Below are 60,746 nucleotides of genomic sequence, written 5' to 3' on the forward strand. Positions count from 1 at the left end.
AGATTTACATTCACTTCATTCGATTTTCACCGTGAAGTGATACCGGTAATAAGGGCCATTAGATACATATCAACCAAAAACATTCCCGTTACCCTGTTTTTGAAACAGCAAGATTAAATCAACTATATGCCCCATGATGTTTTTTTTCGGTATTTTTATCGATTCAAAACTGGTTTCATATGATTATTTTGTTTGATTAGAATCTAAGAATTAGATCGAAATTTTCACTTGAAGATACCGCAAAGATGCTAGTATCTCAGAGCAGCATTAATAATAAATCGATTATACACCCTGATTTTGAATAAGGCATATTGACTTTTCGATGGATTTTGCTAGCGTTATTAGGAATAGATTTTAGAATAAGAGCGAATATTTTTGTTTAGAAAAGTTTCTGATATTCAAAAGTCTGTTTATCGTCAGTTGCGAAACTCGGTATGGTATAAGTAGATCTGATAAATTATGCCCAACTCCTCTAGTAAACATAAATACTACGAATATTCTCTTAATAAGGGCCGTCGTGAACTCCGATTGGTTCCTTATACAAATTTAAACCCATGTTGATCTTGAAAAACATAACAGTGTGGCTTCGAGAACCAGTGCAAAAAAAAAACTGCACGATCATCAAACGAATGGTATTCTGTAGAGATGGGAGAGCTGCTCGGTAGCAGAACAACTTTCGCTGTTGAAAATATTTAAATTTAATTTTTCTCTTTCAACTCCTGTGAAAAGATTAAGGTAAATAAATGTAACTACGGTAACGGTAGGTGCTATTTTAAAAACATCAGTTTTTCAGGCTGAGTTGCCAGTTTCATACATTTTTCGAACAATTTCGTTTTGACATTACGAGTTACTGAGGGGTAGTTAAATTTGCGATACAGTTTTTAATAGCGAGTGGCAGGTCGTGTCGTCGGTTCAGCTTTCTTCGAAAAAGTCAAGATTTTTTTACACACATCTTTATAAAAACTCACACCATGTGTGAACGCGTCCAACTAAAATGTAATGTAATGGTAATGTAATGGATTTCATATAAAGTTTAATACGAGAAATGCAGTAATCAACCGCATAATATGGTAACAAAACAAATGTTAAAACAAAAAATATCTACTGTTCGAGAAAAAAATAAATTGGGCATAAGTCCATTGTCCTAACCAAATTAACACAGAATCAATACAGAAAGGATTCCAGTTGCACATAATTGAACAGTAGAATCATTTATCGCTTTGGATTAAATGAAGCGTGTGATTACATTGCTCATTTTGAGGTTGGAGAATGAGCTCCACACCAACAACGGATAGAACTTCACGAATGATTCGATTTCCATTGCGATGAGAAAGGCGTGGAAACAATCGAAATGTGATAGAAAAAAAGGTTAGAAAAACAGTACCCCACGATGAGAAGGAGATGGTTGTCCGTTGCTTCAGGATAGTTCCACAAAGAGAAAATTTCATTCACGTAGATGAATATAAAGCCATAAAATTGCAATTTCAGAAACTTTCTTCGTATAGACGAAACGATTTTGTTTCAGTAGCGCAACGGGGTATGACTATTTTAGAAAAATTCATCTAATAAAAAACATAGAGCTTTGATAATTCAGAAGAATTGTACAGTTTAGTTTCCAGCTTCAAAATTCGCGGATTAGGTCCCGGAATTTATAAGCATTGAATTTAAAATTTTAGTTATTCTGGTTGATCCTACCAGTAATATAAAAACCCTCCGTGGTTGATGGGCTTGACGGTATTGCAAACATCATCAGATACGATTAATTATTGTTACAATTTAATATAAATATGTGTTATAACTTTTAGTTTAATTATTGAGTTTATTGAGTGAGGCATGAAACGATTTGAATAAGATGTTGATTGCAATACGCTCCAACATACGGGGTTGGAGAGGCCGGTAGGGCTTAACTGAGCTCTTTTTTATGTTTCATTTTCATACTACCGGCCCTTATTACCGATGTGAAGTGGAAATTAAGCGAAATGAACGTACCCCACTCAGGTTTCACACGATAACGGAATAGTTGAATGGTGAATTAAGTTCATCTTTGACGTTTATTCTGTGAGATTGTGTCGTGCTCGTGTGGGATCTGATGGATGAGGTGATATGTGAGTGAAGTGGAATGCAAGAACGGTAATAAAGGCCACCGTTTCAGTTCAGGACTAACGATCGACCAATAAAAGAATTAGAAAATGGGTGACGGCACCCCTATTCATCTCAAATCCATTAGTCATTTCATCTATGAAAACCATTGGTTAGAGCGAGATCTGTTGTGTCTGTTCGATAGATTGACTTCGAGAGTGAGATGAGGTTAGGAGTATTTCGCGTCGCTATAACAGCGATATCGTACATTTTCTGAACTACTTTTATGCGGTATTGCATATCAGAGATGAAGCAAAGATTTTGTATTTGATTTCATCACAATTCATTTATTGAAAGTCGAGTAATCGGTAGAATAATATGGTGACTCTATTAATGAAATGACTATTGGCACAATGAATTTAGTTAAAATCTATTCGAATTTATCTATTAGAATTATTATCTATTAGAATTTACTATTTAATCAATGTTACAATATTTGTGTGTGAAATACATATTTGTAAATATGTATATGTATGTACACATGTGTGTATATGTATGTATATATGTGTGTACGTCAGTATGCCTTGGTGCCTGTATATATTTATACATGTATGTATGTATGCGTTGTATCAAACCGTATATTATGATACCTTTCGATTGTGAGTGAAATGTTGATTGCATTACGCTCCAACATCCGGGGTTGGAGAGGCCGGTAGGGCTTAACTGAGCTCTTTTTATGTTTTATTTTCATACTACCGGTTCCTATAACCAGTGTTATAGAAGTAGAAGTTAAGTGGAGTGAACGTATCCCAATTGGGTTTCACACGATGACAACAGGTGAACGGTGAATCGAGTCCATATTTGACGTTTTTGGTGGTTTGTGTACAATGGATTACTGTGGTATGAGATAGAATATTGTAAAATAGAACGGAATAATAATGACTTAACCAATGGGCAAACCACTGATAGCTGTCAAACGATGTTCATCCAGTTTGTATTGTGAGGATGTATCGTTTGGGACCTGATGGGTGAGATGATGTGTGAGTGAAATGTAAGAGTAAGTGCATGCAAGAATGGTAATAAAGGCCACCGTTTCAGCTCAGGACTAACGATCGATCATTAGAAGAGATAGAAATTGGGTAACGGTACCTCCATTCATCTCAAATCCATTAGTCATTTCATATACGAGAACCATTAGTTATAGTGAGCTCTGTTATCTCTGTTTGATAGATTAATTTCAGAAGTAACATGAAATGTGGAGCATTTTGCTTCGCTAAAACAGCAGTATTGAACCACTTCCGAACTACTGCTATGCGTTATTGCTTCTTAGAGACGATGCAAAAACTTTGTATTTATCACAAATCAATTATTAAAAGTCGAGTGATCGCTAAAATAACATGGTGACTCTACTAATGAGATGACTATTGGCACACTAGTTTTAGTTAGGATCTATCAGAGTAGAAATAGTAACTCAATGTTGTAATGCTTGCGTGTGGAATACATGTGGGTATGTATGCATGTGTGTATGTGTGTGACTGTGTGTGTATGTATGTGTTTTTGTGTGTATATACAATATACATTTTACCGTGCCTTTGAGTGCGTTGTACCAAATTGGTAGTGATGCATTTCGATTGTGGTTCAGGAATCAGGAATCAGAACAAATTGGCTCAAATGGCACGTTCCCCTTGATATTTGGAGATTTGTGCCTTGCCACTGTCAAGGATCAACTGAAGACAACTAAATGTGAACATGCTGTAGCAATACTTATGGGACCCAAGGGTCAATATAATTTAAATAAAAATGCATGTTCTCAGTTTTTTTCCCGTCAAACCATCATGACCGGCCGTACAAAGATGTCATTAAAAAAACACTAATCCTTTTTTGTCTCTCTTTTTTTTTCGGAAATGGATGACTGAGCATAACCAAGAAATTCGGAATAAAGAATAAGATACTCAAGAAAAGCAGGAACAAATGTGATAAATGTGGAGCTGAAAAATTGGAAAATAATTTAATTAACACTCGTAGGAAATCTTAGATACAAAATGGAACATCGGTAAGACTAAAAAGACCATTGCATACAACTAACTTTTACATTTCAGGGAATAAAATAACATCAGCAAAAGTACGGAATGCAAATAAAATAGAAGGACAACAAAAGACATTTACGAAACACAATTGAATAGAACACTGGAATTAAGGTAAAACAGAATATTAACTATGACCAAAGGTAAGAAAATCAACATGAATAAATAATAGAAACTGTTGGGTAATAATATAATTTCCTCATATTGAAAGAGGCGTTTATATGGCGCGCATGCGCTAATTCGGCCTGATACAAATTAACGGGGAGGGCAATACATTTTGGACAGGGCTGTAAAAAGCTGATTGGAACCCTTTCCCCACCAAAATGTAATATAAGGAAACTATAAGGAAATAAGGAATTTATAAGCATTGAATTTAAAATTTTAGTCAGAAAACGAGGATGGTTAGAGTTTTAATCGAATGCGACTTCTGATTCCAAGGCTCAAGACGGCCGATTTAAAGATTTATATATAAAACGGCACGCAAAAAGGGTAAAAATTTAAAATAATGCTATTCAAATTTTTTCGCTTTTTAAGTTTTAAATATTGATGTATACTCGATTTTTCATTGTCAACATTGGTTACCGGAACCTGTCCGATGTCCTGGATATATCGGACGAATAGTTTTCGTTGGCTTAGAATTTGCAGTGTTTCTACAATCTACAAATTGTTATTGAATTGTAGTATAACTCTGGTCAAAAGTTATGGATTTTTCCTAAAAGATGAGAAATGCATTTTTCCTGCTATTCTCCAACCATGCCCCAATCTTCATTTTGGTTTCTGTGAAAGATCATTTTCAGACATCTACTCATCAAACCCATTCCGAAAATGCTCACATGGTAATAATTTTCAAGAAATATCGATAAACCGGAAGTCGCCATCTTAGATTTTGGAACGACTACCTAGTTTTGGGTAGCTCACAGAAAAACAATGAGCGATTTCTCCTCAAAAATACGTAAACTCGATTTTCAGTGTAGGCGTATCTGCCTCGGGTAGTAGTCGTATTTCCCCGAAGATTAACCGAATGGTATATTTAAGACTGCTTTTTGAGATCTAGAAAAAATAATGATAGCAGTTTCGTTCCTTAGTTGGGGTGTAGTGATGAGGGTTTTAAAAATATATATTGTGGATGACAAAGCCCCATTCTCTTGAAACTCGGTAAATGAGTAGATTTTACCCAAACATCGTTTCCAGTGGAAGAACTGATTTGAGTAACCAAGGAGTTACTTTAAATTAGAATTGTTGGTAAAATTTTAGAACTAGCATTAAGATTTTTTTGTTTAGTTCTGCATGCACTTTTCACACACATTTATATTAATAGGGGTTTTTATAAAACAATGTGTTCTCTTCCGAGTTAGTATCAGATTGCAATTCTAAATCGTACTTATAGTTTATTTTTTCGTACAGTGTATATCGAAACATATTCCATATATTCGGAGTTGTTTGGTTCAGTATACTGATTGGGAAAACTATCATATGTACATTAAAAAATGTGTAGTGTATTAGTAACCTTTTTTGTCACCGCACTTTACTGTGATGTCCCTCGTGACTCGCAAGAGTGATCCATATTGATATATAGTATATTTGTGGAGAATAGATGACAGGTGGATGTTATATATACCGACTTTGGCTGTGAACCATTTCGCGGTTAATTTTAACTTTTGGGTAAAATCTGACACTTGAGTGATTATTTTGTGCCGAGTAGTTAAATGTAACTAAAACTGCGGCCCATTTCAAAATTTGCCGGACTGAAAGTTGTTTGGGTTTCTTTCCCACTGGAAACAATTTCAACTAAAGTATTAATATTAGAGTTTTCATTGCAAAATTTTTTTCAATGTCGGAAAATAACCATCGAACTGTAAAAAAAGCCATGCTCTCGAGTAGGATTATTTTTGACAACATCAAATTAATCGCTCGAGTGTCATATTTTGACCAAAAGTTAAAATTAACCGCGAAATGGTTCACAGCCTTAAAAGCGGCCCTCGATCGTATCGACAATAAAGTTCTTCTTGGTTACGGTTATATCTTACCTACATAATTATTCATGTAAAGCTGGGTTCTTGCGAATCATCCGAATTTACCAATGGATCAGCTGTACCACAGGGTAGTAATCTGGGTCTCATATGTTTTATACTTTTTTTCAAATGTAGCTACGGTTTTGGATACTGGATGTAAGTTTACCTGGTAGTGAAATCGACTAAAGATACAACAGTTGCACTATTTATGTACCATTTAATTCCACTATTTCACTGTCACGTTATTACACTTTCACAAAGTCACTATACTTTAATGAAGCATAACAAACGTTACAATACAGATACGCGTATTTCGGAATGTTATTTACATTCTTCTTCAGTGTATCGGTTTTATAAGTTTGTTTATACTTATAAAACCGATACACTGAAGAAGGAATTCAAAACCTGGATTCTGGTCCACATGAATATTGAACCTAATTTCAAGTTTAGAATATAGTTTCCAACTTCAGTTTCAGAATTTAATTACGGATTACAGGCTCAGAATTGAACACTACAACTGAATCCTAATTCTGGCACTGGTTATTTTTTGGAATTGAATTTAATTTATGTTCTGGATTTGCAACTAGAATTCTGATTTAGGGTTTCAGGATACGGATTTTAGGTATGGATTTTCTATCTAAATGTTAGATATGAACTCCGAACTCGAATTTTGGAACTGACTTCTGAACCAGAAGTCAATTCCTAAATTCTATTTTAGAATTTAATTCCTAAATACAGATTGAGAATTCATTTCCAGAATTCAGAGCCTGCATATTAAAACTATATTCGCAGAATGGATTCTGAAGCCAGATTTAGGAACTGAAGATCCTTTATTAAGGTTCGGGATTGAAGTAGAGAATTCAGTTGTAGAACGCAATTCGAAACCTGGATTCTGAAAATGAGTTCAGTTCTACAATTCGGAAACTAAATTTATGACCTGATTTTTTGTTCTAAATTTCGAACCTGAATTGCAACTGAGTTCTGAGCCTGTCCCTGATTTCGAATTTAGTTCTTGAATCTAATTTCAGAATTGGGTTGTGGCCCAGAATTTATCTTATGGTGTAGATAAATAAATAATGGTAAAAAAGACTCAAAAGTTGTAATCAATTCCGCAAATCGGTTATTTTTAGAACCATTAAATGTTTTCAAAGAATTTGACGAAACTTACCTCTACTGAGTATCTAAACCTACGAAAAAACTGTTCTTAATCCATCTAGTAGCGTATTTCTCTTTCATCGATATAGTCTTATTGAAATATTTTTCTCTTTTTACTGAGATGATTTCTGACAATAATTTGGGCTCTTTTTTGATACCAATTTATCAGATTGATTCAGGTAATTCACAAAAGCATACTCTATCGTTTATGTCATATATTCGGCAACATTTCTCAGACCATACGTATCAGCAATAATACATTTGAACGTACCACTGTCTAAAATAATTATGCGGTTAAAAACAACAATATTTTGTCGATTACGTCTATTGTACGATTATATCTCCGAAACTTGAATTGTCAGCAATATGATCTTCGAAACCGACCCACCAATTTTAGTTTCGAATGAGCCTAGAATTATTGATATCGGTTAATACATAAACTAGAAAGTTGAGCGGTGACGAGTTTTAACGTTTACATTATATCACTGGAACCCTAAGTGACAGTCTTTTGAACTTCGAACTTGATCGATGGCCTAATAGTGGCTTTCAAACGTGCCTAAGTTTATTGAAATTGGTTCATTCATCTTCGAGAAAATTGAGCGGTAAGAAATAAAGTGCGTTTTGTCGGTTACGTCACTTATACCATCATATATCCGAAATCAGAAGTCCCAGCCATTCGATCTTCAAACTAGAACAATAGCCCAATAGTAGCTTTCTATTGAGCATGAGTTTGCTAAAATCGGTTCACCATCTCCGAGAAAGTTGAGCTCGAGAAAAAGCAATGTGTTTTGTAAGTGACGCCACTTATACCTTTATATTTCCGGAACCAGAAATCACAACCATTTGATATTCTAACTCGATCAATGATTAAATAGTAACTTTCCAACGAGCCTAATTTGATTGAAATCGACTCAGCCATCTTCTAGAAAATTGAGCACGAAAAAGCTTCGTTGAAAGGTCCTTCGTTCACGAACTAGCTATAGCGATTAGGAATCTGACAATTTGGAATTAATCGATTCATTAGTATCGTTTCTATGAGAGGGCGCCACTAGAATTAAATCCATACCATTTTCAGTTAGTACATACCTTCAAAAGATACGTGTATAAATTTGACAGCTGTCTGATTATTAGTTTGTGGGATATTGCATTTTGAGTGAAGCTACTTTTGTTATTGTGACAAAAATGGAAAAAAAAAGGAATTTCGTGTGTTGATGAAACACTACTTTTTTAAGAAAAAAGTGCCGCCTATACCAAAAAATGACTTGATGAGTGTTAGCCAGACTCTGCACCGGGCGAAGCAACAATTCGTAAGTGGTTTGCAAAATTTCGTACTGGTCATATGAGCACCGAAGACGATGAACGCAGTGGACGTCCAAAAGAGGCTGTTACCGATGAAAACGTAAAAAAAATCCACAAAATGATTTTCAATGACCGTAAAGTGAAGTTGATCGAGATAGCTGACACCCTAAAAATATCAAAGGACCGTGTTGGACATATTATTCACGAATATTTGGATATGAGAAAGCTTTGTGCAAAATGGGTGCCGCGTGAGCTCACAATCGATCAAAAACAACAACAAATTGATGATTCTGAGCAGTGTTTGGAGCTGTTATATCGAAATAAAACCGATTTTTTTCGTCGATATATAACAATGGACGAAACATGGCTCCATCACTTCACTCCGGAATCCAATCGACAGTCAGCTGAGTGGACTGCACGCGATGAACCGAACCCAAAGCGTGGAAAGACTCAACAATCGGCCGGTAAGGTTATGGCGTCTGTATTTTGGGATTCGCATAGTATAATTTCCATCGACTACCTTGAAAAGGGAAAAACCATCAACAGTGACTATTATATAGCGTTATTAGAGCGTTTGAAAGGCGAAATTTCATCAAGACAAAGCACTGTGTCACAAGTCGATGAAAACCATGCTGAAATTGAACGAATTGGGCTTCGAATTGCTCCCTCATCCACCGTATTCTCCAGATTTGGCCCCCAGTGACTTTTTCCTGTTCTCAGACCTCAAGAGAATGCTCGCTGGTAAAAAAATTAGAAGCAATGAAGAGGTAATCGCTGAAACTGAGGCCTATTTTGAGGCAAAGGACAAATCGTACTACAAAAATGGTATCGAAAAGTTGAAAGATCGCTATAATCGCTGTATCGCCTCTGATGGCAATTATGTTGAATAATAAAAACGAAATTTGGCAAAAAAATGTGTGTTTCTATTAAACGATACGAACTTTTCAGCCGAATTGTTATAGATTAATTTTGTGAATTTTATACGAAGTTCATATGAATTGTACTGTAAAATTAATTTCAGCTGAACTTTATTTTTATGTGATTGTTACTAAGTTCCATATTGATTCTTAATAATGCACATTGGTACTATAAACTAAAAAATTACATAGCCTCTATTGGACATAACATTGCGATAAAATTTCGTTCTCACTCAGATATTCTGAAAATTTTATTTTTAAATGATTTAAAATTTCGTTTCGGTTGAATCACTGGTGAATACTATCAGAAATACAGAACTTAATGATATAAATGTATGATCTGATCCTTTTTCAAGAGCAGCTAAACTGGATCTAGCATTGTTCCCTTTAAGGAATGCATTCAGCTGGAACTAGTAGTTCCGGAAGGTTATAGGGTAACAGAGGTATTTTGGCCCACTTTAGGATTGATTTTATTTTGGCCCACTTTGAATAAATATCCACCAAATGTTGTAATCTTTGAAAAACCCTTCCGCAATGGGTAATTTAATGTGATAAGCTTCAAATTTATGCAACATCTGTTACTTAACATCGATAAAATCCGATAAAATCGATAAAGTTTGTTAGGTGGGCCAAAATATATGAAGTGGCCAAAATACCTCTGTTACCCTATATGTGCTTTCGTTAATCCACTTTTAGATGATTGATGTGCTGGAACAATATCTAGAGGTTTTGCCTTTTGAACTCCACTGTAGAAAAAAAAAAACAAAACTGTATTGTGATTCAGTTTCGTATTTTTGGTGCATAGAATACGCGTAATACCAATTGGTCATGCAAATAAGTTGTTGAGGGTTGGTTTCGTAGAGCCATTTCGAAAACTCAATAACATTTGCTTGAAAAATTATACTTCTGCTTGGTACTAATATTAGATCTGGACGTATAATAGAAATAAACTAGACTTCATAACTGTCGATAAAACTAATGAGCAAGTATTTACCCAAAAATTACTGTGATAAATACCGTAGAAGGGTCAAAAAGGATTTGGCCTATGTTGTTTGATCGAGATTTTTTCGTAGCTGAAACACCTGAGTCAGACCAGTGTCCCCGATTCAACAGATCTCCACCCACAATTTTCTTCCGGACCCAGGACCGTGGACCAGGAACGGATACACGAACCCTAGAAAGTAGCCTTTAACTTAGCCTTGAGCTTACCCCTATCTCCCCTCTCTCTCTATCCCCTCACAATCTATGCAATGTTAAAAATATTTACTCGATGTAAAAACTCTCTCTCTCCCCTAAACTCCCACCCTTATTTCTCCCTAATACCCCAAAATCCCAACCCCAACTTGAGACAAACCCGGTGAACGACCATAATTAGGTTAAAACCGGGGGTAAATAAACGATATTATAATAATAATAATAATAACATATGGTTACCAAAATGAATACAATTAGGTACATGACACCGAGAAAATATGTGACCACAGCAATAATTATGACTTATGGTTCACTTCATATTCAATCATGATCCGATGGTTGTTAAGAAGATCACGTAAACTTCGATGACAATGCCATTTTTGGAATCTATGTGTTTTTTCACATAAGATTAACGTATGGATTTTTTTTAATGTAACAAAACATGCACTTTTCAATGGGGCTACCCCGTTAGGTATAAGGTCATTTGGCATAATACCGATATAACGCCGTTTGGCATGAAGCCATTTGGCGTAATGATTATTTAGCAAATGGCCTTTTGGCATAATGGTTATTTGGCATATAGTTTACAAATCTTTGGTACTGCGATGATCGTTTGTGGGTCAATGAAGAACAGAAAATTTTGCTAGCGCTGAATGAATTCACATATTTCGTTCGAGTTTTCTTTGCAAAACATCGCTCGATCGAAACACAATTGAAATTTCAAATTAGATCGAAATAGGCCAATTATTATTATGACAAATAGCACTATGTCAAATGATTATTATGCCAAATGACGTTATGCGTAATACCGTTATGTCAAATGACCATTATGCCAAATGACCATTTTTCCCAACGTTATTATGAACGGTATTATACTAAATGACCTTATGCCAAGCGGACCATTCCCAATGCTTTTAAATTCATTGAAATTAAATCATTCTTACTCTTCCTCGAATAATCAAATGAAATGAGCTTCTTTTTTCTAGTTGGAAGGGATATAACCCCTTAAGCTCGCTTCAGATTTCGACGCCATCCCATACTCACAATGAATCCTGTCTTCGCGTTCTTCAACACATCTGCCAAGAAATAATATGAACCCGAACCATGGCATCATTAATTAAACATTTTCAGTTGCAACACAATAAACTTTTCGTAAACACGAAACACTATTTACCAAGCTGCTCCTTTGAACTATGGACAACGGAAAAGCACGGTGATTGAGCTGACTGTCTGTCCTTAGTGAACCACCGTGTTGCCGAATGACGATGGTTGCGTTCTGTCCGTCTGTCTGTAACGGTTCGATCCTCGTGTGGCGCGAATCAGACAAAGTCAAAACAGTATATCCTTTCGAGCGCGCCACTTTTACTGCCATCGTTTCAACATCAACGCATTTCCCCGGGGACACCCCGCTGTAAACATTCAACGGCCGGATCGTGTAGGTGGCAGCTATAAAAGAAAGCCAGTGGTCGCAGGAGGTGTCAGTCTTTCGTGGGTTGTCATCGTGCGTGATTCGAACGGGAAAAAAACCGGTCGGCAAGAGTGAAAGGTAAAGTGAAATACATACAGGTTTGGGTGACCGGACCGGACAGTTTGAACAACTGACAGGATCTGCAACCAACTCATCGGATTGGAACAAACAGGTTCGGTGTCAACTGTTGACTGTGATTTCATTAGTGCTTGAAAGTTAGTGTGAGCTTTAAGATGCTTTAAAAGTTGTCGCGCCTAGCCGGTAACAGATACCGACAGTGCCCGTGAAAGAGCACTGGATTTATGACGGAGTGATACTCACAAGGATAATAAAGTAGCTGTACTGTGGTCATACCACACCTAGGGTATTATTATCGCAGACATACTCGTTCACGTGTGGTACTCTAATCGGGCGGTCAACATCTCCGTCTGTCTACAGTGAAGTGTCCCGAGGGGGCAAGACCTGCTGACTGATTGTCCGGCGTGTCTGTCTTTGCTTCAATCGGGAGAGGACAGGTGCAGCAATAAGGATTAATGCATGTCTTTGTTATTTTTGAACACTACGGATATGTTGGAGGTAAAACCGCAGGATGGAATGTGCTCAGGTGGCAAAACATACAAGATTGTGGAATGAGCAAATGAATGTACAACATGGTTCAGCATTGGCCAGCTAGATGGAAAAGTTTTCTCCGTCTTGTGCCTCAATGATCCACAGCAACAAGTGGTTGTGGGATGAAACAGATCAAATGAAAATTGCTTGTAGCCGTACATAATGAATAATACTGGGGTAGAAGAAGATTTGTGAAAGCAGTCGACGAGTGCAATATTTTTGTGAAGCGGAAAATTGCAGAGCTATTGTAATTGAAATCAGTGTCTGTTAAATGTACCGTTTATAACGACGAGGATGCTGCATTGGAATGATGTTTTTCTGTTTCGCTTTTTGCACATTTCACGTCCGAGCAAAGGGAAAATTATTAGTGTCCGTAGGATCGCAGAATTATATTACTACGTTTGTGCACGGAAACATAGTCAGTGGATACAAAAAGTCAAATTTCCACTTTTGGATTGTAGCTCTTGAGTTTTGCATTTTAAACTATCACATCGTCTAAGCCATCAATCCATAGGTTAATGTGATGATATTTGTCAAAGCTTGCATAGATAAATGAATGGTATCATGTTCTTGGTAAGATGAAATATAATACACTGTCTGATGTGATGTCAAGTGAAAAGACTGTTTGCTCAGCAATAACATTGTATATTCATTGCATTTATGGGTAGCATGCAAATGGTCTGCGATTGTTGGAAGTGTTATGCATAATAACGCACTTGAGACTATGAAACAAAATTATGTGGCTTTAGAAATTCTATTATCGGGCAGTTATTTCAATCAAGAAGGAAATGTCTAAGTTTTTGAAAGCACGATATTGTTCTAAGCTTGGCACAGCATATTAAGTTTTTTTTAGCGTTTTTGGAATATTTGATTAAATTTGAAAACAGCCAGTTTTGCACTGGAAAGTAATGAATAGGTGGCCAACTTACCAAAAGTTGGGATGGGAATGATTTGGCCCACGACATCCATGAGAAGCATTCTGAGCAGCTCATTTTCAAGTAATTATCCACACTTAAGGGTGGTACGCGGTGCAACCGAATGAACTTCTAAGCACTGTACTTCAAAGTTTTTAAAAATTCCACGCATACTTTTTCTGTATCTTCAGATTGTCAAAAGTTCCATGTTTTTTTTCAAGCAACAAGAGAGTTAATGTTTTCAGCCTAACTGTGGAACTTACTTGAGTGAACAGAACTTTTGAGTAATAATTTCAAACAGCTATTAAAATTGTTAGCGAACATCATCACAACGTCATTGAGAGACTGTTTTTTTTTATTTTGCTAGTTTACACGTGTGTGAATAAACAAATACGTTCATGACTACCGCGATATTTTTTTCTGCTGTGAAAAATTTCATTATTTTTATGTGGAACACATCTTTATTTTCTATATAGGGGTGCAAATCAGAAACTCAAGGAAAAATACACGTAGAAATGTAATCAGGTTTTAAACACTTAAAGCTCAGTATATTTTGTATCAATTATTATTATTATTTCATTATTTGATTGGAAATATTTTTAAGATTCGATTTGAATGTATCAAGCCACGTATTTTCAACCATAACTGATTGAAATTTTGATTAGTAGCGAGCAGTGTCCTATTTTGTCTGATAAAAATCTCCGGCATATCGGATTTCCCTGCCATAGACGACAGTTTCGAAGGAGTAAGCGATATATCGAAGAGAAAGCAACGCTCTGGTTAACCAATCGATGCCACAGCGAAGCTGTTGGAAGCACGCGTATCTATAAATAGAAGCGAAATTATAGCTAACGTTTCAGTCCTACGCGTAGCATGCTAGAGGTAGGTTGTTGCTAGACAGCAAGACAAAAAGTGCCATAAAACGATTTGAAGCTTTAATTGGTATGCTCTGATCTTGTGTCATGAAAGCTCGGACGAAATTCCATCTTATGTCGTTTCGCCTGTGAAATGTGCAACTTTTCCAGGATAAATTTTGAGTGCTTAGGATTATTTTTATAATTCATATAAGATGAACTGGATTGATAATGAGAAAAAGTTTATCGCTTCAACCGTAATCGCAGAATGGTAGAAACTTGATGCTATAAAAATAACTGCTTGCATAAAAACTTGAACACAAGCTTGCCGAAGAGAAGCTTAAATATTGAAATCCGTATCGCAAGTATGTACAAAGATATAATTGCATACATTTGGGATATTGGTGTAGTTTTGTCGGCTATAAAACAAATACAAATCAAGACAAACAATGTTCGGTGTTGGTTCCTAATCAAGATCAATCTAATCTAGTGACTATTGATTGAACTGTTTGATTGTAGATCATTAGATATTTTGGTTGCCTTGTTCCACATCAATGGCTCGAACCCCATGGGGCTAATCCTTGTAGGTTTTATCAAGTAGTTAAATTTAACTAAAACAATAACTCAACTCAGAGTTTAAAGGATGGAAAATTGTTTGGTTATTTCACAGGAATTAAAATAATAGCAAGTCTTAGAACAATTGCAATACAGAGAACGCAGGAAGAACTTCTAAAAAAACTTACATTATTTTCAAATGTATTGAAACTTTTTATTTGGGTATTTTCTTTGAATGAAAATATAGAAGAAATTTCATAGATGTTTTCCGAATATATTTTTTCAGTGTCGGAAAATAACTATCGAACTGCCAAAAAATAATCCAGCTGGATTATTTTTGACAACGTGAAAATAGCTACTCGATTGTCAAATTTAAACTAAAAGTTTAAATAATTCGCGAGATACGCCACAACCTTAGCTGACGCCGCTGTCATACGTTCACACATATGAATAACGATAATCGCACATACCAGTTGATTGACTGTGTTAATTTTGCCAACTTTCAATGCGTCATTTGCAAAGTTTATAACTTATAAAACCGATACACTGTAGAAGGATGCAAATAGCATTCCGAAATACGTATCTGTATTATAACGTTTGATACACTTTCGGAAAAATAGTGACTTTGTGAGAGTGTAATGACGTGATATAGTGGAATTCAACGGTACAACAACAGTACTATTAGTGAGAATATTCTACTAACAGCTCAAACAGAAATTTAGTGAATTTTACTGGTGACTTAATCCCTCATTCGATGTAATTCATAAAGACCTAATTTGTCAAATGACAGAAAATCTCATTTGTGTTAACTTAATGTTAGATGAGCTTGAATTTTACTGGTTTCGACTGTAACATGCGTTCTGTTAGCAGGTGCGACTGTATGAATTTAAATGCACCTTTTACCAGCCAAGCAGATGTATGTTTCTGTGGCTCGGTCGATTAACAGATGTACTTGCGATCCAATGATTCTCGGTTCAAGTCGCGCGCGACGGTTGCTCTTAGTATTCTTTTTTTTATTTCAATGAATTTCATGTATGGAGTTTTAGACACAATATTAAATGTTCTACCACGTAAATTTGAGTGAGCTGCGACGCTCCATTTATGTGTATCTAATAAGATGTAAAATCACAGGGTTTTTTTTGTCGTGAATACGACTTACTTTACTATGGGGTGCCTTTTCAAAATTTACCCTCTGAGAGAGTGATAAGTTTTTGATCGTGAATATCTCTTGTTATATCTAACGAATCAACATAATTCTTGCTACACGCCATCGGAAATATGATCACAATTTTATGATAAAATTATCAGTTGTGTGACATAATCTCAAATAATTCAAAATTAAACTTTTCTGAAATGTTTGGTATTAACGAGTTTGATACTCGGAAAGCGCGTTAGCCTTGCTCGTATTTTTAAAGCTCATAGCTCAGTGATCTGTGAAAGGATTTATATAATCTAACTACCAATAGAATCGAAATTAACTTAAACGGGTTTAACAAAAGCATTGAAGTATTTCAATAGTACACGATTGAAAAACCTGTCTCATTTGACCCATGTCAACACCAGCCAATCAGAACGCGTTCTGAGGTAGAGAACAAAATATTTGCTGCTGTACAACAAATCGTTCGAGAAAAATGTTCCGAAAAGTGGTGAATATCGTAGTGAGTTCCTCAATTTGGTTCTTCTGAATGCTAGAAACGAATCCCTACAGGATATTGATAGTTGATTTTAATAAATTATGCAAAAAAAATGAAATGAAATGAAATAATAAACAATAAAATTCTGTATGCGGCTATTTTTATAGCTGTTAGGACCGCCCATTAGTGAAAAAGCTACAAACGAAATTTGGTCAAAACAAGCCTCTTAACAAAAATTGAATCAGTTTGGATTCTATCGCCACTGCAAGCAGATGTTTTTTGTGTCGTCTGCCCAATAGTTTCGCTTTCGACAAGAACGATTACGTCACAGCTGCCAGTCATTAGCATTGGTGAAAAATACAACGGTGGAGAGCATTACACAAAATCAGCCGTTCTAATGGCGCTAAAAGTTTTCTAAAGAACTATTAGGAGCTGTTAGCGGAATATATTCAATAGTTGCACTATTTATGTACCATTTAATTCCACTATTTCACTGTCACTGTGTATCGTGTACACTGTGTACACTGAAGAAGGATGTAAATAAGATTCCGAAATACGCGTATCTGTATTGTAACTTTTGTTATACTTCATTAAAGTATAGTGACTTTGTGATAATGTAATAACGTGACAGTGAATAGTGGAATTAAATGGTACATAAATAGTGCAACTATTAGGATTTGTTGTTCGCAAATCGAAAGTAATTATCCTCAGTTTAGTGCAAATCAAGAACAGTTTGGTTAGATTTGTGCACTTTTCGCTGTGTGAAATTCACAGTAATGGAGATCAAGTGAAGGCTTCTTCTTTTGCGAAAAATGTGAAAAAGGGAAATGCTTGCATAAATCATACAATTGATCAACTAATTGATATTCGGAAGTGTTAAGGAACATGTCCGTTGTTTTCGTATTCACGACATCCAGTTATGTCTCTGACATTACCCACCCGCCTTTTTAAGTGTGTTTGAACCACAAACAAAAAAGGCATTGGCCGTTGTACAGGGTGATTTTTTAAGAGCTTGAGAACTTTTTTAAACAATAAAACGCATAAAATTTGCAAAATCTCATCGGTTCTTTATTTTAAACGTTAGATTGGTACATGACATTTACTTTTTGAAGATAATTTCATTTAAACGTTGACCGCGGCTGCGTCTTAGGTGGTCCATTCGGAAAGTCCAATTTTGGGCAACTTTTTCGAGCATTTCGGCCGGAATAGCCCGAATTTCTTCGGAAATGTTGTCTTCCAAAGCTGGAATAGTTACTGGCTTATTTCTGTAGACTTTAGACTTGACGTAGCCCCACAAAAAATAGTCTAAAGGCGTCAAATCGCATGATCTTGGTGGCCAACTTACCGGTCCATTTCTTGAGATGAATTGTTCTCCGAAGTTTTCCCTCAAAATGGCCATAGAATCGCGAGCTGTGTGGCATGTAGCGCCATCTTGTTGAAACCACATGTCAACCAAGTTCAGTTCTTCCATTTTTGGCAACAAAAAGTTTGTTAGCATCGAACGATAGCGATCGCCATTCACTGTAACGTTGCGTCCAACAGCATCTTTGAAAAAATACGGTCCAATGATTCCACCAGCGTACAAACCACACCAAACAGTGCATTTTTCGGGATGCATGGGCAGTTCTTGAACGGCTTCTGGTTGCTCTTCACTCCAAATGCGGCAATTTTGCTTATTTACGTAGCCATTCAACCAGAAATGAGCCTCATCGCTGAACAAAATTTGTCGATAAAAAAGCGGACTTTCCGAATGGACCACCTAAGACGCAGCCGCGGTCAACATTTAAATGAAATTATCTTCAAAAAGTAAATGTCATGTACCAATCTAACGTTTAAAATAAAGAACCGATGAGATTTTGCAAATTTTATGCGTTTTATTGTTTAAAAAAGTTCTCAAGCTCTTAAAAAATCACCCTGTAGTTCTTGCTGTGACACAGTGTAGTCCCTAAGGACAATACACTAAGTAGTTATTTTATATTGGAACAGCATTTCCATAGTCTTAGAACATACTCAGAGGGTTCTCAGGCGCTAAAACATCGGACGTAGTACACGCTTAAGAAAAACCCTGTGATTTTACATCTTATTAGATGTACATAAATGGAGCGTCGCAGCTCACGCAAATTTACGTGGAAGATCATTTAATATTGTGTCGAAAACTGCATACATGAAATTCATTGAAATTAAAAAAAAGAATACTGAGAGCAACCGTCGCGCGACTTGAACCGAGAATCATTGAATCGCAAGTACGTCTGTTAATCGTCCGAGCCACAGAAGCATGCATCAGCTTGGCTGGTAAAAGGTGCATTTAAATTCATACAGTCGTACCTACTAGAAGAACGAAGGTTACAGTCGAAACCAATAAAATTCAAGCACATCTAACATTAAGTCATTACAAATGAGATTTTCCGTCATTTGACAAATTAGGTCTTTATGAATTACATCGTATGAGGGATTAAGTCACCTGTGAAATTCATTTTTTCGTGTATAGGATTGTTAATGTTATTTACCCTAAAATCAAATAAAATAATACCACTAAGACAGTGTACAGTATCCTTTTTCATGATATTTTGCTTCGGACCGATTTTAGCACGGTTCGTTTTTGGCAACATAATCGTTCGATTATGAAATATTTAAACCAGATGATGGCAGTATTTTCGAGTTGAAAGCAATTCCATAATTATATTGTTTTGAACTACTTACAGCCATATACCATTCGAATCGGTTCGCGAGATCAGCAAATGCGTGTGTGACAAATAATTTCACTCAATTTTCTCGGAGATGACTCAACCATTTTCTTCAAACTTATATTCATATGAAAATTCCTATGCTCCTAAACAAGTTTTCTGAATTATGTTTGGATCCGACTTCTGGTTCCGGAACTACAGGATGATATGTGAAACGAAATTAAAATTGTGTAACTCATTTTTCTCGTAGATGGCTGAACCGATCTAAGATTCAAATGAAATCTAAGAACCATCTAAGATTCAAATGAAAAGTTTTAAGATCCTATAAAGCAGTTCTGTGCAGTCAGATCCAACTTCCGGTTTCTGGGATACAGGGTGATTTGTAGAAGAATGTCTATTTCACATTTATCAGGTTTATCGGGGATTTGGATAGTCGATAATCAAATAAACTTATTTCAGTTTTAGTGGTATTCAGTTCTCGAATCGGATTTATTTCGCACTACGATTTCTCAAAGATGTCTACACTTATTTTCAAACATTTTGAAACAAATGTACACTATAGAGCTACTCAGGTGAATTTAGCAGACTTCGGCTACACCGATTTTCGAATTCCGGTTCCTGTATCAAATCGTTTCTCAAAGCTCTATCGTTTTCTCAGAAAAAGCCAAATCGACAAAGACACAATTAATAAATTTTATCCAATTCTGACTTCCGATTCTGGAATTACAGGATGATGAACTTTTAAAATTCTAGCCGATATAGAAGATGACAATCCCGAAAAGCTTTAAAGCTGAACTCAAAACTATTGCAATTTATTCGTCATATGGCCATACGAATCGGTTTGGGTTATGCTGGTTCCTGAATACCGGCTCTGGAACTAGCTTAAATAATCGTAAACTCTAAAGTGGAACTTACTTCGACATATCATGGAATGCTCTATCGATTGTCACACTTTCAGATTCATATTCGATTCGATTATCAGTTTCGACATTACAGAGTAATGAATGATTAAAATCTCAAATTATGGTTTAAAACGACGGTCATTGAAATAATGCCATAAGAACTGAAACACCGAAGAATATTCATGAAAAAAACACATGTGGATTGATAAAAAAAGGTATCATGTCACTGCTAGGTGGATTATTCACGTTTTTACATTGAGCTCAAGTAAAATTTTGCTGTACCATGTGATAAATAAATCAATTTCGTACGGGAATATTTCTGCATTGATTCCGTTTCTTATTTTCATATAGTGCCTCAAGTCGTCTGCATAAATTAGTACTTTTAAATGTTTAAGTAAGAAGAAATTGTCATTAACATACAAAATCAAAAGGAGAGGACCTAAGTGTGAACCTTGTGGAACAACAGAAGTGACATGGATTGATCAAGAAAATACGATTCGAGAGGTATGATTTGAGCCATTTTAGAAAGTTTGGGTCCACACCATTTATTTGAAGTTTTAATAGTAGCAACGGTATGTCAATGCGGTCAAATGCTCTACTGAAATTAGTGTATAATATTTCTACAAGTTTACCATCATCCATTGCATTGAGAGTGAACGTCACAAATTCTAGAGATTTAGATACAGTCGAGCGGCCTTTGAAAAAGCCGTGTTAAATTTTGTTATAAGATTATTCTACCTGCTGTAAAAATTCCTAATTAATAATTTATTATTTTCGAATAATTTGGGAATAAACGAGATGATGGCAACTCCACGATAGTTCCGAATGTGTGATTTAGCATCAGATTTAAAAATTTTCACCAAGTACGATGACCTTCGAAGGCTATAGCAGGACAAGCATGTGAAATCTGTCCCCAAAGGGAATTCATATTGTTATAGCACATTCGAAAGATCATAGACTAGAAACAAATTTCTCAAAGTTTCAACCCTTTAACTGCCATATTGTCGGAGCTAGGGTGGTTCTATTGATTTTATTTTTTATTGATTTTTGAAGAAACCGTTCCTCCGAAAAATTTGAAAAAAATCAGGTATGTTTAAGGAATTATGGTGAAGGTTAACAATTTTTTTTTAATTTTTGAAGATGTATTTCTCCCATTGAAAAATACTTGAAAATTTTGAAACATATTTGTTCCCTCTTCCAATTTTTGTACCACCCCGCATTTTTCAGCAATCAAAATAAATTTTTTTGGACATGTTAAAGTGGTAGGTTTTCATATTTTAAAAAAATGTGGACGACCACAATATTTGATTTTTTTCTAAAAAACGAGCTTAATCCACCTAGCAGTGAGATGATACCTTTTTTCATCAATCCGCATGTGTTTTTTGCATGAATATTCTTAGGTGTTTTAGTTTTCATGACATTATTCTAATGTTCCTCGTTTTAAGTGGCAATTTGAGATTTTAATACTCATTATTCTGTAATGTCGATACTGCAAATCGGATCAAATTTGAATCTAAAAGTGTAACAATCGATTAAACATTCCATGATATGTCGAAATAATTTCCACTTTAGAGTTTAGGGTAATTTAAGGTACTGAATCTTAGATCGGTTCAGCCATCTACGAGAAAAATGAGTTACACAGTTTCAATTTCCTTTCACATATCATCCTGTAGTTCCGAAACCAAACATAATTCAGGAACCTTGTTTGGGAGTCTACGACTTTTCATATGAATCTGAGTTTGTAGAAAACGATTGAGTCATCTCCAAAAAAAATTGAGTGAAATTATTTGTCACACACGCATTTTCTGATCTCGACGAACTGATTCGAATGGTATAAGGCTGTTATGTTCTTCCAGCATTTATTGCTGTAAGTAGTTTAGATCAATATAATCATGAAATTGCTTTCAACTTAAAAATTCTGCCATCATCTGGTTTACATATGGCATATTCGAACGATTATGTTGCCAAAAACGAACCGTGCTAAAATCGGTCCGAGGCAAAATATCATGCTGTACATAGTCTCTTCGGTACTTAGAAATAAATGTGTGTAACAGAATAAAAAATTGTGTTTTATGTTGCCTCCAAGCATTTCTTTGCCAGACAGCGCTCAAAACTTCTACTGCTGGATTAGGGGGAAAAGTCGCTTACACAAAAATTTCGATATCTCCGTTAAAAATGGACGGATTTTAACAATCTATGGCTTGTTGGATAGGTATTACCGTGCAAAATCGAAGACTGAAAATATATTCTATTTTCAAGGTCAATTGTAACAGATACTGTCAAAAAACTGAAAATTTTAACATCAAACTTCGTATAACTCAAAAAGTAAACATCCGATCTCAAAACCATTCAATAGCGTTCAGAGTGACGGGGAGATCTTTCATTTGCGACTAGTTTGATCAAAATCGGTCCAGCCATCTCTGAGATCTCGACCGCTTAGTTTCCAACACACACACACACACACACACACACACACACACACACACACACACACACACACACACACACACACACACACACACACACACACACACACACACACACACACACACACACACACACACACACACACACGCACACACACACACGCACACGGACATTTGCTCAGTTTGTCGAGCTGAATCGATTGGTGTATGACACTCGGCCTTTCGGCCCACGGAAAATTTTTCTAAAGTTTCAGCGAATGCTATACCTATTTTTTATAGTTATATAAAAGGTAAAATAGAGAACAGTCGACCATGCGTCCCCATCAAGTTCTGTAAGAAGAAAACGCATGGTGCTTTGTTCTAGTAGTTAATGCAACTCAAGCGCAAGGCTTAGAAATCAAAGTAATGAAAAGGATGAAATAAGTTTCAACCTTTGCATAATACATACACGATCATACTTCGGGTACAACCTAGAAAGCTACGAAGCAAGAACTTACTGGTATATGGTTCATATATGAATGGTAGTAATATATGAACGTCGCGAGTATCACACATATGAAATTCGGTTACGGCAGTCAAGAACTAGAGCGGGTTTCAGTTTTTCACGTGTTGCTGATGGATGTAATGAAAGAATAATGAAATAAGGAATGAAAATTATGCAAAGGTTGAAACTCATTTCCTCCTTTTCATTACTTTGATTTCTAAGCCGCGTTTGAGTTGCATAAACTACTAGAACAAAGCACCATGCGTTTACTTCTCACAGAACTTGATGGGGACGCATGGTCGACTGTTATTTATTTTTCAGAAAAAATCAAATATTGTGGTCGTCCACATTTTTTAAAAATATGAAAACCTACCACTCAAAAAAAAAATTATTTTTATTGCTGAAAAATCCGGGGTGGTACAAAAATTGGAAGAGAGAAAAAATATGTTTAAAAATTTTCAAGTATTTTTAATGGGAGAAATACATCTTCAAAAATTTTAAAAAAATTGTTAACCTTCACCATAATGCCTTAAACATACCTGATTTTTTTTTAATTTTTCGGAGGAACCACCCTAGCTCCGTCAATATGGCAGTTAAAGGGTTGAAACTTTGAGAAAATTGTTTCTAGTCTATGACCTTTTAATGGATCCTGGTTCTTAAGTGCATTCAAAACATCTTCGTTCGAAAAGTGTTTCATAGAAATTTCGATTGAAGATTCCGGTATAAATGAGAAGTAGCCACGGTCACGATCACTTTTGGTACCTCTAGTATATACTTCACGGAAAAAATAAGAATAAATCACAAATTTCATCATTAGTTTTAACAACCTAATGTTTATAATGCATTTGTGACAGAAAGTTGCTTCTATTTATTTTTTTTTAACGTAATTGAAAAAAAATTGTCAGCCGATTTGTAGTACGTAGCCTGTGATTTCATTCTCACCGACAAGTCACAGTCGCCATAAATGTGAAACTTTGTTTCTGGATTCTTTTCTGAGGTGATAGTTTGTACAGTTTGAAAAAATAGTTCAAATGAATTTCTATTAGCATTTTCAGGTGGAAAATATACAGAAGCAAAAATGTGTTCTTCTCGTGATATTTTTGATTTTACCCATACTTGCTCAAACTCTTTATGTTTGGGTGTTATAATTCCTTCTGAAGCTATGCAAATATTTATTGCAACTAAAGCGCAACCCAATTTTTTATGGCTGAGAGATAAGTTTCGGTCATAGTCTCGGAATACATTAAAAAGAATATTTTTTCACTCTTTTCGCTTTCGTCCCAGCTACTTCCAGTTCTTAGGATCACAGAAAAACAAGACGATAAAAAAATTTGATGAATTTCTTTCATTTTTACTGAGCTTTTCATGCGGTTGATATTCTGACAATAAACAGTGAAAAAATATTTGGATTATTATTTACCGCTTCTCAGCTTACAGGTGGTTTGCATGACTTGTAATATTAATCTAACCGACTCGGTTAACATTAATCGTTTCAGTCTTCGATCTGACCCTTCTGAACTCAGGTCATAATTTCTTGGTATTGTCTTCATCCTTAGAAATCAACCTCATGCCACATGCAAAAACTATCCGTAATCCGAGCAACAATGAAAGTGACACCCGATTATTGCTAAATTAGAACAAAGCACTAACAATGCATCGAAAACCGCTGAGCGTTTCCATCGTACTGGTGCTGTGCGAATACTGTGTTCTATCCTACGGTGTACGAGGACGACCGGCCCCCACTCCGGAAGAACATACCGTGGCGATGCTGCTAAACAATCTCAGTGAAGCCGCTCGGGAGCGATCCGATGAAGCCTACTTTGAAGAGGACGATTTGAGTGCCATGATGAGCAGCAGCCTTTCTTCCGGGGATAGAATCAACAAACGTTCCGGTGGTGGTGGCGGTATGAATCGAATCGAAGTACATGAAGAGGATGGCGGTGGTAATTATACCACATTCAATGTGGGAGTCTTAATGGCATCGCATTTGGGTGAGTTTGTTCGATAGCAGGTAGTTTCGGTCATTGCCATACAGTGCCAAATGTATGGAACATGATTACCCTCATTACGTTTACATTGTTAATCCATTGACCTTTACGTGCGCTGTGCGATTTGAATCCTTGGCCATATCCTTGGAATTGATTAACTATTGTGCTGTTTCAGATTCACCCTTCGATTTGGAACGCTGCGGGCCAGCAGTGGATTTGGCCTTGGAGTTTATAAATGATTTCCTCTCCAAATCACACAACATCAAACTAACTAAGGTTCAAGCGAGGTACGAAGTTTTACTTTTTTCCCAAATCGTTTCTCATTTTTCATCTTCTGAATGGCACACAGAAAGAATTGATTTTTTAGTACATAAAATGACAACTTTTGAATCACGAAACCTAAGTTCAGCAATTATTTTTTTTAGATAAATTTTGCAATTTGAAATATTTATCGATATTTATCGACCAAATGGTGCCCAATATACAAGTTCGAGCATAACACAATGCACTGTCTCTTTTGCACAAAACATGCTGATATGTCATGTCCAATCCACCAGTGCAACAGGTTAAGAACATCCCAATTCGTTTACATCTGGACAGTTGATACCATTCAATCTGAATTTCGGGCATGACAAATTCGTTCGGCTTCAACAGCAGCATGAAAAGCAAAGGCAAGAGCAGTTTCATCTGTTTATGCAAATCGAATAAGTTCGGGCATCCGGTTCAATTTTGTTGGAGTTTCCGGTTGTCCTAACAAGCGCACCGAGCCTGGAAAAATACTTCAAGAGTGTGTTGAAGTTTTTTGTATTATAGTGCGAGATTTCCGCTGCTGAAACATCTTCAATCATTCCCGGCGAGCAGTCGTTTGATGAGAAATGCAAACACATTCATGAGAAGCCCAAACAAATCACACCCCAGCGAGCACATTAACTTGCTGTCGTTTATTTTTTTTTCTCACTTTGCTGATTCGATTGCTGATGGGGCTGTCGTATCCTTGTCAAGCAGAGTATCGGTTAGTGCGGAAATCCGAAAGATGCCTCCTTTTACTGGGAAGTACAGTTCAGTTTTATTGCCCAGTGCGGATCTGTAGCATAAATAAATCTAACTCCCGCCAAACAATTTTCCCGTTAACTACGTGCCTCAAGACGGCCAGCCGCAGGCGCCGCTCCGTGCTGGTTTCGGTTATTACTGTTTGGCTAATGTTTAGGAAGCGGAAGATTTTGATTGCTGCACACATGTACGAAGGCTTATAGAGGAGTTTTTTTTTCTTCATCTTTTGTCTGCTGCGGCGTGAAATGCGTTGATATCATCAATTTTCCTAATCGTTTTACGACCGTGTTGAAAGTGAGTTGCATTTCAGGCTATTTTTTTCTTCTGAACGTCGTTTTATTGACTATTTTCTATCATCTGGGTGACCTTGAATGTACTTCCATTGACGTGGAGACCATTTTTGGCATTTGTCATCGAATTCTCCCAAAATAGCACAGCCGTACAGAACTTTCAGCATACAATGCCGGCTTTATTACGCAGTTTGGTAGAACAAAGATTACAAACTCAATCAGTCCGGACGTAAATTTCCAAGTGGTCGGCAAAAACATTCATTCTATTCGTTTTATAGTTAAAGCTACATGAAACAAAAATTGGAAATAAACCCAGTCGTGTCAAGTGTTTATACGAATTTTTAAAATTATACAGTTTTTATTTGTTTTTTTTTGGGAGTGAAAAATTTAGTTTTTTTTCATTCAATAACCTATCCTATTCCAAATGCCTGCACCTTCATACCCATCACATTCTAAACAAACAATTTTATCATTGTTTTTGTTGTTTTTACTATAGTTTCCATTAACTTCAGTTCTGTTTTATAGTATTGGGAAATTTGAAAATTTTTATTTTCATGATTTCCAACTATTATAGGGAACGGGTATAGCATGATGGATTAGTCGATGTCTTTCATGCAGCCCACCAGGGTTCGATTCCCACACCGCCAAAAGGGTTAGACAATTTTACTGGCCTGAAGAGGCGAAAGACCTTCAGGTTAAGTTTCGGTGAATTTTATAGGTTCATATCTTATGGCTCACTCCGTTGGCTCGTTTATACTCCAATAATTTCATAGCATAGTGGCAAGATTCTAACCCATCCAAAAAAGAGTTGATCCTTTGTTTTTCCTTATAAAATTTTCTAAAGCACTCTTTTCAATGCATCAAAAGTTTTAAAACAAAGTCTTATGAAGTGGGCCTAGAAGATTGGACGTCATAACATAAACATGATCAATCAAGAGGATCATATTTTTCGAAGCTATCGAGAATGTCTGGCAGAGATGTCCATCTCCTCTGTGTGACGAAGAGCAAGTATAATTTCTCCCCTCGCACTGATAACATCTACGAGAGCTCTTCTTCACTTTCACACATATACACCACTGTTATATCAAGTGTCCACGCATCATGAGAGCGCGAGTATAATTTTCTTTCAGCTCTAGCACTGGATCACACCAAATTGCTAGAGCAGAGCTATAAAATTCTCTGAGGTGGATGCAGATTTTTTCAGTGAAGACCTCGCATAAAAGAAGCTTGAGGCACGCATATTCAGCGAAAATACAATTTATCGTTGAAATTTAGTTTTTCCTTACCCTACACACCAAAAAATTCTGAATAATGCAGGCGACTTAATTCCTCATACGATGTAATTCATAAAGACCTAATTTGTCAAATGACGGAAAATTTCATTTGTAATGACTTAATGTTAGATGAGCTTGAATTTTACTGGTTTCGACTGTAACTTGCGTTCTGCTAGCAGGTGCGACTGTATGAATTTAAATGCACCTTTTACCAGCCAAGCAGATGCATGCTTCTGTGGTTCAGTCGATCAACAGACGTACTTGCGATCCAATGATTCTCGGTTCAAGTCGCGGCGGTTGCTATCAGTATTCTTTTTTTATTTCACCGAATTCCATGTCATGGAATTTTAGACACAATATTAAATGTTCTTGCACGTGAATTTGCGTTAACTGCGACGCTCCATTTATGTGCATCTTATAAGATGTAAAATAATACACCGAAACCTCCATTTACGAACTAAACGGGGGTTCGTAAAAAGAGGTAGTTCGTAAAAAAAGTTTACGTTATTTGGGATTTGGTTCGTAAAAAAAGTTTACGTTATTTGGAATTTACTTCGTAAAAAAAGTTTTGTGTGATTATTGTGGAAACCGCGCATCATATGTTTATTTTCGGAACGGATGTGAAGAGTAAGTGCAAGAGAATGATGTTTGGGCTCGTTTCAAAATCCAAGATGGCGGCTTCCGGTTTGTTGATATTCCTTGAAAACCCTTACATAATGGGTATTTTCAGAACGGGATTGATGAGTAGATGTCAGAAAACGATGTTGGAGGTAGTTTTGCAGTTCAAGATGGCTACTTCCGGTTTGTTGATATTTCTTGAAAACCCATACAATATGGGTATTTTCGGAACGGGATTGATGAGTAGATGTCAGAAACCAATGTTTGAGGTGATTCTTGAATCCAAGATGGCGACTTCCGGTTTTTTTTATATTCCTTGAAAACCCTTGCAATATGGATATTTTCTGAACAGGATTGATGAGTAGATGTCAGAAAACAATGTTTTAGGTGGTTCTTAAGTTTAAGACGGTAACTTCTGATTTGTTGATATTCCTCTAAACCCCTTACAATATGGGTACTTTCGGAAAGAGATTTAATAGTAGATGTCGGAAAATTATATTTGAGGTGGTTTTGAAATGAAAAACAGTGACTTCCGGTTTATTAGTATCTTTTGAAAGTTTTTGCCATTTTCCTTTAAAACACTATACCGTTCCGAAAATATCCATATTGTATGAGTTTTCAAGGATTATCAACAAACCGGAAGTCGCCATATTGAATTTCAGAACCACTTCAAACATCATTTTCCGACATCTACTCATCAATTCCGTTCCGAAAATACCCATATTGTAAGGGTTTTCAAGGAATATCGATAAACCGGAAGTCGACATCTTGGATTTCAGAACCACCTTAAACATCATTTTCCGACATCTACTCATTAACTCCGTTCCGAAAATACCCATATTGTATGGGTTTTCAAGGAATATCGATAAACCGGAAGTCGACATCTTGGATTTCAGAACCACCTCAAACATCATTTTCCGACATCTACTCATTAACCACGTTCCGAAGATACCCATATTGCAAGGGTTTTCAAGGAATATCAATCAACCGGAAATCGCTATCTTGGATTTAAGAACCACCTCAAACATCCTTTTCCGACATCTACTCATCAATTCCGTTCCGAAAATACCCATATTGTAAGGGTTTTCAAGGAATATCGATAAACCGGAAGTCGACATCTTGGATTTCAGAACCACCTCAAACATCATTTTCTGACATCTACTCATTAACTCCGTTCCGAAAATTCCCATATTGTATGGGTTTTCAAGGAATATCGATAAACCGGAAGTCGACATCTTGGATTTCAGAATCACTTCAAACAACATTTTCCGACATCTACTCATCAATTCCGTTCCGAAAATACCCATATTGTATGGGTTTTCAAGGAATATCGATAAACCGGAAGTCGACATCTTGGATTTCAGAACCACCTCAAACATCATTTTCCGACATCTACTCATTAACCACGTTCCGAAGATACCCATATTGCAAGGGTTTTCAAGGAATATCAATCAACCGGAAATCGCTATCTTGGATTTAAGAACCACCTCAAACATCATTTTCCGACATCTACTCATCAATTCCGTTCCGAAAATACCCATATTGTAAGGGTTTTCAAGGAATATCGATAAACCGGAAGTCGACATCTTGGATTTCAGAACCACCTCAAACATCATTTTCTGACATCTACTCATTAACTCCGTTCCGAAAATTCCCATATTGTATGGGTTTTCAAGGAATATCGATAAACCGGAAGTCGACATCTTGGATTTCAGAATCACTTCAAACAACATTTTCCGACATCTACTCATCAATTCCGTTCCGAAAATACCCATATTGTATGGGTTTTCAAGGAATATCGATAAACCGGAAGTCGACATCTTGGATTTCAGAACCACCTCAAACATCATTTTCCGACATCTACTCATTAACCACGTTCCGAAGATACCCATATTGCAAGGGTTTTCAAGGAATATCAATCAACCGGAAATCGCTATCTTGGATTTAAGAACCACCTCAAACATCATTTTCCGACATCTACTCATCAATTCCGTTCCGAAAATACCCATATTGTAAGGGTTTTCAAGGAATATCGATAAACCGGAAGTCGACATCTTGGATTTCAGAACCACCTCAAACATCATTTTCTGACATCTACTCATTAACTCCGTTCCGAAAATTCCCATATTGTATGGGTTTTCAAGGAATATCGATAAACCGGAAGTCGACATCTTGGATTTCAGAATCACTTCAAACAACATTTTCCGACATCTACTCATTAACCACGTTCCGAAGATACCCATATTGCAAGGGTTTTCAAGGAATATCAATCAACCGGAAATCGCTATCTTGGATTTAAGAACCACCTCAAACATCCTTTTCCGACATCTACTCATCAATTCCGTTCCGAAAATACCCATATTGTAAGGGTTTTCAAGGAATATCGATAAACCGGAAGTCGACATCTTGGATTTCAGAACCACCTCAAACATCATTTTCCGACATCTACTCATTAACCACGTTCCGAAGATACCCATATTGCAAGGGTTTTCAAGGAATATCAATCAACCGGAAATCGCTATCTTGGATTTAAGAACCACCTCAAACATCATTTTCCGACATCTACTCATCAATTCCGTTCCGAAAATACCCATATTGTAAGGGTTTTCAAGGAATATCGATAAACCGGAAGTCGACATCTTGGATTTCAGAACCACCTCAAACATCATTTTCTGACATCTACTCATTAACTCCGTTCCGAAAATTCCCATATTGTATGGGTTTTCAAGGAATATCGATAAACCGGAAGTCGACATCTTGGATTTCAGAATCACTTCAAACAACATTTTCCGACATCTACTCATCAATTCCGTTCCGAAAATACCCATATTGTATGGGTTTTCAAGGAATATCGATAAACCGGAAGTCGACATCTTGGATTTCAGAACCACCTCAAACATCATTTTCCGACATCTACTCATCAATTCCGTTCCGAAAATACCCATATTGTAAGGGTTTTCAAGGAATATCGATAAACCGGAAGTCGACATCTTGGATTTCAGAACCACCTCAAACATCATTTTCTGACATCTACTCATTAACTCCGTTCCGAAAATTCCCATATTGTATGGGTTTTCAAGGAATATCGATAAACCGGAAGTCGACATCTTGGATTTCAGAATCACTTCAAACAACATTTTCCGACATCTACTCATCAATTCCGTTCCGAAAATACCCATATTGTATGGGTTTTCAAGGAATATCGATAAACCGGAAGTCGACATCTTGGATTTCAGAACCACCTCAAACATCATTTTCCGACATCTACTCATTAACCACGTTCCGAAGATACCCATATTGCAAGGGTTTTCAAGGAATATCAATCAACCGGAAATCGCTATCTTGGATTTAAGAACCACCTCAAACATCATTTTCCGACATCTACTCATCAATTCCGTTCCGAAAATACCCATATTGTAAGGGTTTTCAAGGAATATCGATAAACCGGAAGTCGACATCTTGGATTTCAGAACCACCTTAAACATCATTTTCCGACATCTACTCATTAACTCCGTTCCGAAAATTCCCATATTGTATGGGTTTTCAAGGAATATCGATAAACCGGAAGTCGACATCTTGGATTTCAGAATCACTTCAAACAACATTTTCCGACATCTACTCATCAATTCCGTTCCGAAAATACCCATATTGTATGGGTTTTCAAGGAATATCGATAAACCGGAAGTCGACATCTTGGATTTCAGAACCACCTCAAACATCATTTTCCGACATCTACTCATTAACCACGTTCCGAAGATACCCATATTGCAAGGGTTTTCAAGGAATATCAATCAACCGGAAATCGCTATCTTGGATTTAAGAACCACCTCAAACATCATTTTCCGACATCTACTCATCAATTCCGTTCCGAAAATACCCATATTGTAAGGGTTTTCAAGGAATATCGATAAACCGGAAGTCGACATCTTGGATTTCAGAACCACCTCAAACATCATTTTCTGACATCTACTCATTAACTCCGTTCCGAAAATTCCCATATTGTATGGGTTTTCAAGGAATATCGATAAACCGGAAGTCGACATCTTGGATTTCAGAATCACTTCAAACAACATTTTCCGACATCTACTCATCAATTCCGTTCCGAAAATACCCATATTGTATGGGTTTTCAAGGAATATCGATAAACCGGAAGTCGACATCTTGGATTTCAGAACCACCTCAAACATCATTTTCCGACATCTACTCATTAACCACGTTCCGAAGATACCCATATTGCAAGGGTTTTCAAGGAATATCAATCAACCGGAAATCGCTATCTTGGATTTAAGAACCACCTCAAACATCATTTTCCGACATCTACTCATCAATTCCGTTCCGAAAATACCCATATTGTAAGGGTTTTCAAGGAATATCGATAAACCGGAAGTCGACATCTTGGATTTCAGAACCACCTTAAACATCATTTTCCGACATCTACTCATTAACTCCGTTCCGAAAATACCCATATTGCAAGGGTTTTCAAGGAATATCAATCAACCGGAAATCGCTATCTTGGATTTAAGAACCACCTCAAACATCCTTTTCCGACATCTACTCATCAATTCCGTTCCGAAAATACCCATATTGTAAGGGTTTTCAAGGAATATCGATAAACCGGAAGTCGACATCTTGGATTTCAGAACCACCTCAAACATCATTTTCTGACATCTACTCATTAACTCCGTTCCGAAAATTCCCATATTGTATGGGTTTTCAAGGAATATCGATAAACCGGAAGTCGACATCTTGGATTTCAGAATCACTTCAAACAACATTTTCCGACATCTACTCATCAATTCCGTTCCGAAAATACCCATATTGTATGGGTTTTCAAGGAATATCGATAAACCGGAAGTCGACATCTTGGATTTCAGAACCACCTCAAACATCATTTTCCGACATCTACTCATTAACCACGTTCCGAAGATACCCATATTGCAAGGGTTTTCAAGGAATATCAATCAACCGGAAATCGCTATCTTGGATTTAAGAACCACCTCAAACATCATTTTCCGACATCTACTCATCAATTCCGTTCCGAAAATACCCATATTGTAAGGGTTTTCAAGGAATATCGATAAACCGGAAGTCGACATCTTGGATTTCAGAACCACCTCAAACATCATTTTCTGACATCTACTCATTAACTCCGTTCCGAAAATTCCCATATTGTATGGGTTTTCAAGGAATATCGATAAACCGGAAGTCGACATCTTGGATTTCAGAACCACCTCAAACATCATTTTCCGACATCTACTCATTAACCACGTTCCGAAGATACCCATATTGCAAGGGTTTTCAAGGAATATCAATCAACCGGAAATCGCTATCTTGGATTTAAGAACCACCTCAAACATCATTTTCCGACATCTACTCATCAATTCCGTTCCGAAAATACCCATATTGTAAGGGTTTTCAAGGAATATCGATAAACCGGAAGTCGACATCTTGGATTTCAGAACCACCTCAAACATCATTTTCCGACATCTACTCATTAACCACGTTCCGAAGATACCCATATTGCAAGGGTTTTCAAGGAATATCAATCAACCGGAAATCGCTATCTTGGATTTAAGAACCACCTCAAACATCCTTTTCCGACATCTACTCATCAATTCCGTTCCGGAAATACCCATATTGTAAGGGTTTTCAAGGAATATCGATAAACCGGAAGTCGACATCTTGGATTTCAGAACCACCTCAAACATCATTTTCTGACATCTACTCATTAACTCCGTTCCGAAAATTCCCATATTGTATGGGTTTTCAAGGAATATCGATAAACCGGAAGTCGACATCTTGGATTTCAGAATCACTTCAAACAACATTTTCCGACATCTACTCATCAATTCCGTTCCGAAAATACCCATATTGTAAGGGTTTTCAAGGAATATCGATAAACCGGAAGTCGACATCTTGGATTTCAGAACCACCTCAAACATCATTTTCTGACATCTACTCATTAACTCCGTTCCGAAAATTCCCATATTGTATGGGTTTTCAAGGAATATCGATAAACCGGAAGTCGACATCTTGGATTTCAGAATCACTTCAAACAACATTTTCCGACATCTACTCATCAATTCCGTTCCGAAAATACCCATATTGTAAGGGTTTTCAAGGAATATCGATAAACCGGAAGTCGACATCTTGGATTTCAGAACCACCTCAAACATCATTTTCCGACATCTACTCATTAACCACGTTCCGAAGATACCCATATTGCAAAGGTTTTCGAGGAATATCAATCAACCGGAAGTCGCCATCTTGGATTTCCGAAATACCTCAAACATCATTTTCCGGAATCTACTCTTTAAACCCGTTCTAAAAATACCCATATTGTAGTAGTTTCCATGGAGTCGGAAATCGCTTTCGAAGAATGACAAAACCTCTTTTTACGAAGTAGGTAAAAAAAGATTACGTTATTTGGGATTTGGTTCGTAAAAAGAGGTACGTAAAAAGAGGTAACGTATAAAAAGTGTTCGTAAACGGAGGTTTGGGTGTACTGTGTGTACCTTCTATAAGTTTAAACATTAAATCACAGAAGTATTTGCTCACTAGCACGCACCAGCGATCACTTGGGTGTATTTAGGCGAGAGCGCGTGAGAGCAATTTAGGCGAAGAGAATGTGGTTCACTCGCACCAACTTCTTTAACCACAAGCGTACATTTAAATTCTGTCAATAGACAACTCACATACGACACTGAGAAGAAGTGTGCTTTCTTTTTTGTGCGATGTTCGTCGATCTACAACTAACCCAAGTAGCAATCCGCAACTAGTTCTGATACGACAAAGTCCAAACTATGTTGCAACAAGAGCACGAGTATGTGATTTATGTTATACTGGTTAAAACATGGTGACAGCAATGTTTCATCATAACATAACTAGTTACAAAATAGTTATTTAGGTTTCCAATCATAACATCTTTGTGTCATATTGAATTAAATATATTTTATAAGCTATCGTTACTTAATCCAAACATATTTTTAATCACAACAATGCTTCTAGCCACTAGTTGAAAATAAGTTTATTTGACTTCAATAGTAGCAACCCGTAACTAGTTTTGATACCCCTTAACCCAACTGTGTTGCAACGAGAGCACGAACATGTTTTTTATGTTATACTGGTTAAAACAAGGTGACAGCAATGTTTCTTTATAATGTAAAAATTAAACTAACTATCATTTGTAAGTTATCGTTACTTGATTCTAACATATCTTTAATCACAGCTATGTTTTTAGCTACTAGTTGAAAAAAGGGTATTTTCCGTTGCGAAACAATTATAAATACGTTAACGTATATGTGAATCGTTACTGTGAATTGATATAGCAATAACTTAGATATTATAAGATTATAACATATAATTTCTTCATTACTTCAGACAGTTATCGGTAAGTTTTCCCAACGTTATGATAACTAAAATGCAAACAAAACAACCTTTGTTGGCTTGAAAATGGCGAACACAATATGGAGTCTCAAGAAGTGTATGAAACGTAAATAAAACCAGGATATTACTTTTTTCAAATCTACTTTTTGCCGAAAATAGTGAACGGCAGAAAAGTCATTTTTGTTCTATGCACTGTCATAAACACGAAGAAAATAATATAGGGATTGAACATCGATTGTGATAATATTATAGTTCTCATGATATATGAATTTAAAATGATGAGAAATCACTCTACTTGGAATAATTTTGATCATTCTGAACATAGGGTTATTTTGTTGTTCAATTCTTATATCTTTATAAACAGATTTGAATTGAAGGCGCACAAAAAACAGTTAGGTAAAATTGAATTCCGCTCGACAGTTTTTGGAACGTTGCGAAATTTGTACCTTGTAACAAGTTTGTTACTTAAAGTACTCTTCTGCTTTTTTATTGATGATAGAAAAGTATTCTGGATTCATTCAATGTTTATAATGTCGATGGTGACTAAGTTTCAACTAGTTTACTTGGAAACAAGTTATTTTCAAGTTATGAAAAGATAGGTTATTTCAGTATGGCATTACAACGTAACGACAACATATTTTTAGCCGACTTTACAACTAGTAGAAACTGCGCTTTTTGAGTCATGCAAGTGGTTAGATGTTAGTAACAATCACTCAAATATCTGGTTGCAAACTAGTCACAAACAAGCTAGCATAACAAAAATTGTTACTTGGGAAGAACAATTAAGCTACTACTACACTGGGTCAAAGTAATCCCAGCCCAGTACTTCGAAGATAAAAATTAATACAACACTTTCAACAATTGAACCCTCGCCTGCAATCAATGCATAACAAAGTACATCTGCTTTAGTTTGTTTATTCAGTGATGAAAATTTCGTTAGAATGCAAGCAAAAAGTAAAAATTTTGAACATACACGTTGAAAATCCAAATGGTCAAGAGAAAAGATTGTAGTCGAAGTCACTGCTAAACCGTTAACAGGAAACATAAACGTTGGATCGGGCGAAGCATCGCAACCGTAGAATGATATATTTGAGCAATAACTACGAGTAAATAAAACAGAATCCGGCCGTGTTCTGACGCTTCTGAGTTCAGCTCGGCGTATAGTACAGTTCGAAGAATTTGGTTTTCGAGATGGATTTCAGTCGCACCGTCGTGCCTTCAAATGTCCCAACAGGTCGCTGTAACAAAACCTTATTGCCAAAACCGCGCGAAGAAACTATACGAGAAAGCAAAGTAAAGTCTTGGCATTACATTTCTTTTGTGGAATTTGGCATTTCTGTTTTGACAGACTTCGCAACCAATCATCGAATGGTAGAGGCGGAATGATATCGATTTGTCCAATGTACATTAAAGAAATGTAAATTGTCCAATGTACATTAAAGAAATGTAAAACAATCAAAACACTGTTCGATTTGAAGAAATGCTTGAGAAAAGGTTGACAGTACAACTGTACAAATGGAAAATTAAGGCAGGTGGTCTCCCAAAAGTTTGACATTTTTTTTAAAAAATGTGGCTAGTAATTTCTTTTTTGTATTTTTTTTTACCTAGCCCTTGATTTCTTATGTTGCTTCTTTTTGGAAAAATAACCCATTCCGTTCGGCCATAGATCAAGTGGAGCAGTCTTTACAATATAAAATGTAAAAACCTGTTTTAATCCACCTAGTGGTGCAATGATGCCTTTTTCATATTACTCATACAATCATAAACTTTACTATGGAGTTCTAAAAACAACTGTTCATTGAATAGAAATAGGAAAGTTTGTTTCTATAGTTCCAGAACTGGAAGTATTATCCACAACGAATTCAGAGATTCTTTATGAAACCGTAACCCTTTCCCGTTTAATATATTAGGCATTCCACGCAAAATCAGTGACCCAAAATTTTTTTTTCATCTAACTATCAGGTGTACAACTTTGCTTCCGCCGTTTTTTTCCCAAAATTAAAAGCTTTATTGAGAAACGGTGCTTACAGATGTATTATTCAAAGTATTGTCCATCGCTAGCGACAACTTTCTCCCATCTTTCTGACAATTTTCGGATCCCGGCTCGGAAAAGGAGTCCTCTTTTGACGCTATCCATGAAGCAATTCATTTTTCCAACTCTTCGAAGGATTGAAAATGTTGATCTGCCATCGAACGGAATAGGTGGAAATCAGAAGGGGCGACATCTGAGAAATACGGCGGGTGGGGCAAGACTTCCCATTTCAGCGTTTCCAGGTACTTTTTGATTGCGACGTGAGGCCGAGCATTGTCGTGTTGGAGGATGACTTTGTCATGTCGCTCTTGATATTGTGGCCGCATTTCTTTTAGCGCGCGACTAAGGCGCATCAGTTGCGTTCGGTAGCGGTTTCCTGTGATGGTTTCACCCGGCTTTAAGAACTCGTAGTCAATCACACCGAGCTGATCCCACCAAATACAAATTATAACCTTGGCGCCGTGAATATTCGGTTTTGCCTTCGACGAAGTAGCATGCCCGGATTATCGTATCGTACCAACTTTTCATCACCGGTTACGATTCGATGTGAAAACCCCTTACGATTTTGTCTTTGAAGCAGTTGCTCACAAACAAATAGACGGCGCTCGATGTCCCTCGGTTTCAACTCGTACGACACCCAGTTTCCTTCTTTCTGAATCATGCCCAGGGCCTTGAGACGTTTTGAAATGGCTTGCTGACTCACTCCCAACGATTCTTCTTGGGTTTGGTACGAATCTTCATCAAGCAATGCTTCTAGTTGTTCATCTTTGAAGGTTTTTTCTCTTCCACCACCATGTTTGTCTTCGACATCGAAATCACCATTTTTAAAACGTTGAAACCACTCCCGACACGTTCTTTTACTAAGATTAGCATCACCGTAAGTTTCTGAGAGCATTCGATGCGCTTCAGTTGCATTTTTTTCGAATTGTAACAGAAAAGTAAAACTTCCCGCAAATGGCGAGAATTGGGCACATAAACAGACATTTTCGAGCGTGAATAATACGGAAACAAGAACAACTGTCACTGAAACGGCGATAACAATTCGTTAGGCACTATACACACTCACTTTAAAGGCATTATCATTTATGTATTTTGACCAGCCTTAGCCGGTACAGCCACCTATCGGAAAACGGCGGAAGCAAAGTTGTGCACCAGATATTTTCTTTCGGTAAAGAACTCGAAAATTTTCGACACGTATTTTTTTAATCTAATATGATATGTGGAATTTTCGAGATATGATTGTTTGAAGTTTCGCGTTTTCAAAAAAGAGCCTTTATTCAACAGCCTAGACATGAAATGTGCGTTTTTTCCTTAGCTTTCAAATAAGCAATTCCATAAAACAACCTTTAAAGTTAATATAATGGAAAAAGTTAAAAACTAATAAACAAATAAAAAAATTTTTTGATTTCTTTTTATTAAAAATTATGAATGTTCATAGTTCACAGAAAAACAATGTTCCCCTGAAATAATAATTAAAGTCAAACAATTTTACACGGTGCACGCAAAACATCATTTGCTTGCAAAAAATCGAAATTTTCAAGAAGGGAAGAAGAAAAATGATGCAAAGAATGTTTTGATTTTTGAATTCCTTTTTACATCATGATTTTAACTGTAATGTTGCTAACAATAAACTTTCAAAGTTAGAATTCGATCAGTGGCGCGACATGTGTCCATAAGTTATTCGAGCGAGTTGCGCTGCGGTACACTTCGCGCGTGCGGGTCGTGATTGAAAAATTCACTGTTCCGAAAGTATTAATCTTTCCACTCTGAAACTTTGCCAAGATTGAGTTAAGCCCCAAAGGCTTATTTTTTCAACTAAAAAAGAAAAAAAATCTGGCCCAAGTTTGAGTTTTTTCATTTGTTTATTAATTTTTTTCATTAAAATAACTATAAAGGTTGTTTTCTGGAATCGCATATTTGAAAGCTAAGGAAAAGACGCACATTTCATGTCTTGGACGAATTTTTGTATCTTTATTAGATTTTACAATGCAATCCCAAGTAACAATTCGAATGCCTTATGGTTTTGATTATAATTTATAGGAGTTTTGTAATTGATTTTTCAATCACTACCTGTTTTATGACAACTATAATAAGTTTCTCTTTTAACCAGTAATATCATGGTTTTCAAAGCTTCTATAAAACCCTTTACCTACACTAACAACAGAACTAAAAATAAAACAATTTGTACTAGGATAAAAACATGCAAACACTCTTAATATTGCTTTCAAACATTTTCTTTAAAACATTAATGTCAGTTAAATTCTTCCATAAATCTAGTTTTGTGTGTGTGCGTGTTCATTGGATGACAATTTCACTCAGAGCAAATTTGAGGGTTCTAAAGTACATTTATGACACATTAGTTGTAGGCTATTTGATTTAATTTTTCTTAGGTTAAGTGTAATTTGCATTAAAGGAAATTTCATGGCCGCCATTATGATGTTCTATACCGTAGCATTTATTAACATCAAATAAACTTCGAAATGCAAAAACGAGGAAGTATGATGGACTTTCATGATTCGTTTTCAGAATGTATGCACAAGTTTTAACGCCACGAAATAGTTTTATACAAAAAATGACGATGAGTCACGAAAAATTATTTTCATAAATCATGAAGAATATCGCAAAACCCGCATTTATTTCAAGGCGATTAGTTATAATTCTTATTTTTGTTCTTACATTCAAGATAAAAATAAAAGCGCATGAAGTTTTTACGTTCGGAAACAGTCTAAAACTCGTAAAAAAATCTAATATATTCTTACTGATTGCATTCAAAGTAGACATGACACACACATAGCCATGAAAAATATTATCATAACGACAATTTATTCAAAGCGGAATTCATTCCATCCAAATAAATTTAATGTTGATCGTAAAGCTGGTTTCAAAATTTTCTTGAATTTGGAGTTTTAAAGCAGGTTTATGCTGATTCTTCATTTTTATTTATAAACCTTATGAAGAATGGTCCACTTGGCAGGAACATGCTCTTATAGAGGTTTTCAGTAGGCTTTCGTGGAGTTTAAAGTTTTAATGTAAGATTTATTATGTAGCATTGAAGACAGCTACAAGTATTTATTAATATTAAAAATGTTACTTGGGATGCCATCGTGCTGATGGTGTCTCGTGCGTTCAGAGTAGCTGCTTTAACTTGAATGACGCTATTTCTCACATGACATTTCGTTTTATACCTGCTACTGGCAGCGGTGTAAGGACAGCCCATTAGATACAACAGGAGATATACACGATCAAAAACTTATCACTCTCTCAGAGGGTAAATTTTGAAAAGGCGCCCCATAGTAAAGTAAAATACGCGTAAAGGCGCCCCATAGTAGGCAAAATACGTGTCGAATATTTTCGAGTTCTTTACCGAAAAAAATAGTTAGCTGAAAAAAAAATTGGGAGGCTGATTTTGCGTGGAATGCTTCCGAAACCTAATTTCGAGGACCGGAACAGCCGAAGTTAGTTCGTATCTCCAGCAACAAATATGACCGACAAATTGGAACAATTTTGAACCTATTTGAAAAGAAATTGAACAGTTTTGAACGTAATTGAAATAGCGATATAAAATTTATAACGCTTGACCCAGTAGTTCCGGAACCGGAAGGCAGATCCAGATGAAAATCAGGAGTTTTATTTGGGATTATAACACCTTCTACTAAAACCTCAATTCATGAAAATCGGCCAAACCATCTATGAGAAAATAGTGTGAGTTTTAGGAGTATTTAAACACTATTTTCGATGCTTTCGGAATCAGAAATCGGGAACCAGGGCTCTAGTTCTCTAGTACTCTAGCTCCGAAACCAAAATCCGGATGAGATTTTTAAATGATTTTTAGACCTTTCGTTTGAATCTCAGTGAAGTCGGTTTTCACAGTGATTGCAGAAGCTTTCTATATGAGAAAGGCAACTTTAGAGAAACTACAAAACAATGCACTTAAGTTGAATTTTGAATGGTTAACAAGGAAAAAATTATCAGCATTTCACTATCTCCGGAATCATAAAACTGTTTTCTCAGCTTCAAAAATTGATAAAAAATAAGGTTTCACATTTTCTTCACATTGTGATGCTAAATCCATTTATTTACTCTTGTTTCGATTATTGATTTATAACCTTTTCAAGCTGAGTTCAACGGCTAGTTAGTAAACTTCAACGTTTGAGTAATCTGTCAATCGGAAGATACTAATCTATTAGAATATGCTTAACATTCATTTTAAATTCACTAGTGCAGAAATATACCATAATATCTTTTCGTATATCCCCTATAAATTCTTCCAAAATGATCCCTATTCATTTACATCCTTACTAATAACCCTTCCGTTGTGCATTCAATCTCTTCCACAGCTACGCCTCATGTTCGGGAGCAAAATCACCCGGTCTTGCGGCGGATATGCACTTCAAGCACAATGTGATAGCCTTCATCGGGCCAGCCTGTGCCTTCGCCCTGGAGCCGGTAGCTCGACTGGCCGACTACTGGAATACACCCATCATCACCGGAATGGGAGATCAGGTAGAGGATGATGAACACCTAAATGACCTCTGGCTGTAACACTCGTTCCAGCGAATTCTTGCGTATGAAACAAAGAAAGAAGCATTGTTTGTTCAACTATACCCATGCACACCGTGTATCCTGCTGGGAGCAATCCGAGCAGCTATAGTTGTTTGATGAATCAACGTGCCGCTAGACGACTAATCGAGCGTTTCCGTGCGCTCATGCGGACCCATCTGGATCCTGCAGTGATTTGTTGCCGCCGCGGTAAAACGATCGCCAGCATCATTGAGTTGATTTTCTCGTTGCTTGAATGACCAGTTTCCCTTACCGGTTACAGCACCGTTGTCCTTTATTTCGCACCGTTTGACACGCAACTGGCTCATCGTTCAGGTGTGCGTGATTGTTATCCATCAATGTTTAATTTTCAATGAACCTACTGAGTGGCAACAGATAATGATTTACATGACAATTGTTATTATCTAACTGATGTCCACCAGTTTGATGAAACTGAAATTTGTCATTCATCTCAAATCAAATACATTAAAGTTGGGAGATTCTTGATAATTTTTTTTTTAAAGGAATGTGAATATTACCAGTATGCTACACATTTAGTACACTTTTGTGGTAGGTGCGATTATCGTGTTAATCTAATTCTCGGATCTAACATACAGTTTCAGTACACTAGCTGCTAAAATATACCCATACATTGTAATTATAGGCTACTCAATGTTTGCATAGCATTGAAATGATTCAACCAATTTTACTCTGGCATTAGGAAAAAACATTCTTCTAATTATAGAATACACACTTATTAAATGTTACATCTTCAAAGATGCACATAAAAGGAGTGTTGCGATTCACTTACATTCACAATGTACAGATGTATAGATAAGTCATATCATTAACTTCACTGTTGATTTAGCTGAAGCTTACATGGATACAGACGTAAAATTTATGTTTACATGTTAGTAGATGTAATATTGTGTCATCTCGGAAGAAATTACGACATACTTGAAGTTACGTCAAGTGTAAATTTCATTTTTTCTAAGAGAGTTGTTACTTCTTTAAAAAAAAAACTAAGCCTCAATTTTTCCACCAATGTTTAATAATTCTGTTCGCAATTTTGGATAAATTGCTTCGTAAACAAAACTTATTTTGCTAATTTTAAAACACTATTGATGGATCTCACAGTCAAATTCGATGACTGAACGCAGGAACCTAGATTTAAAACGTCCTACTAACATCAAGATCTTCATTCTCGTCTGCCTCGTGCTGGCAAAATCAATTTTGTTACATGCAGCCACCATCGGAAGGGGAACTTTCGGTGACATCAGGCATATTGGGTCGGCTGAGCAACAAATGGAAAAACGAAAGTACGGTAGGTTCATTTCGACTGCTTTCAATTCACATCCCTTTTCCGCTGAGCAATTTCATCTGTTTTCGTTTCGAGATACACCGAACCACTCGAATGGAATTGATGTTTGCATACAAGGATATTGTTGTAACCCACTTCCAGCGTAGAAGCTTGCAATTTGTTACACACATCAATGCTGGGAAAGGAAGTACTAATATTTTTTGCGCTTCTCGCATTCATGCCGCCAGGGAATCTTCAAGGACAAATCCAAATATCAAACGCTGACTCGAATGTCCTACTGCCAGTGCCGACTGAAGTTGGTGTTTTCCAGCATATTTCGTCAGTTTGGCTGGAGACACATTGCCCTGCTGTTGGACCGATCGGACTTGTTCTCACTGACGGTCGGTAAGAATCTCGAGTACGGATTGAAGGAGGAGGACCTGTTGACCTTCGTCCGGGAGCTGGACGGAAACGATGAGGAGGATTTGGATAACTATCTACGTGATGCCAGTATGTACGCCAGAGGTAAGAATGTTGTTGATTGGGCTAAGCAGTGTGGCAACGGTAAGTGATGCCACTTAGGACGTGATGCTACGGGAATGTTTATTCCGGAAGAAAATGTATCTTCATTTGATCCTAAACTACTTGAAATAAACTACTGTTGTTTGTTTTGTGTTCGTCTCATGAATACATCATTAAATATTGAACAACCACACTGTCAAGAAATTAAATAGCTTAGCTTAGATTGGTTGACTGTTTTAAGAAATTAAACTATTAAAAAATTTTAATGTTTCAAACATTTGAAAAAGTCGTTCGACACTAAAAATATATAATAAATATACTAGTCAAATACTGAAAAAAATTGGCTACTCCACGAAACTACAAGCAATTATATGATGAGAATTTCAAACAAAAAAAAAGGTCAGACGATAATAAAATATGATAATATTCTTGTTGTCAAAGTAATTTCTTGCCCGCAATGGAAGACAAATTTTGCAACAATTTGAAATTAGAATAAAACATTGATAGTTGCCAGTTTTTACTTCAATTACTTTGCTTCCGTAATTCTGAGATTATTGTGTAGCGAAAATTCTAAACCTACTCGTATTGTGTAACGGGGAAAAGGAACTTATATACTAACTTACTAACTAATACAGAGAGCGAATCGATTCAATTGAAGATTGCATCGATTTTTGTCGGAATTTGCTTATAATATTATGTGACGTTACATCTAATGGTTCTATATTTGTGAGTCTGTGTAATTGATTTGTACTAAACCAGGGTGGACGCTTCAAAAACATTTTCAGAATTTTATTTTGAATCCTTTGAAACGTTTTCTTCCTGGTGGAACAACAACTTGACCAATTTGGTACTGCATAAAGCATGGCTGGTCTGAAAATTTATTTATAAATTAACAACTTGTTTTTTAGACAGAGCTTAGAATTTCTGTTTATAAGAGGATATGAGCATTTAATATATTCATTACACTTTGCCTGGATTCCTTCAATGTGATCCTTGAAAGTGAGTTTTTTGTCATACGTTAAACCTAAGTATTTAGCTTGATCAGACCATGTCAATTCCAAGCCATTCAATTTGAGAATGTGATTATTGTTTGGTTTAAGAAAAGAAGCTCTTGGCTTATGAGGAAAGATAATTAATTTCGTTTTTGCTGCATTTGGTTGATTTTCCATTTTGACAGATAATCACTGAAAATATTTAAACTTCTTTGTAGGCGACTGCAGATCACTCTAAGATTTCTACCTGTGGCTAACAGACTTGTGTCGTCACAGAATAGCGATTTCTGACAACCAACGGGTAGATTTGGAAGATCAGAAGTGAAAATATTATACAAGATTGGAGCTACGCTCGAACCCTGCGGAACACCGGCTCGTACGGGTAGCAATTCAGATTTACAATTCTGATAGCTAACCTGAAGAGTACGATCAGTTAAATAATTTTGAATCATTTTCATCAAATAAATAGGAAATTGAAAACCAGACATTTTTGCTATTAAACCTTTGTGCCAAACACTGTCGAATGCTTTTTCTATGTCTAGAAGAGCAACTCCAGTGGATAACCCAGAAGATTTATTTGCTATTATCATGTTCGTAACACTTACAAGTTGATGAGTAGTTGAATGTTTATGACGAAATCTAAACTGCTCTGGTAGAAAAATTGAATTCTCATTTATATGAGACATCATTCTCAACAAGATAAATTTTTCAAAAAGTTTTTCTGATAGAAGAAAGTAAGCTAATTGGTCGATAACTTGATGTTTCTGCTGGGTTTTTATCAGGTTTGAGGATAGGAATTACTTTAGCGTTTTTCCATCTTTTTGGGAAGTAAGCTAATGAAAAACATTTGTTGAAAATTTTAACCAGGAGTCTCAAGGCAACATCGGGAAGATTTTTATTAAGAATATTAAAAATTCCATCATTACCAGGAGCCTTCATGTTTTAAGTTTCCTAATAATTGACTAAATTTCATCAAAATTAGTCTCAATAATGTCATCTTGTAATAACACTTGAGTTGAAATATGATCATATTTCAGTGAGACTTCATTTTCAATAGGACTCACAACGTTCAAATTAAAATTGTGGACACTCTCGAGCTGCTGAGCAAGTTTTTGAGATTTTTGCCATTTGTAAGAAGTATTTGGTTTCCTTCCTTGAGAGCAGGAAATACTTTCTGAGGTTTCTTAAGAACCTTAGAAAGTTTCCAGAAAGGTTTAGAATATGGTTCAATTTGTTCAACTTCTTTAGCGAAATTTTCATTTCGCAAAAGAGTAAATCTATGTTTAATTTCTTTTTGTAAATTCTTAACTATGTTTTTCATAGCAGGATCACGAGAACGTTGATATTGTCGTCGACGAACATTCTTCAACCAAATCAGCAGTTGAAGATTGTCATCGATGATAGGAGAATTTAATTTAGTTTAAGCTGTGGGAACTGAAAGATTTCTAGCTTCGATAATGTAATGATTCAAATTATCAATTGCTGTGTCGATGTCCGCAGAATTTTCTAAAATAGTTTCATGATCCACATGATTTTCATTGTGAGATCTGTAATCCAACCAATTAGCTCTATGATAGTTGAATATAGAACTAATTGGATTAATTATAGCTTCGTTGGAAAGTCTGAATGTTACAGGAAGATGATCTGAGTCAAAGTCAGCATGTGTAATCGGTTCACTACAAATGTGACTTTGATCCGTTAGAACCAGATCAATTGTAGACGAGTTTTCCACGGAAGAGAAACAAGTCGGATTACTGGGATGAAGAACTGTGAGGTAACCAGCTGAGAGTTGATTATGAAGTATTTTACCATTACTGTTATTTTGCCTACAATTCCAATGGACATGCTTTGCATTTAAGTCCCCTATTACGAACAATTTCGGTCGATATCTTGTGAGTTTTTGCAAATCGCCTTTAAATAAATTTAATTGTTCGCCGGTGCATTGGAATGGAGAATATGCTCCAGCGATGAAATAAATTCCATGAATGGTTTCAACTTCGATTCCCAAGCTTTCAATAACTTTAGTATTGAAAGAAGGTAAAATTCGATGTTTAATTTGCCGTTGGACAAAAATGGCAACTCCACCACTCATTCCAGTAAACCTGTCAAATCGATGAACCACATAATGTGGATTACTTTTCAATTTGACATTTGGTTTAAGAAAAGTTTCTGTCACAATGGCAATATGAATTTTGTGAACTTTGAGAAAATTATAAAATTCATTTTCACTCGATTTTAAAGATCGAGCATTCCAATTTAAAATATTCAAATAATTATTTAACATCACTGTTAAAATTTAAATTCGTTATAATATTATTTGCAAATTACCATCCGATTTGAAATGCTTCAAAAAGTGATGAAGTCGAATTCATTCGGATAATCATTAGAATTTTGTAGGTAGATCATTTTATTTTCAGTTATATCGCCTAAATCAACTTCATTTATATATGGCCGATCTACCTATTAATAGATTGTTTTCGTTAGAAGATGAACTGCAAGGCATTCCTGTCTTTTGATTATTCACATTAGAAGAATTAAGTGGTAGATTTCCATCGCAATTTGAACATGTGAATTTATCAGTGGTTTCATTCATCATACAATCGTCTTTCGAATTCGATTTACCACAATTCAAGCACCGTATATCCATATGACAATTTTTGGTTCCATGGCCGAAGCCTTGGCAACGACGACATTGCGTTAAGTTTGCAATACCATTATGCCGTTTATAATGTTCCTAATGAATTTTAATATGGGAAATGAAACGTTCTTTTTCTAAAGTTTTCAAATTGTTTACATCACTTCGATTGAAGTGTATTAGGTAAAGTTCATGGGAAATTCCAGAGCGTGGTTTAGAAGTACCATTCGCTCTTTTTTTTCATTTCAAGCAATTCTTTTAGTTATATTTTTATCATCATTTTCATCAGTACTTTGATCATTTGATAAGCCTTTCAAGACAGCCTTGAAGGGTCTGTCTGATTTTATATCATATGAATAAAATTTATGAAGTTTCTCGGACAAATATCGAATAAGACGTTCGTAATCTTCCAATCCATCTACCAAGACTCGACATTCTCCTCTTGGTCCGATTTGAAATGAGACTTTTACTTCCGGGAGAAAAGTAGAAAGCTCAGTACGGAATGCTTTGAAGTCGGAAATCATCACCGTCACTGGAGGCATAGATTGATGTTTCTTCCCAAAACGACAAGCGTCCATTTTGGGAATTTTTGAAGAATTTTTTTCTATGTCGCTACAATCGGATTCAGGAAGAATCTCGTAAATATTGTTAGACGGCATAGAATCAACGGAAGGGAAATCCGTCCGTTGTCTTTTATTTTTACATTCAAATTCTATAAGATCGTTATTAGAAAAATGTATAATAACGGTTTGTGATTTATTCCGTATTGAATTATTTTTAGCCTTGGGCTTGTTGCCTTTCCGGTTGGACGCAGGCATTGTTGAAATGAATGTAATTTTGAATTAAATTAACTAGGCTAAATTAGTCTTCGATTAGACTCCTTGTTTGGAAAAGTCTTGATAAAGACTGATTTTGTGGTAGTCTTAATAAAAACCGATTAGTTCGAAGAATAGTTCTTTGAATAGCTAGCCTTAAAAAAGGCTGATTAATTTCTTTGTCACTCTAATATCACTCTTTGCATAGCCTTGAGAAAGGCTGACTAATTGTTAGTCTTTAAAAAGACTGTTAGTGATTCAGGTAGCCTTGAAAAAGACTGAAGCCTTGAATCAATGAAACTCTAGGTAGCCAGAAAAAATTTCCAGGAGCCAAGAGCTATACGTGTGCGGTGCGAACGACTGTTCAATACCGACTGGTTGTCGTCACTCATCTTTCACTCTGCAGAGAAGGATGACGCGCGCGAACACAAAAGGCGCTCGGACTATAATAGTCGGAGTTTGGCGATAAAACTTGAAATTAAGACGTCTAAAATTTTTCCCGCATTTTATCTTTTGGAATATTATTTTTAATATCATACCTTTTGCAATGAAAAAAAAATTCCGTTTTTTGAAAATTCTACTGCGTTGTAACCCCTTAATCAACCTAAAAAGACTCAATCGGCTACGTAAATCTTGTACGCAAATATGCCTAAATAAAAAAAATTAAAAAATAAAACACAAAACTTGAGATATTCAATCATACAAAATGCGTAACAGTGCATCAATTACAATATCATCCAAACCATACTGATATAATAACCAATTTAAGATAAACAGCCATTGGATGTAGATTAACTACCGTAATAAATATGCCCATTTTTCTCGGTTACAGTGAATCTCTGTTCCTATTATTTTCCGATCACATTCCCGTACAGCGAAGTTAATCATTCGTCTACCTTTCTCGTCCCTTCTCCAGTGATCATCCTGTCCGTCCGCGGTAGTCTGGTGCGAAAATTCATGCTGTCGGCTCACCGGCTCGGAATGACCAGAGGAGAATTCACCTTCCTGGATGTGGAAATCTTTCAGAGCTCCTACTGGGGCGACCATTACTGGGAACTGGGCGACGAGGATGACCAGGCGGCACGAAAGGCCTACGAAGCCCTGCTGCGAGTATCGTTGCTGCAGCCGACCAGTCCCTCCTATCAGTACTTTGCCGATAAGGTGCGGCAACGGGCCAAACGGGACTACAACTACACCTTCGTGGAGGACGAGGAGGTAAATTTCTTCATTGGCGCATTTTTCGACGGAGTCTACCTGCTGGGAATGGCACTGAACGAAACGCTCAACGAGGGCGGAAATATTCGCGATGGGACGGCCATTACCCGGAAGATGTGGGACAGAAGTTTCGACGGTGAGTCACGAATTGTGGAGAACAGAGTGATGTTATATTTCAAACGGGTGAACCATCGTAATCACGTATCTACTTATGAAGCACATTTAGGGAGCCAACGTGACACGTATAAATGGTTTGGAGGGTGGTTAGCAAACCCCTTAATTGTATTGTCATTTCGTGAGTGCGTTCCTACTTGGAATGTGTGTTTTCGTGCTGGAAGGAACATTTATGGCAGATAATAAGCCTACTATCTTAATGGTTGATTGCTGCTATTAATAACGTAACCGTCGAACGAATTTGCAAATACAAACATCTATAAGTAATTTTATTCAACGCGAGACCCTCGATTTGTACATATTTATATGGAGATTTTTATTATTATTGAGCAACCACAATCTGTGTTGCACATCCCACTAAACTCGTTATCATTCATCGCCGCCTTCTTCCACAAACTAGGAATCACGGGACACGTGCGTATCGACGACAACGGAGATCGTGATGCCGATTATTCTATTCTCGACCTGGATCCAATTACCGGCCGATTCGAAGTGGTAGCGCACTATTACGGACGCACCAGGTAGATCAATGATAAGCACAGTCAAATTGCAAAATAATTTACTCGTTTACTGCCCATTCAATGTTGTCGTCATCAGTGAGTACAGCCCGGTGAAGGGCAAACGGATTCACTGGCCCGGTGGAAGAGAGGGCCCCCCGCCGGATGTTCCCAAATGTGGCTTTCTTGGAACTTCTCCATCCTGTCAGGGCAGCGGTAATTATGTTGACCCCAGTGTGGGATTGACGGATTGCATCTCTGAGGAAATATGTTTTTACTAACTAAAACTTTTTGCACCTTTCAGAAATGATCCTTATATATGGGGTTATTGGCTTTGGAATAATTTCCACGTTTGCAGCTGCTGTCACGTACATTCTTTGCAAGTAAGGTTTTGTTCGAGTTTCACCCATCGTTTCCAAATATACTTCCTTGTGAAATCAACAGGCAAATGAAGCTCAACAATGAACTGAATAATATGTCCTGGAGGGTTCGACCGGACGAGGTGCTGCTGGAAGTTGGAAAATTATTCGGCAGTAAAACGGGGCTACAGAAGTTGAACTACGAGGTTTGTTAATATGTGAGAGTTGGAATGAATAAACGGTAATTCAACTTCGTTTAGAATTTTTCTCTGCAGCAATTCGGCAGCTCGGGACGTGCCTCGATAGCGAGTGGAAACTCTCAGCTGCCGGCACAGCTTTTCACCACCATAGGAATTTACAAGGGAGAGCGCGTGGCTATCAAGAAGGTTGCCAAGAAAAAGGTTTACATTACTTCCACGCTGCTATGGGAGATCAAACAAGCACGAGATGTGAGTCACGAAAACACGGTTCGTTTCGTTGGAGCCTGTATCGATCTCCCACGACCTACGATTTTAATTTTGACCGAGTATTGTCCCAAGGGAAGCCTCAAAGATGTGTTGGAAAATGAAGCAATCCAACTAGACTGGAACTTCCGAATGTCGTTGATTCACGATGTGGTGAAAGGAATGGCTTACCTTCACAACAGCGACGTTGGAGTTCATGGAAAATTACGTTCCTGTAACTGTTTGATCGATGGGCGCTTTGTGTTGAAGATATCCGATTTTGGGCTACGAACACTTACAACGCCTTCGGAGCTTGTACGGGATCAGAATTACTACAACAGTAATAAGGTTTAATTAGGTCCAATCTAAATGTTTGATAAGAATTTGATTTTACAGAGCTTCTGTGGGTTGCTCCAGAGCTGCTGCCGGCAACGGTGATTCCAGGAACACCTGCCACCCAGAAGGGTGACGTCTACTCATTTGCTATCATTCTGGAAGAGATCGTGGTACGCGGTGGCCCTTATGAGACTGCACGTCAATTTATGGATCCCCAACAGATAGCAGAGCGTGTTGCGGCCCACGAAGGACCACCGTTTCGACCATTTGTAGGACCACGGGATTGTCCTCCGGATTTGCTTGAGCTGATGGAGAAATGCTGGTCGGATAGTCCCGATGATCGACCAACCTTTGTTCAGATACGGAGCACAGTGAAGCTGATCATGAAGTACCATAACTATGGAAAGAAAATCGCAGAAATTTTATCGAACCAAACTTTTTTTTCCAGAGGCTTTTGCGAAAATTTGATGGATGATTTGCTGCGCCGTATGGAACAATATGCAAACAACTTGGAAAGCTTGGTGGAAGAGAAAACCGAACAACTCAGCATGGAGAAGCGTCGAACCGAAGAGCTGTTGTATCAGGTCCTTCCCAGACCGGTAGCCCAGCAACTCTTGGCCGGTGAAATAGTTCAACCAGAACAGTTCGAGTGCGTTACAATCTATTTCAGCGATATTGTAGGTTTCACGGCACTCTGTGCTCAGAGCCGTCCGATGGAGGTCGTAGATTTTCTGAACGATCTGTACAGCACATTTGATAGAATCATAGGATTTTATGACGTGTACAAGGTGGAAACCATTGGCGATGCTTACATGGTTGTTTCTGGACTCCCGGAACGGAATGGACATGATCATGCACGGGAAATCGGTCTGATGTCGCTGGCCATTCTCGATGCAGTAAAATGTTTTACAATAAAACATAAACCCGATCAGCAGTTGAAGATTCGAATTGGTATCCATTCGGGTCCGGTATGCGCCGGCGTTGTCGGCCAAAAAATGCCTCACTACTGTTTGTTCGGCGACACTGTCAATACTGCTTCCAGAATGGAGTCAACTGGACATCGTAAATATTACTTGTCATAAATAAATTAGTTCTGAAATGATCCACGTATTTTTTCCAATTTCAGCTTTGAAGATTCATGTGTCGGAAGCTGCCAAACATATCCTGGATAAATTTGGTACGTTTCGACTGGAATTGAGAGGCGAAGTAGAACTGAAAGGAAAGGGAATTGTTACGACATATTGGTTGCTGGAGTGTTCGGAACCTGATCCCAGGTAGTTATTAGTGCACCAAGTATAGTTAGAAAGTATTTCAAATTTTTCTTAATTCCAGGCCACCGACTCCAATGAAGAACTACAACGAGAGCGAGGTGCCATTTCCAATATTATTTCCGGGAATTGGAAAGTAATTGTGTCTTACCATTTAAATACGCACACATGTTCAGTTAAACCTGACATGGCGTACCAGTAGATCATCGAGTAGAAGGATAAAAATTATATCGTATTTAAAGCTTTATGTCAATTCACTGTAAAGGTCAGGTGTTATGAATTTAGAAAAATATATAAAGAAAAGAATATTTTTAATCGTCTATGCAGAGGTGTTCAACCTATTACACGGACCAATAGGTCTGAGCCATAAAAAAAGAAAGGTGTTCAACATTATATGGACTGAATGTGATATATAACAATGAAACGTTTGTTAAATGTTCTGTATAATAAATTATGTACGAAGAAAATGTGTTTGTCTCTATATTTATTTATTTATTTAAATCAACAGACATAGTTTAGTCCAAATGATTATTTCTTAGTATGTATAAAAAATTAGATCGTATTGCACGGCGTGGCAGATGGAAATCAAATCCTGATGAAACTCTGTTGAAGAACCGCTGCATTCCTGTAATAGCACCGTTAATTCCATAATTAGTGCGACGAAATGGTAAGCGAAGGAACAAACTGTTACGAAGAACACGTGATCGAACATTGAGGTTGATTTCGCTAAGAAGTGCGGGGCAATCGATCCTATCAGTTAAAATATCAGATATTGTCATTGCTCGTGATAAATCACATCGAACATGCAGTGTATCAATTCCAATTAACATCGCTCGACTTTCATAACTCGGGAGCTGTTGTGGATTATTCCAAGGCAACCGGTTAAATATGCGTTGTATCGATTCGATCCGATTGACACCGTTGAGGTAGTAATGGTTCCATACCACTGAGCAATATTCAAGAATAGAGCGTACCAGCGAACAGTAAACAGTTTTGAGGCAGTAAATATCATTGAAATTTTTGGTTATCCGTATTACAAATCCCAAGCATCGGGAAGCTTTTGCAACTATGTAGCTAACATGTTGCTTAAACGTCAGTTGCTCATCGAGGAAGATGCCAAGATCTTTCACACATGTCGTCCTTTCAATTGGAGTGTCACCATTGCAGTATTCAAATCGAACTGGATTTTTCGTTCGTGTGAATGTTATGATCGAACATTTCTGGGGATTTAGAATCATTCGATTGATCTCACACCAGTCAGCAAAAATTCACAGTTGGCGTTGCAGGAATACAGCATCATCTATTTTCCGGATTATGTTATACATTTTTAGATCATCAGCAAATGAAAGCCGCGGACCTTTCAGGACAAAATTCACATCGTTAAAGTACAGCAAGAATATCAGTGGTCCTAGATGACTGCCTTGTGGAATTCCGGAGGAAGCGCAAAACTCATCAGATACACAGTCACCGATTCTTACGGCAAGACGTCGATCGCTTAGGTATGAATTAATCCAGCGAAGTACGTTCGAGCCAAAACCGAGTTTGTCTAGTTTAGCAATGGCGATAGCGTGATTTATTTTATCGAAGGCTGCCGACAGATCCGTGTAAATGACGTCTGTTTGATAGCCAACGGACATAGAATTTGTAACATAATTCGTAAGCGAAAGCAGATTTGTAGCAGTAGAACGTTTTGGCATAAATCCATGCTGAGTGTGTACAATATACTGCTTACAATGGTTGAAAATTGGCTCAAGAACGATCTTTTCAAAAAGCTTTGGAATGGCGCTGAGAAATGCAATCCCACGGTAGTTGTCAACTAGTTTTTTATTTCCTTTTTTATGAACTGGAAACATAAAAGAGGACTTCCACAGATCGGGAAATATTCCGGCAGTTAGCGATTTGAGGAACATCTATATTCCGGCAGTTAGCGATTTGTTTAGTATATCTATTTCTTATCTTTTACAATTCGATCGGACTGAAAAAGATAATTTGAGAGTAAGAGTCAAGGCAACGGGCCTTTTTAACTTTTCATCTTATGGCGGTTCGTTACTTTTGAGGTAGAGATGGTCGAGTTTAGGGTACTTGTACCCGAAACCTGACGCAACCACGAACCCGATGGGTACTGGTCGGGTTACGATTTAGAAAAAAAATATGTTTCTTCGGTTCGAGTCGTGTACGGGTGACGATTTTTATTTATTGTTAACGTGTTCGGGTCGGATTCGGGTTAAAAATTTAGTCGGGATTCGGGAATTTGAATCCAAAAAGCCGAATTTTTTCGGGTTGGGGTCGGATACGGATGAAGATTTTTATTTTTTATCGGGTACGGGTCGAGTTTGGGTTGCAAGAAAAATTATTCTCGGGTTCGGATCGGGTACAGGTAAATCAAGTGTTTTAATTTCGATCTGATACGGGTCGTGTTCGGGTTAAAAAACATGCTTATCGGACCATCTCTATTTTGAGGCTAGAACATGAGTGATATTTTTTTCTGCGAAAAGTTATACGTAAAACGACTTTTAATCCGAGAGCCGGAGAGCCAAGTGTCATATACCATTCAAATAAGTTAGTCGAGATTAGATATGATCGGAAAAAAATTAAGTCCGTACCCGACCCGTACCCGATTGAAAGTAAAAAACTATTTCCCGTACCCGAAAATAATTTTTCTTTTAACCCCAAATCCAACCCATATCCGATGAAAAATAAAAATCGTCACTCATACCCGACTCGAACAGAACAAATATATTTTTTCTGAGCCTGAACCCGACCAATATCTGTTAGCTTCGGGTTCGAATCACGGAAACCGACCATCAAGCATCAAATGAATTCAAACCTTACAGAAAGATTTTCGATCCCTTGTGTATGGCGAATTTCATTCATGGTCTCAGTTTTAAAAGAGAATTACCATTTGTATTTTTAATCAACGAATTGTGATAAATACGAATACAATAAGGAGTGTATCGAAAATAAGCTATCCACAAATTTTTCTTTCAAATTATGATAAAAAACGATATTTTATTCAAACTGAAAATTGATCCTTTATTGTACGAGGTTAAAATTGAGCACAATGAAAACCGGAAGAAATTTAAGTAATTCCTTCACGAATTTTCGAACTTTGGATCGAACGCTCTTCATCATGTTCCGGACAAGTGTTGCATCGCATTTTTTTGACGCTTGAACCCAAAATTTTTTTTAATTTTAGCATGTTCCCAGCTGCCTTACCAGTCTTTTCGAAGACCCTCTTCACGATTGCCCAGTAACGTTCGATGGGTCGAAGCTGAGGGCAATTTGGTGGATTGATATTTTCCTCAACGAAATTTATACCCTTTTCTGCAAGCCAATTGAGAGTGGTTTTGGCATAGTGAGCCGACGCTAAATCCGGTTAAAATAGTGGAGGTGTACTATGCTTCTTATATAAAGGCAGCAATCTCTTCTGGAGACACTCAGATCGATAGATTTCTGCATTTTTAGTTCCGGTAGTGTAAAAAATGGTTGACTTCGAACCACAGGAACATATTGCTTGCCATACCAGTACCTTTCGACCGAATTTCTCCACTTGAATCGACCTGTCCGGTCACATCCTTCCCAACGACGACAGTAATGTATTGTGGACCTGGAAGGATTTTTAAGTCCTCATTTACATAAGTCTCATTATCCATCAAAACCCATGCATCCGGACACTGCAAAAGATGCGAATACAATTTTCGGGTCCTTGTTTCGGCTCGCTTCTTCTGTTCTACACTTTGTTTCGAGATTTTCTGCTTCTTGTAGGTCTTCTGCTGATTTCGCTGGATCATGCCGACACTCGTTCCTCCTTTTTTGGTCAAATTACGTATTGACATTGATTTGTTCTTCATGATTAGAGATACCACTTTATGGTCCGGGTTTTTACCACTTCCTGGTAGCTCATCCAAAGAAAAGTGTTCCCCAAACTTATTAATGATTGTTTTAACACTGGCATGATGAATTCCAAACCGCTTTGTCAATTTTCGCATAGTAATACCCTTCTCATTTAGCCATGTGTACCGCATCTTATTTTTCACTTCTTTTTCAGTACGCGACATTTTGTAAACGCAAAATTTCAACCGCAAAAACAAGTAAACAAACGAAAGCTGACAGCCAAACGCATAGCATGCTGTGATCTGAACATTTGGCTAAAAACAAAACGAATATCATTCAGCAACTACCGAATTCACCCTGCGACTTTTTCCTTTTCGATCGACTCAAGAAACCGCTCCGTGTAACGCGTTTCAGTACTTGAGATGAGAATATGGAAAAATCGCAGATGTCACTGATGGCCATACCGAAAACTGAATATAAAACCTGTTTTAATCCACCTAGTGGTGTAATGATGCCTTTCTCATGTACATATAATATTATGGTATCCTATTCAAAAATTTTCTCTTCGATTTTTGAAAGAAAATAAGTGATTGTTTATGCATAACATACAGAATAAAAAAGTGCTTAGATTGCGTAAGCCATCCATAAGAGAACGAAATGGGTTCAATATTATATGCACTTCCGGCACCGGAACCCGAGAACCGGTATAATCGAAGTCGGTTAGTCGGATGAAATTCAGGAATTCCGTATGGGACTGGAAGACCTTTCATTTGAATCTAAGTTTGTGGAAATCGGTCAAACCATCGCTGAGAAAAGTGAGTGAGATCCATTTTGGTATATATGACCACTATTTCTGGTACTTCCGGAACCGGATACCGGGAATCAGGATAGCCGGAATCGGTTTATTTAGTTGCCTACTGATAATGACTATCGATTTGTGTAGTTTTGAGATCAGTTTAGAATTTTTTTTACGTATTTTGTTTCGCCGGTTTAAGTGACGGTGTACAATATTGAACACACTTTACCCTATAATTCCGGAACCGGAAGTCGGATCCGGATGAAATTCAGGAATTCCGTATGGGACAATGAGACCTTTCATTTGAATCCTAGTTTGTCAAAATCGGTACAGCCATCTCCGAGAAAACCTAGTGAGATTATTTGACACATACACACACACACACACACACACACACACACACACACACACACACACACACAGACATTGCTCAGCTCGATGAACTGAGTCGAATGGTATATGACACTTGGCCCTCCGGGCCAATTTTCACTAGTCGGTTTTTCAAGTGATTGCATAACCTTTCTATATGAGAAAGGCAAAACGTGTTTAATCCACCTAGCAGTGAGATGATACCTTTTTTTATCAATCCATGTTTTTTTTGCATGAATATTCTTCGGTGTTTAAGTTTTCATGACATTATTTTAATGACCGTCGTTTCACTTTTAATCACTCATTACACTGTAATGTCGAAACTGCAAATCGGATCGAATTTGAATCTAAAAGTGTGATAATCGATTGAACATGCCATGATATGTAAGTTCCACTTTAGAGTTTACGGTAATTTAAGGTACTTCCAGAGCCGGTATTCAGGAACCAGCATAACCAAAACCGATTCGTATGGCCATATGACGAATAAATTACAACAGTTTTGAGTCAAACTTTGAAGCTTTTCGGGATTGTCATCTTCTATATCGGTTTGAATTTTAAAAATTCATCATCATGTCATTCGAGAACCGGAAGTCATAATTGGATAAAATTAATTAATTTTGTCTTTGTCGATTTGGCTGTTTTTGAGAAACCGATAGAGCTTTGAGAAACGATTTGATACAGGAACCGGAATTCGAAAATCGGTGTAGCCGAAGTCTGCTAAATTCACCTGAGTAGCTGTATAGTTTACATTTGTTTAAAAATATTTGAAAATCAGTGAAGACATCTTTGAGAAATTATAGCACGAATTAAATTTTTAGGTGTCTTCTGAATCGAAAACTGAATACCACTATAACTGAAAAAAGTTTTTTTTATCGGCTATCCAAATCTGCTAACCCGATAAACCTAATAAATTTATGTGGAATAGACATTTTTATATCAATCACCCTGTATCCCGAAACCGGAAGTTGGATCTGACTGAAGAGCAAGATGTTTTATAGAATCTTCAAACTTTTCTTTTGAATCTTAGATGATTCTTAGATTTCATTTGAATCTTAGATCGGTTCAGCCATCTACGAGAAAAATGAGTTACACAATTTTGATTTCGTTTCACATATCATCCTGTAATTCCGGAACCAGAAGTCGGAACCAAACATAATTCAGGAACTTTGTTTGGGAGCATACGACTTTTCGTATGAATCTGAATTTGTGGAAAAGAAATTTTCCGAGAAAATTGAGTGAAATTGTTTGTCACACACGCATTTGCTGATCTCGACGAACTGATTCGAATGGTATATGGATGTTATGTTCTTCCAGCATTTATTGCTGTAAGTAGTTTAAAACAATATAATTTAAAAAAATTCTGCCATGCACGGCTCGTTTTTGGCAACATAATCGTTCGAATATGGCATTCGAACGATTATGTTGCCAAAAACGAGCCGTGCTAAAATCGGTCCGAGGCTAAATGTCATGAAAAAGGATGCTGTACACAGTCTTTTTGGTACTTAGAAACAATTGTATCGTGTTTTCTGTTGCTCCCAAGCATTTCTTTGTCATACAGCGCTCAACACTCCTACTGCTGGAATAGGGCGAAAAGTCGTTTACACAAAAATTTCGATATCTCCGTTAAAAATTAACGGATTTTAACAATCTATGGCTTGTTGGATAGCTATTACCGTGCCGAATCTAAGTCTGAAAACTTATTCTGTTTTCAAGGTCAATTGTGGCAGATACTGTCAAAAAACTGAAAATTTTGACATAAAACTTCGTATAACTCAAAAAGTAAACATCCTATCTCAAAACCATTCAATAGCGTTTTGGGTGACGGGGAGACCTTTCATTTGCGACTAGTTTGATCAAAATCGGTCCAGCCATATCTGAGATCTCGACCTCTTAGTTGACAACACACACACACACGGACTTTTGCTCAGTTCGTTGAGCTGAATCGATTTGTATATGTCATTCGGCCCTCCGGGCCTCGAAAATTTTTTCTAAAGCGTTGAGCGAATTCTATACCTATTTTTTATATATATAAAAACCTGTTTTAATCCACCTAGTGGTGTAATGATGCCTTTCTCATGTGGTATTCCATTCAAAATTTATCTCTTCGATTTTTGAAACAAACCAAGAGATTGTTTGTGCATTAACTAGTATAACATACAGAATAAAACAATGCTTTGATTGCGTGAGTCATCCACATTTCCACAAACCAAAGTCGGTTCGTACGGCCACCAACTAACATGACACACAAACTCTTCTAGTACGCACTCTAAATTACGATTTAAATGTTTGTTGTAACCGAAAATATTTTAAGTGACGGTGTACAATATTGAACACACTTTACCCTATAATTCCGGAACCGGAAGTCGGATCCGGATGAAATTCAGGAATTCCGTATGGGACCACGAGACCTTTCATTTAAATCTAAGTTTGTGGAAATCGGTCAAACCATCGCTGAGAAAAGTGAGTGAGATCTATTTTGGTATATATGACCACCGATTCCGGTACTTCCGGAACCGGATACCGGGATCCAGGATAGCCGGAATCGGTTTGTTTAGTTGCCTACTGATAATGAATTTCGATTTGTGTGGTTTTGAGACCAGTTTAGAAATTGTTTTACGTGTTTTGTTTCGCCGGTTTAAGTGACGGTGTATAATATTGAACACACTTTACCCTATAATTCCGGAACCGGAAGTCGGATCCGTATGAAATTCAGGAATTCCGTATGGGACCACGAGACCTTTCAT

At 36.9% G+C, this 60,746-nt stretch overlaps 1 protein-coding gene across 3 annotated transcripts; it reads left to right on the top strand.

Annotated features, from left to right (window-relative positions):
- Positions 1 to 12,227: 12,227 nt before the first annotated feature.
- Positions 12,228 to 53,470, top strand: LOC131428059 (atrial natriuretic peptide receptor 1). Of its 3 annotated transcripts, none has more exons than XM_058591700.1 (16): positions 12,228 to 12,286; positions 24,827 to 25,261; positions 25,434 to 25,545; positions 42,246 to 42,411; positions 43,694 to 43,771; positions 43,996 to 44,272; positions 49,628 to 50,062; positions 50,501 to 50,621; positions 50,698 to 50,813; positions 50,902 to 50,980; positions 51,042 to 51,162; positions 51,217 to 51,739; positions 51,796 to 52,123; positions 52,184 to 52,797; positions 52,862 to 53,009; positions 53,068 to 53,470. In XM_058591700.1, exons 2-16 carry the CDS (start codon positions 24,922 to 24,924, stop codon positions 53,141 to 53,143), a joined length of 3,534 nt encoding a protein of 1,177 aa, XP_058447683.1. In that variant the 5' UTR covers positions 12,228 to 12,286; positions 24,827 to 24,921; the 3' UTR covers positions 53,144 to 53,470. The 3 variants fall into 3 exon arrangements, with proteins under 3 accessions (XP_058447683.1, XP_058447682.1, XP_058447684.1); XM_058591699.1 differs by having other exon boundaries at positions 12,235 to 12,380; XM_058591701.1 differs by having other exon boundaries at positions 12,235 to 12,380; positions 51,232 to 51,739.
- The last annotated feature ends 7,276 nt before the right edge of the window (positions 53,471 to 60,746 follow it).

Source organism: Malaya genurostris, chromosome 2 (assembly GCF_030247185.1).
Source record: "Malaya genurostris strain Urasoe2022 chromosome 2, Malgen_1.1, whole genome shotgun sequence".
Lineage (NCBI taxonomy): Eukaryota > Metazoa > Arthropoda > Insecta > Diptera > Culicidae > Malaya > Malaya genurostris.

What these genes read in the sequence shown, in the direction of transcription:
- LOC131428059 (XM_058591700.1), top strand. Translation starts at nt 24,922, where the DNA reads ATGCATCGAAAACCGCTGAGCGTTTCCATCGTACTGGTGCTGTGCGAA. An exon ending in CTAACTAAGGTTCAAGCGAG is followed by an intron (nt 25,546 to 42,245) that starts GTACGAAGTTTT and finishes TCTCTTCCACAG; the next exon opens with CTACGCCTCATGTTCGGGAG. An exon ending in TCACCGGAATGGGAGATCAG is followed by an intron (nt 42,412 to 43,693) that starts GTAGAGGATGAT and finishes TGTTACATGCAG; the next exon opens with CCACCATCGGAAGGGGAACT.